Consider the following 62,863-nt stretch of genomic DNA (forward strand, 5'->3'; position numbering starts at 1 on the left):
CATATTAGTCTCTGAATTCAAAAGACCGAACAAAGATAAAACATTACAAGTCTCGAGACCGCGAGTATCGAGTTTGTCGGAAGTAATACTAATCCTAAAAAGTCCTACTAATCATCATCATACAACTTCTACTTGTTATTCATAACAAGTCATACGATCATCATCTTGATAGTCATCGAACCAACCCTACTTAATTGTTCTTAGCACATGATCATCAGTATTAGGCAGGACCTAAATACCCTATTTAAGCTAAAATAGCATAAAACAATATAGACCCTGACTCTCCATTATGGAGAATGGAGAACATCCTGTCACCAATTCTTGCGCTTTGCTTCCTTTTGCTTCCAAGAAGCTCCTTACGACTGTCCATACATTTTTCCATCCTTTGATTTTCATGTCTCCACTTCTTTTAGAAATCTCGTATGGACAGTTGAGATTCGTAGGATGACCTGGCTGTATGTTCAAAACATTAACACTACCTTTCTGATACATCATATGAGGCACACAATTCTCTGGGATTATCTGTTGAAGAACATAGTAATAACTTCATAGTTAGCAATGATGTACTAGTTTTAGAAGTATGCAAAAGATGCACGGATGTCGTAATAGTAAAAATCTTACCAGGGTATCTCCATGATAGTTACCGTAGTTGAACACATGCACTAGTGGCACGTATTTACCATAATGTTGAGGAGTTTGATTGTGGATAATGTAATTCTCAATGTCAGTACAAAATCCGACCAGATGATTTTTCTCCTTGTAAGTTGTTAATTCGGAGCCATCGGTGTAGTGGGTTTTGTCTACCATCTCCCGCACATTCTTTGAACAATAAAAATAAGCTGTCAATGGAAATAAGCTATCAACTATTTTGAAATAAACAATATAAATTAGCTAATAACTATGTTTGAGAAACTCACATAGCGGTAGAACTGGAGGCGTATCAACAAGGACCCAAATGTCCATATTGTCTTGGTTGATGTCAGGATTACCAAGATCCATGGTGATAAGCATAACCTCATCAAAACCATAAATCTTGCAAAATGCTTCCCAATTTTTGCAAACCAAATGGGTTACGCTCTCAGAATTATATAGATTTACTTCAAAGTCCACATCGTGATGAGTCCTTAGGTGAATTTTCTTTGTTTCAGAAATTTCATGGTCTTCAAAATCCATCCTCTCCAAGACATAGCATCTTGCATGGCATGGGATAAGCTATACTCGAATTGTAAAAGATGAAAATTACACGTTGAAATAGTTGAAGTCATGCTTAATTATGAAAATAACACTTGCCGTCGTTGTGTACCGTTTCAACTTCGAAGGTCTCCTCGAGCTTAATGCTGAAGTGCCGATCATCATCCAGGTGAGGCATGTCGCACAGACCTCGATCGTCGTGGCACCAGTTGCACTCCGCCAGGAGACTTTCGTCGTCTGATGATGACAACATATCCTACGTTCATAATTCAAAACTACATCATTTAGGGTTTGTCGACACCGAGGCATCCTAAAAGCTAAGCTTTTATCATTTAGGGTTTGTCGACGCTGAGGCACCCTAAAAGCCTAAGCTTTCATCATTTAGGTTCTTATTGACACTGAGGCACCCTAAAAGCCAAGGTTTTATCATTTAGGGTTTGTCGACGTCGAGGCACCCTAAAAGCCTAAGCTTTCATCATTTAGGTTTTGTCGACACCGAGGCACCCTAAAAGCCTAAGCGTACATCATTTAGGTTCTCCGACACCGAGGCACCCTATAGAAGCCAAGTTAAGTTTTCATCATTTAGGGTTTATCGATGCCGAGGCACCCTAGGTTGGGCCTAATCACTTGGCACTAATCACTTGGCTCTATTGCCACCTATGTTGGGTTTATCATCTAGGGTTTATCGATGCTAACGAGAATTCTAAGTTGGGCCTAATCACTTGGCTCTATTGCCACCTATGGTTTAATGCAGCAAGAATGGCGGGGCAGTTGATCCTACTTAACTAAGTACTAAGATACCCCGGCCCATGCATTAGTCGCAAGTACCCCATATGTCCTATTTTTAGCAAAGTCATGCTAAAATTCACGGAAAATTTCAGCATGACCTTTGCTGAAAATAGGACATATGGAGTACCCGAATTTGCCGGAACAGAAGTTAATCGACATTCCGGCAAACTCAAGGGCCTCTCGGGGTACCTGCAAATTCATCACGACACAATGGTCGGAGAAAAAACCCAGCAACTTTACAAGTCTTTCACAGATTTGTTTGCAAGTTCTGATATGTAATAAAGATGAGCCTCCAATGCTGATTTGTTTGCCTCAAGACAAGATGAACCTCCAATGCAACAAGTAATAAAATGTTTGCAAGTTCTGATATGTTTGCAAGATGAACCTCCAATGCAACAGTCTTAGACATTAGGACACTACAATGATCTACAACCTTATGTAAAGTGCCAACTCCACAGATTTCTTTTTCATAGCTTTTATATTATTTCTAGAAGCAACACAATAGGGTTAAACACCAGAATCTTGAGTCTAATTAAACCCTAAAATAAACATTTCTCTTTCCCCTCCCCCTCCTATCCCTCTGTCTCTCTTTCCCAGCTCCAACCCCAAACACAAATTAAGTTAGCCATGGTTTAAACACCAGTTCATTCATTCTCACCTCTGGTCCAGGTGCTCTTCTCCTCCTCGTGCCTCTATCCTCTCCCTCAGCCCAGGAACACCTACACATTCACAGCAAAAAGCAACAGCTTGTTCAGACACTTCTTTTTTTACTGTGTTATTCTAGCTAGGAAAAAAAACTTTGCTTCAAAAGCAAATAAGAGCTGGAATGCAAGCATCTAATGCTTGCTGCTCTTCTTCTTGCCACTTGCAGCACTTCAACTTGCCTCCTGATCCTCCTAATGCACCATCACAAAATTAAGTTCGGGTTAACCCAATGGTTCCAGATTATTCAATGTGTGTGGCCCAATTGATCTAGGGTTTACTCAATGGAGAGTAGTACTAGTATAGAAGTAAACAAAATCACGAGAGCTTGCGCCTGAATATACCGACACCCAACCGTGGCTAACTTAATGAGCTCCAATTCCCATTATTATACACTACTAGCTAAGGAGAGGAGGAAGAGAGGAGAAGAGAGGCAGAGGGAGGAGGGTTACCTGACCACGATGAGGAGGCGCGGGGGTGGCGACGGAGACGGAGGCGCGGGGGCGGCGGCGGCGTGGGGGCGGCGATGGAGACGGAGGTGCGGGGGTGGCGGCGTGGGGGCGGCGACGGAGACGGGGGCGTGGGGGCGGCGGCGGCGTGGGTCGGGGCAGCGGGGGGAATTAGCTAGGGGGCGAGGGAGAGGGACGAAGGGGATCTGGCGAGAGGGAGGGAATTAGCTAGGGGGAATCTTACTAATGGCGCACCTGCGGTCGGTGCGCCATTAGTTATCTTTTTTTTACATAGCAATGGCGCACCAGGCAGAGGTGCGCCAATAGTAATCTTTTTTTACATAGCAATGGCGCACCAGCCAGAGGTGCGCCATTAGTAATCTTTTTTATATATATATAGCAATGGCGCACCAGCCAGAGGTGTGCCATAAGTAATTTTTTTGTTGCATGTAATATTTTTTTAGAAAATGAATATGAATATGAAACAGTAATATTTTTTATAAAAACAGTAATAATTGTTGTTTAACAACAATTGTAGTCTACACTTTTTTTATTATTATTTTTTAAAATGAAGAGGGGAGAGGAGGCGCGGGTGGGATCGAGATCGAGATGGAGGGGGAATCGAGATCGAGATGGAGGGGGATCGAGATCGAGTGTCCTCATGAATATTCATGATATCAAAAAGTGCCCATGAAATACAACCGAGAAATGAAGACTACAATTTAAATACAGTCGATCTTAGCTAGCTATCTGTTCATAATCTTCTTGCCCTTCTTTTCCGCAAATGGAGTTCTTCTGTGGAACGGACGTCCTTTAGGTAGGGTGGTCCTGCTTCTTCTTGTGGTGTATGCTGCTACTTCATCGTCGTCGTCATGTTCGATCTTCGGGTCGCCGCATGTCGAAGTCTTGCTCATTGGCTACTCCATCCATTCCGATGATCTTCCTTTTGCCTCTCCTCACGACAACACGACTGGGCTTTGACGGGTCAGTAATGAAGAAGCATTGGTCCACTTGGGAAGCCAGTACCCATGGCTCATTTTTCGCGGTGACGTTTGCACCCGCGGTCTTGGATTTGGCTTCGGGTATAACCATGGTGGTGAAATACCGGTCTTCTTTTAGGACGCTCTTGGCCCATCTGACACGGAACATTGGGACCTTCTCTCCAGCGTAGCTCAGCTCCCAGATCTCCTCGATCCTTCCGTAGTATCTGTCCTTGTCGTTACCGGTGTAGGATTCCATCGTTACCCCGGAGTTCTGATAACCATCGCTCTTCATGTCCTTGTCCTCGGTGTAGAATGTGTAGCCGTTGATATCGTACGCCTCATAGGTCATCAGGTTGTGCTCGGCGCCCTGTGACAAGGCGAATATGAGTTGTTCTTCCGCGGAAGAATCCTCATGTAAAGGGTACGACAGAAGCTTCTGCCTGAACCAACGCGTGAAACATGAGTTGTGCTCTTTGATTATATCTCCGTCCGTCCTCTGTTGGCCTCGGTCATTGTACGTCTTCTCAATAAAGGTTTTGTGATCTACCACCCAAGGATCGACCACGTCTATGTGTTGTAGCGCGACTAGGTTTGCTCTTTCAAAGTCGGCGAGTCGACCCTCGAAGTCGACATGCATTTCGCGGCGACCCTCACAGTGACCCCATCCAGCGAGCCTGCCGAGGTGCCTGTTGACGGGCAGACCAACGGGGTTCTCGATGCCTAGATAATTCATGCAGTAGGAGATGCACTCTTCGGTCAGAAAGCCCCTGGCTATACTTCCCTCTGGACGTGACATGTTGCGAACGTATCCTTTGATGACACCATTCATCCTTTCGAACAGCATCATGATGTGCAGGAACGTCGGCCCGAGTTGGATGATATCCTCCACGATATGGACCAGCAGATGCACCATAACGTCGAAGAATGCGGGCGGGAAGTACATCTCAAGCTCGCATAGTATCACCACAATCTCTTCCTGTAGCCTTCTGAGTTGCCTCACGCCAACCGACTTCCGAGAGATGATGTCGAAAAAGTTGCATAGGCCAAATAGCGTTTCACGGACGTGCGCGTCCATGATCCCACGGATTGCAACTGGAAGTATCTGCGTCATCAGCATGTGACAGTCATGAGACTTCATCCCGCTGAACTTCTGCTTCGCTGGGTCTAGGTATCTGCTTATCTTCCCCGCGTAACCGTAAGGAAGTTTTACTCCTACGAGGCAGGTGAAAAACTGCTCGATCTCCTCCTGACTTAGAGTGAAGCACGCGGGAGGGTAGTCATGATGTCACATGAACACGGTTTTAGAAGACCCGGGATCTCTATCTAGCTGGCAATACGTTGTGTCATCCATGCACCTGACGCATCCAGAAAATCTGTGGACCACCTGCCCCGCGAGATATCCGTAACCGAGATAGTCGTGCACCGTCGTGAGCAGTGCGGCTCTCATAGGGAAATATTCTTTCTCTGCGGCATCCCACGTATTGGCTGGCGTTTTCCACAGCGTGTCTAGCTCCTCTTTCAGCGGCCCCAGATACAGATTGATGTCGTTCCCTGGTTGTTTCGGCCCTTCAATTAGCATACTCATGTGAATGTACTTCCTCTTCATGCACAACCAGGGGGGAAGGTTGTACATCCACACAAACACAGGCCAGGTGCTATGTGTGCTTCTCTGGCTGCCAAACGGATTGACTCCATCGGTGCTCGCGCCCAGCACGATGTTCCTTGGATCCTTCCCAAATTCTGGGTGTTCGAAGTTCAACGCTTGCCACTGGCTCCCATCCTTAGGGTGACTCAGCATCTTGTCTTTTTTATTTATCTCCGGATCATTTGCGTCATCTTCTCGCTTCTTCTCCTCCCTATCCGCGTGCCAACGCAGGAGCTTTGCTACCTTAGGGTCCGTGAAATACCGCTGCAGACGAGGAGTGATCGGAAAGTACCACACCACTTTTCGAGGAGCTTTCTTCCTCTTCTAGTATCGAGTGACGCCGCACACCGGACATATGGTAGACTCCGCGTGCTCGCCCCGATAAATGATGCAATTGTTCATGCACACATGGTATTTCACATGCGGTAAATCCAGAGGACACGCGACTTTCTTCGCCTCCTCGAAACTGGTCGGGCACTTGTTCCCCTTGGGAAGACGTTCGTGCCAGAATGACATGTTCTCGTCGAAGCATACGTCGGTCATTTTGTGTTTTACCTTCATCTCCAAAGCCATGAGTGTTACTTTCAGGCGGGTATCCTCGGGTCTGCATCCTTCATACAATGGAGTAACCGCGTCTATCTCCAGTTGATCCAGCTTGGCTTTCTCTCGGGCGGCAGCTCTTGCGTTATCCGTCTGCTTGAGAAGCAGCTCTTGAATATGAGGGTCCTGCACCCAGCCCATTGATGGTCCATCGTCGTCTGCTCCTCCGGCATCTAGATCTTCATGATCATGCCCTTCGTCTGCTCCGGCATCTTCCTCATCATCATGTCCGGCATCTTCTACATGATGACTGTGTACAGCATCACCGTCGTGATCATGTCCTGGAGATTCTTCGTCTTCTCGCCCGCCCGAGCCGCGGTGGTTGTCTTGCTGCCCTTCCTCATTTCTTGCCCGGCCCCCATGGACGACTTCATAGTCATCTTCATCACCTTGCCACCGATAGCCATTCATGAAACCACGTAAGAGCAGGTGGTCCCGCACCTGCCCGGAATTCGGGTCCGCAATAAGGCTCTTCAGCTTGCATCTTCGACACGGACATCTTATCTCCATCTCATTCTTTTGAAGCATCTCGGCCTTCATGGAGCTCAAAAACCTATTCACGATGCCTTCGGTCATCGTGCGGACCATGGTCGCCTGCGGGGTAGAGCAAAACGATATTTTAGAACCAAGAAAAAATTTGGCATGACTTTCCCTAAAAATAGGACCAAAAAGAATGCATAGTGCCAAAATTCTCGCCGAAACGGAAATGAATCAACATTCTAGCAAAATATCGGCAACTATCGCATTTCAAATACCAGTACCTGCAAACACAAACATATATGCAACACCACAAACATACATAGATCTAGCTAGGCCACAAAAAGTGCATGTGCACGTTGTTGGAGCGAGCTAGGGAGAAAAAAGTAGATCTACAACATGAAGATAGCTTTCCCCTTACTTACCTATCAAAAAAAGGTAATTTCAACACTTAATTTTGATGAATCTATGGTGCAAATGAGGTGAGGAGGAGGAGGCAGCCGACAAGCTTAGAGAAGGAGGTGGGGGAAATGAAGTGGGGAAAGTGAGTGTAGGTGTGGTTGTCCAAAAATATCTAGCTGGTCCCAGGTTACTAATGGCGTACCACAGAGACATGCGCCATTAGTAACCCAACATACTAATGGCGCACCACACAGACATGCGCCATTAGTAGTTTTGCAAAAAAGTAAAAAAATAATAATTTTTATACTAATGGCGCATCGTGGCATAGTGCGCCATTACTAGTTTAAACTAGTAATGGCGCACGATGCAACGGTGCACCATTAGTAGTTTTGCAAAAAAAAGTAAAAAAAATACAGTAGTGGCGCACTCTATGGCTGGTGCGCCATTAGTAGTTCTAACTACTAATGGCGCACTCTGCCCGTATGCGCCATTAGTATGTTTGAAAAAATGAAAAAAAAACATTTGCTACTAGTGGCACACCGTGTGCCTGGTGCGCCATTAGTGTCTTCCACACTAATGGCGCACCAACAGATGGTGCGCCATTAGTATATAGTAATGGCGCACCACATGTCTGGTGCGCCATTAGTGTCATTTCCATCTATAGCCCTTTTCCTAGTAGTGTACTCTTGTACTACCCATATCATCAATATTAATCAAGCATGACGTAGGGTTTTACCTCCATCGAGAGGGCCCGAACCTGGGTAAAACTTCGTGTCCCTTACCTCCTGTTACCATCCGGCCTAGACACATAGTTCGGGACCCCCTACCCGAGATCCGCCGGTTTTGACACCGACATTGGTGCTTTCATTGAGAGTTCCTCCGTGTCGTCGCCGCCAGGCTTGATGGCTCCTACTATCATCGATAGTGATGCGGTCTAGGGTGAAACTTGTCTCCCCGGACAGATCTTTGTATTCAGCGGCTTTGCACTGCGGGCCAATTCACTTGGCCATCTGGAGCAGATCGAAAGCTATGCCCCTGGCCGTCAGGTCAGATTTGGAAGTTTAAACTACACGACTGACATCCGCGGGGACTTGATCTTCGAAGGATTCGAGCCACTGCCGAGCGCGCCGCACTGTCACGACGAGCATGACCTAGCTCTGCCGCCAAACAATGCCCTGAAGGCCGCACCCGCATCGGCTCTGACCCTTAATTCGGAGCCGACTGCGCCGATCGAGGATGGGTGGTTGGACGCCGCCTTGGGGGCTGCGATCCTAACGGTGATCGAGCCGAACACCAGCCCCGCACTCCGCGAGACTCGTGATTCCAAGGAGCCGGACTACTCTCCGGACTCCGAACCATTCGTGCCCCTGCCGATCGAATCCGATTGGGCGCCGATCATGGAGTTTACCGCCACGGACATCTTTCAGCACTCGCCCTTCGGCGATATTATGAAATCACTAAAGTCTCTCTCTTTATCCGGAGAGCCCTGGCTGGACTACGGTCAGCAAGGTTGGCATACGGACGATGAAGAAATTCAAAGCCCACCCACCACCCACTTTGTAGCCACTGTCGACGATTTAACCGACATGCTCGACTTCAACTCCGAAGACATCGACGGTATGGACGCCGATGCAGGAGACGATGAAGAACCGGCGCCTATTGGGCCCTGGAACGCCACCTCGTCATATGACGTATACATGGTGGACGCACCAAAAGATGACGACGAGGAGCGGAAGGACGCACCGAAGGCTTGTTCCCTCGAAAAGCAGTCAAAGCGGCGACGCAAGCGCCGCCCCAAATCCCGCCTCGACAGAAATAGCGATCACACAGACCCAGCGCTGGAGTAGGGCGAACCGCTGCCGGACAACGGCAATCCGAATAATCAAACTGAACAAACAAATTCTATCAAAGATAATGGTCCGGACGACATAACGCCGGACAGGCACCCGGAGCAGCAGAATGCCTGTAAAAGGCTTGTTGCCACCGCGAGGAGTCTGAAAAAGCAGAAGAACAGGCTCAAGGTTGCGCAAGACACACTCCAAATCAGATGGAGTAAAATACTCAACACAGCAGCGATGTACGGCGACAATCGCCCCTCCAAGAGCTACCCAAAGCGGAAGCTGCTACCTGAATTCGATGAGGAGGCCTCAGACCCCCCACAACCAAATATCAAAGCAACCACATGGTCGGATAGATGACCCCTCTATCAACACAAAGCGGCATACAACGCCACTCACAATACAACACGCGACCCATGCGAGGGCTCGCACCCAAAGGACGGTGCAACAAGATCCATCTATGGACCACGCAAGCGCGCCCCAGCATACAATGCAACACAACAAACATCCGAACAACGCGGTACACCCAGATACAGGGGTGCCGCACACCCCCTATGTTTCACCGATGAGGTGCTGGACCATGAATTTCTAGAGGGATTCAAACCCATAAACATAGAGACATACGACGGAACAACAGACCCTGGGGTCTGGATTGAGGACTACATCCTTCATATCCATATGGCTCGAGGAGATGATCTCCACGCCATCAAGTACTTACCCCTCAAGCTCAAAGGGCCAGCTCGTCACTGGCTTAAAGGCCTCCCCGGAAGCTCCATTGGAAGTTGGGAAGAGCTCGAAGACGCCTTTCAGGCAAATTTTCAAGGGACTTATGTCCGACCTCCGGATGCGGACGATTTGAGTCATATAACTCAACAGCCCGGAGAGTCAGCCCGAAAGCTTTGGAACAGGTTTCTTACTAAAAAGAACCAGATTGTCGACTGTCCGGACGCCGAAGCCTTGGCAGCTTTCAAGCATAGCGTCCGTGACGAATGGCTCGCCAGACACCTCGGCCAAAATAAGCCGAGAACGATGGCCACATTAACAAACCTCATGACCCGCTTTTGCGCGGGTGAGGACAGCTGGCTAGCCAGATGCAACACCAGCGACCCCAGTACATCTGAAGTTAGAGATGGAAATGGGAAATCACGGCGCAACAGCAATAACAAACGCCGGAATAAAGAAGACAGCACGAAGGGCACGGCAGTAAATGCCGGATTCAAAAGCTCTCGTCCAGGTCAAAAGCCGCCCCCTAAAGGCACCAGGGATGAACTGTCCAGCCTCAACAAAATTCTGGACCAAGTATGTCAGATCCATAGTACCCCTGGTAAACCTGCTAATCATACCCATAGAGAATGTTGGGTCTTCAAGCAGTCCGGCAAGCTCAACGCCGTACACAAGGGGTAGGATACACCAAGTGAAGACGATGACGAGCCTCCCAAGCAAGACACGGGGGAACAAAATAAATTTCCACCAGAAGTCAAAACAGTAAACGTGTTACACGTGATCAAGGGAAAAAACAACGCGACACTCCCAGGAAAATATACCCAAGTGCCTGTCACCGCGAAGTCCTACCACTGGTCGTCTCAACCGATCACTTTCGACCATCGCGATTACTCAGCAAGTATCCGACACGCAGGATGGGCTGCCCTGGTATTAGACCCAGTAATTGGCGGATATCACTTCACACGAGTCTTGATGGACGGCGGCAGCAGCCTAAACCTAATATATCAGGATACAATCCACGGGATGGGGTTAGACCCAACACAAATTCGCCATAGCAATACTACCTTTAAAGGAGTAACGACAGGCCCAGGGGATCGTTGTACGGGCTCCCTCCTACTACAAGTTATATTCGGCTCCCCCGGTAACTTCCGTCGCGAGCATTTAACCTTCCACGTCGCTCCGTTTCAAAGTGGCTATCAAGCACTGCTCGGACGCGACGCTTTCGCTTGCTTTAATGCAATACCACACTACGCCTCCCTCACACTCAAGATGCCCGGTCCACGTGGCATCATTTCAGTGCACGGAAATATCAAGCGATCTCTGCATGCAGAAGAGAGTGAGGCTGCCTTGGCAGCCGCACACTAAAGGCGCCCGGACCAGCGAAAGCATCCAATAGGTCATCAAGACCTCAGACACAACTAATCGAGTCCGGCGCCGCTACTCATACCGAATAAATGGTCATACCCCTATTTGTCAATACAAGGGGCTCAACGCGCGCAGACAAGTGGCAATTTCTTCTCATCTTGAATTATACATGGTTTCTTTAAAAAACTATCTTTTTGCACGACAACTTTTTCACCTAAATTCCTCTCTTTTACAGACGATCATCGTGCTACACCCGTCCAAGATATGGCACAACGGAGACACAGGCGCAGACGTGCAGCAGGGACCCGCTCCAAGGATTCTTTTTAGATTAAGACCCTGCGTAAACCTTTTTTACTGTCTCTTGTTGATACATATCCACCGTTGAGAAGGATGCTGACGTCTTGGCATGTGGCCACACCAGAACAATGCACGTACCTGGACACAAGGGGCTTCTTACAAAGGCCATTATTTATGCCCGGTTTATACCACTAAGACCAAATACCTTAGGGAGTGTTCGGCGTCGCGAGTTTGGCCTTATATGCATCAGCTCTGAATCATTGTCTTTGGTCAAATGTTGGGTTTGCCCGGCTCCTGTGTTTTGGTGCCTTCCGTTCCGCTTTACCGGCTAAGGTAGCACCAGGAGAACTACTGCGATTGTGCCCTGGTTCATCCGGACGAGCACCTCAGTAGAGAAAGCCGAAAACTGACTGTCATGATATAGCGTGAGACTGGTCAACCACTCGATGACCTGTTGGAATGTTAGAATTCCTCCACCTTAACGAAGGGCCGTTTTCCGGCCAGGCATGTACGCACCCCGGATCGGGAGAGTGCGGAGCCACCAGGGGCTATCTAGTAGCCCCACTGTCAAACTCCTATGGCTAAGTGAAAGTGTTAAAGCATTATAGTCCGGTTGCCTCGCTCGCTCCGCTATCACCTCCTTAATAGGACCAAGACGTTGGGTTAAGTGTGCACGCGTGTTTTTTGCGAGCACCTATATGCGTGAGGGTTGAAGCCGACGGCTGCAATCTTTCAGGTTATACACATGTATACATAAACGGCTGCCCAGGAGGCATCATATTACTTTCAGGCAAAAGTATAAAAATAGCCTTATAAAAATGTATAAAAGCATTTCGCTTACAATGAGATTACATATCATTCAAACATAATATTTTTTGAGCACTGGGTCTCTATCAAACGAGCACCCTCAAGAACTTCTTCAAACTAGTGCTCAGCAGCCATCCGGCCTATGGCCGAATCCCGCGCTGCAACAGTGGTAGCATCCATCTCCGCCCAGCATGCTTTAACATGGGCAAAGGCCATCCGTGCGCCCTCTATGCACGCCGACCTTTTCATCGCATTTATCCGCGGCACCATGTCAAGAGACTGCTGCACCAAGCCGAAATAGCTGTTCGGTTTTGGCCTTTCCGGCCATAGCTGATCCACAACAGACCTCATGGCGAGTCCGGACAACCTACTCAGTTCGGCCCATTCGGCTAATTGATCAGTCAATGAAAGTGGACGCTTGGGAGAATGGAATTGTGCCCAAAACAGCTGGTCCACTTCACGGTCCGTCTGACCCTGGAAGTACTTGGCCGCATCGGCAGCACTCACCGCCAAATCCATATACACATCCTCCGAACTCCACAACTGATCCAGAGAGGCATACCGTGGATCTCCGAACTTCCTCCGCAACATAAAGGATTTCCCAGCTACAATATCCCCGGCTTCCCGCAGCTCCTCCTTCTTCGCCCTCATAGCAGAACGGAGGTCTTTTCTCGTCACAGAAGCCTTCTCAAGGTCCGATGCCTTCGCTAGGTTTTCCTTTTCAAGAACCCGGCAACGGTCGGCGGCGGCGTTTAATTCTATGGCCATCTTGGCCATCTTATCTCGGCTCTCGCCATGCGCGGCCTTCTCGACTTTCAACTCTTCGGCCGCCTTCAAAGCAGCCGCATTACCAACCCTCGCTTGTTCCTTGGCTCGGGCAAGTTCTGCCCGCAAGGCTTCAACAGTGGTAGCTCCATCTGCAGTCACAACATATTAAAGATACTGGCATCATGCTGCTCTTATTATGTGGCGTTTACCAGATAATGACACTTACCCTGTGCCTCGTCAAGCCTTTTTTTAACGAGCTCGATGTCGGCGTCTGCCGCATCCAACTGCCGTTTTAAATGGGCAAACTCGCCAGTCCGGCTAGCCACCGGAGCTTCCATCACCTGCACATAAAGGCAGTATGGTTATTACCTGGGAAAACGATCCTCTGTTCGTCATCGTTTCCAATGACAACCAGAGTCTCAGGGGCTACTATCTACACAGGGCACACCTAGCATGTGCAGGACTATCATACATTATTTTACGTACCTCAAAGCCTGTCAGTAGACTCATAAAAGCTTCATGCAATCCGCTTTTGACGGACGCGATTCTCTCCACCACCATATTCATCAGCATACGGTGTTCATCTGAGATGGCCGCTCGCCCCACCAACTCCCTCAGAACATCCGATCGCACACTAGACGGTGTCGGACTCTTTTGTCTGCTCTCTTTGGGATCCGGACACTGGGAGCTTTGGGGGTCAATGGGATTATCTTCTGGCCTCACCGGACTCGGAGAGGCCCTCCGCGACGACACTTCGGGGTCGCCCGCTTCTGGAGCGGAGGAGTCCGGAGGAGGCATTTCGCTCTCCATCATCTCTGGAAGAAGATCCCCCGAAAACGAGCTCATTTGAGAGGGGCTAAGGCCCGAACTGCAAAAGATATATGCGGTGGTTATTTCCTCAGAAGAAAAAGATGGCATACTTGTGCTATTACAGTATTTCAGGTCACTTACGACTCGCTGGAGAATTGATCCCCCCGCGGACTTTGTGCGGCAAAAGCACCCCCCAAGGTAGGACCCTCTGTGGGAGACTTCTTCTCCCGTTTGGAAGTTTCGGCTTCCGAATCCCCGGGCGCAGTCCTTTTCCTCCTCCGGTCGTCTTCCTTCATGGAGACGCCCGCTCCCTCGGTTAGAATGGACAGTGTTGGGGGCCCGCGTCCGCCCGTATTATCCTCCCCACTATCTTCCTTCAAGGGCTCCGGGCAGGGTGCGACCTGGAGCATCTTTCCCAGTACCGGATTTTCCAAACCCTCAGGGAGGGGGGCCGAACACCGAATCAACTTCGCCTTTGTCAGCCAGTCCTGGTCAAAAAGCAAACTCTCAGAAATAACTTCGTAACAAATGAGAAATAGTATGTTCGGCTGGAAGATTCCTTACCTATTCGGCGGCGCGGTTACTGCTCAGGCCCACGTCCTCGGTGATTTCCGCACACTCTACCTGAGGTCTGAAGAATGACTTGTACATCTCCTCGTGCGTCAGGCCGAGGAAATTTTGAATGACACGCGGTCCCTCGGGATTGAACTCCCACAAGCGAAGGGGCCGGCGTTTGCAAGGCTGGACCTGACGAACCAGCATAACTTGTATTACCGCAACCAAACTGAAATCTCCATTGAAGAGATCTCGAATGCGGCTATGCAGTATAGGCACGTCCTTGGCTGGACCCCAGCTCAATCCTCTGCTAATCCATGACATCAGTTGTGGTGGAGGGCCCGAGCGGAAAACAGGGGCGGCCGCCCACTTGGCACTTCTAGGAGCCGTGATGTAGAACCACTCCTGTTGCCACAATTCAGACACCTCTGGAATGGAACCTTTGGGCCATGGAGCTCCCGTCATCTTGCGTATTGAGGCACCTCCACACGCCGCATGTTGCCCCTCGATCATCTTCGGCTTTACTTCAAAAGTCTTGAGCCACATGCCAAAGTGAGGGGTAACCCGGAGGAAGGCCTCACACACGACAATAAATGTCGTGATATGAAGAAAGGAGTCCGGAGCTAGATCATGGAAATCTAGCCCGTAATAAAACATCAAACCCCTGAAGAAAGGATCCAGAGCAAGGCCTAGACCTCGGAGGAAGTGAGAGACGAACACGACGATCTCGTTGGGTTCGGGGGAGGGGACGGCCTGCCCTCGGGCAGGCAGCCGATGCAGAATCTCGGCGGTCAGATATCTGGCCTCCCTCAATTTTTTGATGTCTTCTTCCGTGACGGAGGAAGGCATCCATCGGCCTTGAAGGCTAGATCCGGACATGATTGAAGGTTCAGAGCACCTGACCTGAACTTTGGGTGTTTGAGCTCGAGGTGGGGGAAGGATTCGATTGAGCACGGGAGGGAAAAAATAAAAGCCTTGCCCCTTTATAAAGAGGGTGAATATCAAACGTCCTCTCCGTGGCCGTTTGGACTTGCCTATAGTCTAGGAGTCCTAGAAGCGGTTGGGTTACCCACGCCCGTATTGATGAGAATCCCGGAATAAGGGGACACGATCTCTGCTTTAACAAGACGTGCTAAGGAAACCGCCTCGCATGACGCGCTGAGGTGGGATAATAAAAAATGACTCGGATAAAGGCTTGGCCGTGGTGTGTCACACTACGGAATACGTCAGCAGATTAGATTTGTGTAAATATTATTCTCTCTATGGCAATATGTGGAAACTTATTTTGCAGAGCCGGACACTATCTTTGTGTTCAAAATCTTCTATGAAGTACTTGGAGGAGGAACCCGCCTTGCAATGCCGAAGACAATCTGCGCGCCGGACTCGTCGTCATTGAAGCCTGGTTCAGGGGCTACTGAGGGAGTCCTGGATTAGGGGGTGTCCGGATGGCCGGACTATACCTTCAGCCGGACTCCTAGACTACGAAGATACAAGATTGAAGACTTCGTCCCGTGTCCGGAAGGGACTTTCCTTGGCGTGGAAGGCAAGCTTGGCGATGCGGATATGTAGATCTCCTACCATTGTAACCGACTTTGCGTAACCCTAACCCTCTCCGGTGTCTATATAAACCGGAAGGTTTTAGTCCGTAGGACAACATACAAAACAACAATCATACCATAGGCTAGCTTCTAGGGTTTAGCCTCTCCGATCTCGTGGTAGATCTACTCTTGTACTACCCATATCATCAATATTAATCAAGCAGGACGTAGGGTTTTACCTCCATCGAGAGGGCCCGAACCTGGGTAAAACTTCGTGTCCCTTGCCTCCTGTTACCATCCAGCCTAGACGCACAGTTTGGGACCCCCTACCCGAGATCCGCCGGTTTTGACACCGACAGCGACACTTTGATCACCATCGTAGCATCGTTGTCGTCTCGCCAATCTTATGCTTCCACGACTATCGCTACCGCTTAGTGATAAAGTAAAGCATTAAAGCGCAATTGCATTGCATACAATAAAGCGACAACCATATGGCTCCTGCCAGTTGCCGATAACTCAGTTACAAAACATGATCATCTCATACAAAAAAAATTAGCATCATGTCTTGACCATATCACATCACAACATGCCCTGCAAAAACAAGTTAGACGTCCTCTACTTATTTGTTGCAAGTTTTACGTGGCTGCTACGGGCTTAAGCAAGAACCAATCTTACCTACGCATCAAAACCATAACGATAGTTCGTCAAGTTGGTGTTGTTTTAACCTTCGCAACGACCGGGCGTAGCCACACTTGGTTCAACTAAAGTTGGAGAAACTAGCACCCGCCAGCCACCTGTGTGCAAAGCACGTCGGTAGAACCAGTCTCACGTAAGCGTACGCGTAATGTCGGTCCGGGCCGCTTCATCCAACAATACCGCCGAACCAAAGTATGACATGCTGGTAAGCAGTATGACTTATATCGCCCACAACTCACTTGTGTTCTACTCGTGCATATAACATCAACACATAAAACCTAGGCTCGGATGCCACTGTTGGGGAACGTAAAAATTCCTATGCACACGCAAGATCATGGTGATGCATAGCAACGAGAGGGGAGAGTGTTGTCTACGTACCCTCGTAGACCGGAAGCGGAAGCGTTAGCACAACGCAGTTGATGTAGTCGTACGTCTTCACGGCTCGACCGATCAAGCACCGAAACTACGGCACCTCCGAGTTCTAGCACACGTTCAGCTCGATGACGATCCCCGGACTCCGATCCAGCAAAGTGTCGGAGAAGAGTTTCGCCAGCACGACGGCGTGGTGACGATCTTGATGTTCTATTGTCGCAGGGCTTCGCCTAAGCACCGCTACAATATTATCGAGGATTATGGTGGAGGGGGGCACCGCACACGGCTAAGAGAACGATCACGAAGATCAACTTGTGTGTCTATGGGGTGCCCCCTACCCCCGTATATAAAGGAGTGGAGGAGGGGAGGGCCGGCCCTCTCTATGGCGCGCCCTAGGGGAGTCCTACTCCCACCGGGAGTAGGATTCCCCCTTTCCTAGTCCAACTAGGAGTCCTTCCAAGTAGTAGGAGTAGGAGACAAGGAAGGGGAAGAGGAAAGAGAAGGAAGGAGGGGGCGCCGCCCCTCCCCTTAGTCCAATTCGGACTAGTCAATGGGGGGGGGCGCGGCCTGCCTCTCCCTTTCCCCTAAAGCCCAATAAGGCCCATATACTTCTTCCCCCGTATTCCCGTAACTCCCCGGTACTCCGAAAAATACCCGAACCACTCGGAACCTTTCCGATGTCCGAATATAGTCGTCCAATATATCGATCTTTACGTCTCAACCATTTCGAGACTCCTCATCATGTCCCCGATCTCATCCGGAACTCCAAACTCCTTCGGTACATCAAAACTCATAAACTCATAATATAACTGTCATCAAAACCTTAAGCGTGCGGACCCTACGGGTTCGAGAACAATGTAGACATGACCGAGACACGTCTCCGGTCAATAACCAATAGCGGAACCTGGATGCTCATATTGGCTCCCACATATTCTACGAAGATCTTTATCGGTCAGACCGCATAACAACATACGTTGTTCCCTTTGTCATCGGTATGTTACTTGCCCGACATTCGATTGTCAGTATCTCAGTACCTAGTTCAATCTCGTTACCGGCAAGTCTTTTTACTCGTTCCGTAATACATCATCTCGCAACTAACTCATTAGTTGCAATGCTTGCAAGGCTTATGTGATGTGCATTACTGAGAGGGCCCAGAGATACCTCTCCGACAATCGGAGTGACAAATCCTAATCTCGAAATACGCCAACCCAACATGTACCTTTGGAGACACCTGTAGAGCTCCTTTATAATCACCCAGTTACGTTGTGACGTTTGGTAGCACACAAAGTGTTCCTCCGGCAAACGGGAGTTGCATAATCTCATAGTTATAGGAACATGTATAAGTCATGAATAAAGCTATAGCAACATACTAAACGATCGGGTGCTAAGCTAATGGAATGGGTCATGTCAATCATATCATTCTCCTAATGATGTGATCCCGTTAATCAAATAACAACTCTTTGTCTATGGTTAGGAAACATAACCATCTTTAATTAACGAGCTAGTCAAGTAGAGGCATACTAGTGACACTCTGTTTGTCTATGTATTCACACATGTATTATGTTTCCGGTTAATACAATTCTAGCATGAATAATAAACATTTATCATGATATAAGGAAATATATAATAACTTTATTATTGCCTCTAGGGCATATTTCCTTCAGTGCCTTCTTCTCAGCAGCTAGTTTCTCCTTCCTCTCAGCAGGAAGCTCTTTTTGTACCTCCACTATTATCTGCCTTGTTTCTACTCTTGCCTACCTCAGGATTGCCATTGCTTCCTTCTTCTATGCAGCTGCCTCTCTCTTCTTCTCAACTTATCTAGCCTTCTTTTCTGCTTTGTCATGCCTTCTTCTAGCAACCTCTTCTGCTTTCTTCAACTCTGGTTCTATCCTTGCCCCTAGTATAGCTTGCTTCCTGTCTTCAAGTTCCTTCTCTCTTTGCTGCTTCATGGCCAACATCTTCTTAGCTAGCTCTCCCTGCCTAATTGTGATAGTGCTTGTTTGGGCCTGGTTCAACATTGCCTATGCATTTGTTAAGAATGTTGATTCTGGGATTGGTGTCTGCTGAAGCACTCTAGGCAATGGCCTCTGTACATACACATGTCAAGTGTCAACAAATGGAAAGTAACCATGTCACTAAAGCATGACTGAAACAGAGCAAGTAATGCAACAAGTACAATTTGTTTAAAGAGTACTCATGTTTAAATTACCTCCTGAAGCTTGTGATCCACCATAAGATCTTCAACTACTGTACTAGTCTCCGCACTTGTTTTGGCCTGCTGCTCATCAAATAAAAAACTTGTTAGAGTCTGCTGCTCCATAAGATCTTCTAAAGGTTGTGTAGAACAAAAGACAGTTACCTGGGCTTGTTCTGTAGGTGGCTGTTGCTCCATAGTAGCTTGTGAAGCTTCCAAATTGTCATCAGATTGGGGTGGAGGAGCTTGTGCATTGGGAGGTGGTAGACCAACTTTCATATATTTGCATCCCTTGATGTTGTGGTCAGGCTCACCACAGTAACTGTAGTGCATGATGACACCATGCCTTGACATCCTCCTGCCTCCATTACTACAAATAATTTCTTCTGGTCCCTTCCTTCTGCTTTTGCAAGCCCTTCCAACATGCTTCTGGTAGCCTAGTGGATTAATTTCAGGCCCATTCATCTTCTCCCACTCAGTGATGTCCTTGCAAGGGTAGATGATGTTGCTACACTAGTAGAAAACAGGGCTTTGGTCACGGGGCAATATTCACATTAGTCTCGGTTCAGTCACGAACCGGGACTAATGTGAGCATTGGTCCCGGTTTGTGCGGCTAAGGCATTAGTCCCGGTTCACCTGAGCCCTTTAGTCCCGGTTTGAGACACGAACCGAGACTAAAGGGTGTGATGCCCTTTATCCCGGTTTGTGTCTCAAACCGGGACTAAAGGTCCCATTTTCGAACTCTACCCCCCCCCCCCCCCCCCCCGGGTCACCCTTTTTTTTTTTGAAAAAATCAAAAGAAAATGATAAAAACTTCAAAAAATAAAATCCTTCGAGAGGTAGTTATATTACTACATCTACTAGTTAGGAAAATTTTAAAAACTTAAATTTGGACATGTTTTGCAAAAAATGTAGGGAAAATGTAAAACGGCTATAACTTTTGCATACGATGTCGGAAAAAACGTATAATATATCAAAATGTTCGGAACGAAAATCCGCATCCGATGGAGACCGCCTATGGCCTGTTTGCAAATTTTTAGAATCCTCAAATTCTAAAAGGAAAAAAGTTATGCTCAAATTTCAGTTTTTTTTTGAATTTTTGTTAAATCTGGTCAAACTATGGGAAAACTACTTATTCAAGAAGTATTAGTGTTACTAAATAATTATTCAAGAATATTAGTGTTACTAAATAATTATTTCAGTTTTTTTGAATTTTGGTCAACTATGGTCAAACTGTGGTCAAACTACTGATTCAAGAAATATTAGTGTTACTAAATAATTATTGATTTTTAGAACAATAGTTTCAAACTCAAACAGTGAAATGTGTGACTTCATGCTCAAGCTAAATTCCTAAGGGTTAATAGGATTGACATCTTACTATTGTCAGGAAAACAACAAGTGCAGACTTGGAAACGAGGGAGAATAGAACCCGGAAGTTAAGCGTGCTCAGGCTGGAGTAGTGAGAGGATGGGTGACCGTTCGGAAAGTTAGATGATTTGGAATGATGAGGGGTGATTAGAGATTAAAGGTTAAATTGAGCAGTGATGAGGGGTGATTAGAGATTAGAGGTTAAAATAATTCAGAAATTTGAAATTCAAAAAAAAATCATAAAATTTCCTTTAGTACCGGTTGGTGTTACCAACCGGGACTAAAGGTGGACCTCCAGGCAGCGGCCATGTGAAGGGCCTTTAGTCCCGGTTCCAGTTAGAACCGGGACTAAAGGGGGAGGCTTTAGTACCGACCCTTTAGTCCCGGTTCCAGAACCGGGACTAAAGGCCCTTATGAACCGGGACTAAAGGCCCTTTTTCTACTAGTGCTATAAGCCTTCTTGAACATGGACACTGAATAGCATTGATCCACTAAGGTTAGTGGATCTACTCTCTCATTCCTACAGCATGCTATAACATGTATGCAAGTCACTCCACTTTTTTGCCATCTCATACAGCTACAGGACTTGGTGTGCCAGTCTACTATGTAATTTGTTCCTCTATCCCCCACTTGAAACACTCCATCTCCTGATTCATACACATAACACGTGTTGGCCAACTCTGTCAGCTTGTCAACAAGTTTCTTAATCTTAGGGCACATTACTCCTTGCATCTTATCACCCTCACAATGCTTAGTGTAGTGCCTTGCAGTCCACTATTGCTTCATCCTCTCAGATATTGAAAGAATTGGCAATTCTCTTGCCTCCAAGATATATCTGCACAAGCATTTGCATGTTATGTTAACAGCAGTGATAGGAAAGCATTGCATCTTATGTTAAAAAGAGTGAGAGGAAAGCATTGGAACTTACTTGTTGAACACCGCACACAAATTGTTGAGCAGAATGTCACACTTAGGTATGTCAATGGTTAGCTTACGACCAAGACATCCTACAACGCACATGAGTGCATTCAGGATTTCTAAAACCGAGGAATGCTTAATAGTGAAAGACTGGACAAAATTGTGAATGATCACAAAGAAGTACTAGGGGGCAGCAAACAGAAGCGTAGCCCACGATTAGGATACATGTTCATCTGCATGCTCCAATATGATGAATCAGGAATTCTACACATGTTCTATGCTATTTTACCTGAGAGAGAGCAGCAGGAGTGATTAGCTAGTTCATGCTCTTAATTAGTACTTGTCCTCTCATGTCTTCGTCCTGAACTTAATCTCAAAGTGATTTGTGCTTTTGTGGTCTTATGAACGCTTATAATCTCATGACCATGTTGAAATCGATGATATCTTTGCTTCTGGTACAAGTGAATATTTCTTCTTTAAGCTGGTGTTTGTGGTGATTAGATAGCGGTGATGACTATGATGATTAAATAGTGGTAATGACGACTATGATGATTATTAGCTAGCTCATTAATGTTGTTGGTGATGATATGATGCAAGAGTTTTCATATTAATATGATGATGGTGATGATGATGATGATGATGATGAGTTATTATATCATTTATGAAAGAAACCACGGATTAGTTTCAACTGGATGGATCCTAGCTAGCTAGCTAAGTGATCATCAAGCAATATGCCATATCCATATTACTTGATCACTTAGGACAATCCATGCATATATATCCACTAATCCGCGGTACTTTCACCTAGTGATTTAACAACTCATTATAATGTAAAAACAATCTCTAAATTAAATGGAAAACACAAAATTAAAATAAAAAATAAAACCAAAACACCCCCAACCTTTAGTACCGGTTTGTGTTACGAACCGGTACCAAAGGTCTCCCTGCCCACGACCCTAGTTCGTGCCACGTGGTGGCCCTTTAGTGGCGGTTCGTGCAGAATCGGCACTAAGGGGGGGACCTTTAGTCCCCACCCTTTAGTGCTGGTTACCGAACCGGCACTAAAGGCCCTTACGAACCGGTGATACTGCCCTATTCTGCACTAGTGTTTGGAAAGCCCTCACCCAAGTGTTTGGCTCCAACTCTTTCAACCAGTTGTATGCACCCTCATTTAGCACCTTCATCTCAACCATGTACTGCTCATACTTAATAACTGTTGTGCTCCTACCTATCTTCCACAATTGGTTCTTCAAAGCATCACCTTTGTACAGTTGTTGGAAATTCTTCCACATATGCCTGACACAGAACCTATGTTCTGACTCAGGGAATACTTCAGTGACAACATTTATCAGGCCCTACAAAACAATATAGACCAATACAGAAAGTGTTTAGCAAATGTACTTAAGTACACAAATTTAATTAGACCATCAGGCAATGTGGTTGCATATACCTTCTGCTTGTCAGACAGTACTGTCCATGGGGATGTGTTGATATACCAAGATCCCTCTTCAGCCTCTCAAGAAACCAAACCCAGTTAGGCTTGTCCTCCACTTCCACAACACCTATTGCTATGGGGAATATGCAATTATTTGGATCTATTCCTATTGCAACTCTCAAGGTACTTCCTGGCTAGAAAAGGTGCTGTGAAAGCCTTGATTTACCATTTTTTGCAGCAACTATGTTCTTCAACATATTTCTTCACCATGAAACATTTTGTCCTGTTGTCATAAGAAGCCCACAAATACCAGGTACAATCATCATCGCAGACTGCTTTGACTCTCTTTCTGTCATTCACTGGTAACTTGACATCAACTCTGTTCTTGCAGCTCTATTCCTTAATTGCTTTCCTAAGCAAATCAACATTTTCAAACACTTGTCCAACATGAAATTTTGGACAAGTCAAATCCTCCTTTCTAAAAGCTCTAAATTTGGTTTGTATTTCATCATCTGAATCAGGTGCCCAAAGATCTTCACCTTCAAATTCATAATCTGACATGTTTTCTTCCTTTCCTTCCCCTACAACTCCTTTATCTTTTGCAATAGCTGCTATTTTCTGCTTCACCTTCTCCTTCCTTTGAACTGGTTCATCCTCATCCACATTGTCAGCATAAAGGTCATCATCTCCATCACCGATTTCAAAGTCACTATCTACCATGTCACCAGGATCAAAGTCACTGTCATCTGAGTCACTATTTGTTCCTACATTGCCTTCAAAACATCTCTTCTTTGCTCTGGTGCTCCTCAATTGATGTGCTTCTGCATCTTCCTCTACTGCATGTTGCTCTGCTTCTCTTGTTGCTCTACTTGCTCTGCATCTTCATGTGGCTCTGCTTCTCCTTCTTGCCCTACATGCTCTGCATCTTCATGTTGCTCTATATCTTCATATTGCCCTGCTTGTCCTTGTTGCTCTGCATTCTCCTTTGCTCCTTCACCAAATGTGCACTACCTTCTTACAAACATGAATGGACTGCCATCTTCTTCCCTGTCTAGCACATTATTTGGATAGACAACCTGAATTGGTATAGGGCAGTCTTCTTCTGAATTTCCAGGCTTGCCACTCTGAGGATTAGTACCATCTTTTGAAGGGCTAAACACTGGTGGAAGTTGAGCCCTTGGAAATTGGACCACATCATCAACAACCTTCTTAGTAATCAAGGTGTCATCATGATCAGATAAATACTGAAGAAATGATGCCCAATAGACATAAATTTCATCATTTGACCAATATCTTCCTCAGAACTGATAAGTCTCAAAGAATTCCTAGTAATGTCAAGTATTGGGATTTGATAATATGCCTTCAACGTGTCTGCCATCTCCCAGTCAATCTCTTCTTCTAGATGTTCCACCATTATGGGAGACCAGGTGAGCTTATCCAAACTGTCATACCAAACTTGATGTCCATCAACATAAGCCCTATTGCTTCCTTCACCCATGAAAAAACCACCATGATGAAACTGCACTGAGAACTTCCCACTTCTTGCTCCTGCAACAACAAAGCATAATTCATCAAATCAAAATTGATCAAAGAATGACCTTTTTGAACAGGACAACACAAAGCACCAGAAACCCCCAATTTTCTCCATAAACCAGAGCTCCAAACCTAAGCCTATTCCAACATTTAAGGTGCACATACATGTACATAAAAACATCATTTCATGTGGAATCGATGAAAATTTGACCCGCTTGACAAGAACCTAAAACCCTATTAGAAACCCCTAAGGCTTTGTTCGGTTACACCCCCCCACAGGAGGATTGGAGGGGGTTTTGACTTGTAGGGGATTAAATCCATTTCAATCCCTGCCAAACCCCCTTCAAATCCCTCTCAACCGAACACAGCCTAATTGGGTTCAAAAAACCCTAAACCTAAATCGCCATACACGTGACAAATACTACCACATATCATAGGCAAACACAATGTCAGTCCTATCAAACAAGAATGGAAGAGAAAGAAGAAAATTTACGACAGAAATCAGAACTTACGCTCGATGGAGTGAGTACTTGAAACCGTAGTGAAGAGTAAAGATCGACCGGAAGGTAGGTTAGGGAGCGGAATAGTTTATAACGGAGAGAGCCTTTCCTTTAGTGCAGTTACCCCTTCATACACATTACCTAGTATCTCCTTCATTTTCTATTATTTAATTGATGGCGGCGGCGCCTCCTCTTCACCACCGCGAGAAGAAACTCCTTCGCGCCCGGTGCTCCGACCACGGCGCCGAAACACGGCGCATAAATCTGGGAGTGGTTTTAGAAAAACTGGGTGAAATGGGTTGGTTTTTATTATGGGCTTGATTCGTTTTTTTGGTTTAGGTCTTATTGGGCTGAGGCTTTCTTAAGTTTGGTTTGGTTTCGGTTTGGAGAAGAACCAGTTTGGGTATAGTTGGTTATGGGCTGAAACCGTTTGATGCATTATGGGCTACAAACCATGGGTAGAACCCGGTTCATTGTATTGGTTTGTTGCCTCCCAGGCTCCCACGCACTAGCCCCCTGTCGCTTCCCCCGCGCCGCTGCCTTCTGTCTCTTCCCCCTCGCCGCCCCCTTCCTTGCGCCGCCGCCCGCCGCCCACCCTCCACCCACCGGCCGCCTCGCCGTCACCCTCCGGTGCCGCCCCCTCCTCGGCACAGTAGTCCCGACCATGAGCTAGCCCGAGCTGGCCCTCCCATCGGTTCCGCCGCGCCTCCCCGTCCGCTAGGGTTGAGGTCGTCGGGCCGTCTCCGCCGCGCCACCTTCCCTCTGCCGGCAGGTACCTCCTGTTTCTTCTCTGTTGACCAGGTCCTACTCCTCCTGCGGCAAGTCGACAAGGTGCTCCGGCGGCAAGGTGCCCCTGCTGGTCCCCTCCTCATCTGGACAACAGCAGCAACCAGGTCTTTATTCCTCAACAAAGAACCACTTTGATTTGTGTACATGTTCGGTTCAGGTTCAGTTTCAGTTTGCATCTGTCTATTATAGTAGTTTGCAAATTTATTTACAGTAGTGTGCACACTCTGCCGCGTACCACTGCTGCCTAACGCATGCACATTCGACGGTGACCACGAGCGGCTGCGAATTCGACGAGCATTGATGCGTTCCATGCTTTTATTTATATATACACTGTACTAGTACTTGTGTTTGTGTATTTGTGGTAGGAGTACTACTAATTCAGTTTGTAAGTCGCTTAACTATTCCATGGATGCAAGGAATAACCGAGTTTGTTTCTGTTCAAATTATTTACCTAATAATAATAATGTCAGGTGTAGTGGCAAGAACAAAAACCAGCTCATTTCTCTGAAGAAATCCTCCTTTGTCCCAGACGAGGGCTCCATTTAGGTTTGGATTCCATTATCCAAGTTGCAACTTGCTTAAGAAATCATGTGGGTGGGTATGTACACAATACACTGATTACAAAAACCGTAGCCATTATCTGGTAGCAGGGAATACTTTGCTTGTGACAATTAATCTTGTTTGCTTCAGGCAATGATATGATAAACAAGATGAAATAATCATGACTTTCTTGAGCATGTATTGTTCAAATGCAACTTACCAACAAACACTGAGATGAAGAAAACAAACACTATTTGCACCCATTGCACTTGTGCATGAGCTTACAGATGCACTTGAACAGAAGGATAAAGCATCAACCTCAAATTGTTGATATATAGTTCAGCTAAGCAGATAATCTTTGTAAAGGTGCCAAATCATTAAAAAAAATCTACAAAGATTTTTTTCGCATGTACTGGAAGATGACAGTACCATTTTAGGACATCCTTGTGAAGAGCTTTGATGTAATCCATGTACTGTTTAGCTGGTATTAGGTGTTATATATTTTCACTGTTCACGGTACACAGTGACCGTATTGCGTGAGTTCTTGTGTACAATGACTAAAGTGAGCGCGCGACGCAAGTTGAGGTACCGCTGATGAATTTTACTCTATTTATTTAGAATTAAAATCCTATTCCCGTTATCTTCATATATATACATTTACACGGATGGAGGCTGTTTTGTGAACGCGTCGAGAATTCGTTGAAATTGGCACGAACTGTACTCTTCCCCGACCCGACGCGGTAGCCCGGTCGAGAAAGGCAGCGACACGTGAGAGCCAAAAGCCCAGACCGCGCCGCACCGGTCGGTCGGGTCGCCCCCGCGTCGCACGTTACCGCGTGCCCGACTGGCCAAAGCCCCGAACCCTTCTCCTCTCCCCGGATCTACCATCACCACTTCCATCCCCACCTCGCTTTTGAAACCCGTCTCCTCTCCCCCAACCCCCAGAAACCAAAACCACCACAGTAGACAGCCAGCTCAGATCGCCCGACGCGGCCGCTGATTCTCATCGCGAGCTGGTGGGGCGGCGGGGGCCGCGGAGATGGCGTCCTCCATGCGGCGGAGGCCGAGCCGAGGGGGCGGGGGCCCGGGGGCGGCGGCGGAGAACTGGGAGCGGCTGGTGCGGGCGGCGCTGAAGCGGGACCGGGCGGGCGGCACGGGGGCCTCCGCCGCCGCCGCGCACGCCGGGGCGGGGGCCGGGCTCGCCTCCGCCGTGCCGCCCTCGCTCGGCCGCACCACCAACATCGAGCAGATCCTGCAGGCCGCCGACGACATCGAGGACGAAGACCCCAACGTCGCGCGGATCCGTAAGCGCCCACTCCCCTTCCCCTCCTCTCCCGCTAGCCCGCTTCGCTTGCTGCTTGTCACCGCGAGCGAGCCTGTTCTTACCTTGTGGTTGCTTGCGGGGGTTTACCGAGTGTAGCTTGTGGCCCGCGGATGTGGGGGGAAATGCCAGTCGGTAATTGGGCGCCCACGCAGCGGGGCTCAGGGTTTCGTGTGCGCTCCTCTGCTGCTGCTCTAGGCCGCTTTGGATGCTTGCCGCCTCACCTCGACCTGAGACGGAGTAGTTGATTTTACAAGTCGTAGGAATAGGATTGCCTGTTTGGGCTGAATTGGGGGCGAATTTTGCTCTATAGCTCAGGTGCTGCTGGCTTCAGATTGTCCGACTCTCTGGCCAAATCATGGTCCCGTTGGAGGTTCCAAAGGGTTCTAATCTAATAGCATGAATTGGCGCAAAATGTTCCATCTAGGATTTCGTAGTGACTTGAAGAAAGCTCTGACAACTTTATTTACTCTGAATGCAACTCCAACCCTTGGTCTGGCTGAAATGCTCGTGCACAGCTTGCGGGCCTGAAAAATCTCTGGGTAATTCATTGTCCACGCCATGGGGTTTAGGGTTCTGTGTGCTCTCAGTCTCTTATGCTTGCCACTGACCTCGGGTTAGGTCCAGAAGACACAGTTGAACATGTAACTTGTTAGCCCCCATTTCTACGCCCTTACTCCGTTGAATGATCACAAGGAGAAGAACATGGGTGTGGCGGCGTACTTATGCACCCTTGCATTAGTTTATAATCTGAATGTCTTCTCTAATCTTCCATTATCGTCGCCCTACAGTTTGTGAACAAGCATACAGCATGGCTCAAAATCTGGATCCAAGCAGCGATGGGAGAGGCGTTCTACAGTTCAAAACCGGTTTAGCATCCGTGATCAAGGTATGCTAGTGCTCACTGTATTGCACGACCAATCACCCCTATTGTGGTTCAATCTTTCCTCCAGTTAAGATTCTACTTTGGTGCCTAACTTCTTATTGTGTGCCATGGTATTCTGCAGCAAAAGCTTGCTAAGAAGGACGGGGGTTCAATTGACCGTCAGAATGACATCGAGGTGCTGTGGAATTTCTATTTGGAGTACAAGAAGCGTCGTCGAGTTGATGACATGCAACGGGAGCAGGAGATAATGAGGGAATCAGGAACTTTTAGCACCGAGTATGTCTTTCTCTCTGGTTATAATTGTGGTATTATTTGCTTCATAAAACACCAGGGTCGTCTCATTTTCTGTGACTTGAGTTTTGGCCAGCTTATCCTGCATGTTGTGTTACCTTGAGATACTCGCTGAAACACTCTGCTCAAAACAACCAGCAAGTAAAGCTTGTGTATCTTGGTTAACTAATGTTAAATCTTGTATTTAGTTTTACATTTGCTCATTGCTTTGCTGCTCCTGTGCTGCATGTTTTTAGCTGTCAATTAGTTGATATTGATACGCCGGAGTTGGATTTTGTTGTATTTATATGCTCTACTCATGTTTGTCCATGCATCTTTGATCTCTGGTCTGGAAGTGTCTGTTATACACTAAGTGCTAAGTTGACCTTCTTTCTTAAGGTCTCTGAGCACAATTGTTTGCTGAAGTACTACATTATCATATCCCTGTTGCACTTGATGATGCTATGGTGGCAACTCTTCTTATGTACTATACGACATTGCTCATGAGTTTTCCATTTTTTACGCTATGACCAGGATGGGAGCTAGGGCTATGGAAATGAAAAAGATCTATGCTACTTTGAGGGCTCTGCTTGATGTTTTAGAAATTCTTGTTGGACAAGCACCGAGTGATAGGCTTGGTAGACAGATTCTAGAGGAGGTAATTGCTAAATATACTAATCCATTATTTTAAAGCATGGTTTGCTGATGTGGTTTGCTTGACATTTATGCTTTATTGAACTGGTACTCATTGGCCCTTTCAGATAAAGAAAATAAAAAGATCCGATGCAGCTCTGAGAGGCGAACTTATGCCTTACAATATTATACCCCTTGATGCATCATCAGTGGGAAATGTTGTTGGTTTTTTCCCTGAGGTATCCATGTTTTCTGTTTTTGTTACAATATTATCTTCTCATACCTTGCCAGATATTAGTCTCTTTAGTTGTCTTGACTATCTCTTACAACCCTATTAGGTCAGGGCTGCAATAGCCGCAATTCAAAACTGTGAGGATCTGCCACGCTTTCATTATGACACACCACAGCTGAGACAGAAAGATATTTTTGACCTTCTGCAGTACGTATTTGGCTTCCAGGTAACCTTTCTCTGCCATATTTTCATGGTTTGGGTCATATTATATTAGATCCTCCTCTATTAAGTGAAAAGGTAGATACGTGTGTAGTTTTTTTTGGTGTGCTTAGTTCGATGATCTTATGTTCTTTGGCTTGGTTATCCATCAAGCAACAATGTGGCAAGTTGTTTCTTTATTTTTTGCTCCCGCTCCAGTCTTATCTACTTAGGATTCATGCTATTCTGTATTGTAGAACTGGGCACTAGCCCAGTTGGTGGGAGCACATTGGTGTCTCCTTGCCGACCTGGGTTTTTGACCCCTGTGGGGCGGATTAGTTCTTGTTCATTTATTTTGCGGGACTAATAAACTAGTATCTCTTTATCTTCTTTATAATGTATGGGGGTTGCTAGTACCCTTGGTTTCATTACTATTATCTATTCTACCCGCGTCGTGTATCTAATGCGGTCAAATTTTGTTCATGTTTCAGGATGATAATGTTCGGAATCAGCGTGAAAATGTTGCACTTACCTTAGCCAATGCCCAGTCCCGTCTGAGCTTGCCTAATGATACAGAACCGGTTAGTTCTCCCCCTCTTATCCGGATACGTCTGAACAAAAGAACATTTAGGCATATGGGTGTGGAGTTAAGTTAGATCCTTATTCCTACCGATTATAATACTTCATTTGTTACTAATTATATGTTGTCTTGGGCATTCACACGGTCTTCAATGTAGGATAGAACATTTGAGCACACAGTAATAAAGTTTTTAAACCACACATTTCAGGAACTGACTGTATCTTGGTTGGTTGGTCTTGCAAGAGTGCAAGCCTCCAGCCACCTTGGTTTAAAACCCTTAGCTTGACTGTCCAGATAGCCTATGCTGATCTATTTCACTTCATTCGCCTTGTTTTCTACTTGTACGTTTATGCAAAAGTAATGTGTTTACAGCAAGATCACTCTTGAGATTGTCGCCACCCTTAGCTTTACTGTCCAAATAGTCTATGCTCGTCTATGTCATTTCACTCGCCTTGTTGTCGACTTACACTTTATAAAAAGCAAGATTTCTTAATAGAATATACATCGGATTTTGTGTGTGTGTGTGTGGATGCTAATCTATCTATGCCAAATTAGAAGCCTATTCGCCTATTTACCTTGGTCGTCTTCTACGATTGCCCCAGGGAATGATGGTTTTGTCTAAATAAACTGAAACTTTTAAGGATTGAAAGAAGTATAACTAGCTGTTTATTAGCAATGCCTAGGCTTGCTGCTGTTGTTCCATCTATTATCAATAAATTTGAGGCACCTGGCAAATATGAAATACCTGACCTCTTTTATTATTCTTTCTGGTGGCCATTTGTCAGTAAGTTTTAGCTGTGCATATTAATAATTTCTTAGCTAAACTCACTATAAAATAAACATGGACACAACTCTTGTAGAAAATCGATGAGAAGGCTGTTACAGAAGTTTTCTGCAAAGTTCTGGACAACTACATAAAATGGTGTAGGTTCTTGGGCAAGCGTGTTGCATGGACCAGGTATGTTAACTGCTTTTGAACAGCTTTCTTTTTGCATGCTATTAGCTCATCGACGCTTACCTGTTATATCACTTACTTTTTTGGTAGCCTTGAAGCAGTAAACAAGAACAGAAAAATCATATTGGTTGCTCTCTACTTTCTAATTTGGGGCGAAGCTGCAAATGTTCGCTTTCTTCCAGAATGCCTATGCTACATTTTCCACAACGTGAGTCTTTTCTTGTCACCCGTTAATTTGTTTTCAAGGGATGCCATGTGAAACACTAGAAGTCGCTAAATCAGTCGAGGATAGGCTCTTCCGTTTTGTAGATAGTCTAGTCAGTTTGTGGCAATGACCAAAATCATTAATTGCAACAGCCATTTGACAGCTAGTTATCTTAGCTTCTTGACAACCTCGTAATTAGGGTCTAACTTTGACCACCAATTTGACCAACAAAATATATGTTATATGCCACAATAAATATAGCATTGAAAACTTCTTTCACAAACGAATCCAGTGTCATACTTTTTGTGCCATATAACTTATATTTTATGGGTCAAGCCGATGGTCAAAGTTAGACCCAAATTACGAGGTGGCCTTGTATAGATGAAAGGAGGGAGTAGTAGTAAACAGAATGATCTGTGCATCTGTCCCTGATGGTGTATCTACCTTTTTGCTGCACTGACTTGTTTCAAGGAACTCTAATGTATCATGAAAACAATTGTTATGCTATGACACTCACAGCAGTTTGCTTTATGCCAAAGAAGATCGCGAAGTAGCTTTTTTTTGTAGATCTTCACTTTGTACTAGAAAAGTAGACCCTGTATTTGATGATTCAATGGAACAAAACACTATGTCCTTGAGAAATCAAATTCTGATTGATGGCAAACTTAAGATTGGTTCCTTGTCGTGTTTGAATATGTTCTTAGTTCCTCTGTAGTTCTTTTGTACAATGTGTTACTGATCCTTTTTGGCATGTCTTCAGATGGCAAAGGAACTTGATGGGATTCTTGATTCATCTGAAGCTGAGCCTGCAAAGAGCTGTGTCACCAATGATGGTTCAACCTCATATCTAGAGAAAATAATTACTCCTATATATCTAACAATGTCTGCGGTAGGTTCATCATGGAAGTTCTAGCTTGGTTTACAATTTTGTCCAACTGTTACATCAATTAGATCAGAATTGTTATTGCTTTCCTACTTGTGGATCTGGCTTTCTTTGGATTGATATGGATCTTTCTTGAATTCAAAATGAAGTCCTATATTCTGCCGCTACAGTTTGGCGCTTCAATATTTTAGCATTACTTCCTTGATTTTGTTGAAAACTTGAAATTGTTCGCTCAATCTCTTAGTTGGCTATCTGTGAGAGACCATGTAGGTTTCGTTGTTCTGATTTATTTTTACTTAGAATCTTAAATTCTTTTTCCAGTGTAAGCTTTTAGCTATTTACATAGGAATTGACTTGCTGTCTTTTTATCCTTTCTGCTATATTTAGGTTTAATGCATTTTATATCTTCCACAGGAGGCTAACAATAACAATGATGGGAAAGCAGCACATTCTGCATGGCGGAATTATGATGATTTCAATGAATATTTCTGGTCCATTCCCTAAATCATTGCCTTTGTGCTGTTTCCCTTTTACCCTTCGCTTACTGTCTCTCTTACTCTGCTTTGTTTCATATGTGTAGGTCACGCTCATGCTTTGAGCTGAGTTGGCCACCTGCCGAGAATTCCAAATTTTTGCGCAAACCTGCTAAGAGGAAGCGTGTAAGTTGATCATGAATATATTTTTTAAAGACAGTAGTAGTTTGATGGTACGTGTGGTGCAAACAGCTAAACACTGTTGAGAAACCTAGTCCGCAGAATAAAATTGTTTAGTTTCTCCTTTTCTTGTACCTAGCCCTTATCTGTTGTTCTCACTGTATGTTATGGGCAGGGGCTCCAGTACGGTAGTAAATTGGATTGCTTGTTGTCTACTAGTTTGTTTCAGTTTTGATCTGTTTGTTTGATTAGGAAGTTATCCTCAAGAGTTTGAGTTCAAATCAGCGAAGTAGGACTAGGTTTGTTTTTATTGGGCGTTAAACATAAGAGTTTGGACTTCTAGGTAACAAGGAGAGCCTGCCTTATAAAACCCTACAACTGTTGTAACTTCTGACATCAAGCAAGGAGAATAGTTCTCATCAAAAGTCATCTTCCTCATTATTACCCCATTTGTACAGACTCCCTATTCTAAGTCGCACTGTCCATCCACCTTCGTATTCGTAGGATTTTGGGAGTCTTCCACATTATTTAACTACCTGCAATCTCCTTTAAGTTACATGAGGTTTACCATCCTATCATTTTTAGTTTCTAGTCAGCATTCTTGTTGCATTGTTTCAATGTTGGTTGCAGACCTTGGTCTCATTTCAGTTCACACAGTGTAAACAACTTGGTTCACACTTGATTTTTGACTATGAAATACAATTCTTACTTCTCCCTCCATCTGGAAATACTTGTCAGAGAAATGGATGTATCTTAGACATATTTTAGTTCTAGATACATCCATTTTTATCCATTTCTGCGACAAGTAATTCCGGATGGAAGGAGTATTAAGAGCGATATTTAAGAAACTATATCGAGCTGCATGATTTTTTTTGTAAGTAGTTGCTGTTTTACTCCACCTTAGAACTTGGCAATAGATTGTAAAATAAATAAATTACATTTAATACTAAAGCCAGCTACCTCTGGATACTATTGTGAATTTGTGATTATCCTTTTTATTGGTGTTTTAGAGTATCTGCAAAGAGGAATGAAAACAGAGACAGAATTTATGATGTTATGCTTACATTTCTTATGCAGAACTATATCTTTGAATCATTAAATTTTGTAAAAACGTATTACAAAAGTGTGGAGTCTTTTAAGCAAACATTGGCCGTTCGTCATCACTTTATTTATTTTTGATATGAAATATTTGGCAGTACTAGTGATTAAGGGGGCTAAGGGGTGTTCTTTGACTTGAATGAAATAAATCCATTTTCTATGAAATATTCATGCGTACCCTGTTTTACATAATAATTATTTTTTCTTTACCTATGCGCCTTCTTATTAAAAAGTTCCATTGCAGACGGGAAAGACCAACTTTGTTGAGCATCGAACTTTTCTGCACCTGTACCGCAGTTTTCATCGGTTGTGGATTTTCCTCATATTAATGTTTCAGGTCAGCTGTTTGATACTATTGTAATTAATTATGTGAATAAATATATCAATAATTTATATTGTGCTAAAGATGCCTTCTCTCTTCTCTCAATGGTGCTGCAGTGCTTAACTATTATAGCCTTTCACCATGGGAAGATAAACATTAGTACTATTAAAGTAGTACTTAGCGCTGGGCCAGCCTTTTTCATACTGAACTTCATTGAGTGTACGCTCTCTAATTTGTTCTTCTTGATCTCACTTTTCCTATAATGGTTTTGCACATGTTACTTATACATTTTAAGAAAGTGTTACCTGGACCAGGATCTTTAACATTCTCCATTTGCATGTGCCTCTTATCTTTTGTAGGCTGCTTGGATGTGCTACTCATGTTTGGTGCATATAAAACTGCAAGAGGTTTTGCCATCTCACGATTAGTAATCCGATTCCTTTGGTTGGCTGCAATTTCAACATTTGTGACCTATCTTTATGTGTGAGTATTTGATTATATGTTGTTCTTAGATTTTACCTCTCTCAGTGTGCATTAAGTTGCCTATTCACTTTGAGCACTAAGTTACCTATTCACTTTGAATGTTGAATATTGAACAGGAAAGTCTTGGATGAGAAAAATGCAAGAAACAATGATTCAACTTATTTCCGGATTTATGTTCTTGTTCTGGGTGGTTATGCTGCGGTTAGGCTTGTGTTCGCATCGTTGGCCAAGATCCCAGCTTGCCACAGGCTGTCCAATTACTCTGACCGTTCACAGTTTTTCCAGTTTTTCAAGTGGATATACCAAGTATGCATGTTTTCACTCTACGTCGTGTTTTGGGAACATATCTTCATTATGAAATTACGTATTCATCTTCTTTCCCTTTTTCGTACCTAGGAACGATACTATATTGGACGGGGACTCTATGAGAGTATAGGCAACTATGCCAGGTTCTTTTCTTCTCATTTTCAGGAGTTTTGAACATTGTAATCTGAGGCACCCTTAGTTTTTGTACTTCTTTATTGACATATCACCAAGATACTAATGTTCAGTTGTGTTAAAATTTTGTGGGATGTTATTTGCGAGACATGCTACCTATTCTTCTGGTCAGGCCAATCACGTTTCCTGCCGAACTTTAGTTATGATATCTGTAGTGCTGCTTGCGGTATTTTACTGTCAGATATGTGTATGCACTTAATATAAAGTGCAGGGAGCCAGTTATTAGGAAATAGCAAAAGACAGACATATGTGATAATGTAATCACTACCTGACATTAGGAGTTGTTAGCATCAGTCTGAGACATTTCTCTAGTTTCTTTACTAGTACTTGCCAGTTGGTCATGTTTAGTTATTAATTCACCAGCATTCTAACTGGTCTTCAGCCTTCACTACTTGAGTGCTTGTATGGTCGTGGTGTGTTATTTACCTTTGAATTTTTTTTTGATGCAGATACGTGATCTTTTGGTTGGTCATATTTGCATGCAAATTTCCTTTTGCTTATTATCTCCAGGTGGGTATAACTATTTCTTTCAGAACTCAGATGCTTACTGATATTTTCTGTGTGGCCAGAACTTCAAAAGTTACTCTTCTTTTCATCATGTCATTCCCTTTTGCAGATTCGCCCTTTAGTTGTACCAACCAATATAATCGTGCAACTCCATGATTTGCAGTATTCTTGGCATGATTTTGTATCAAAGGGTTAGTAAATTTGTACATATCGCACTAGTAGCGTTGTTTCATTTACTCCACATTTTTTTTGAGGTAATAATTTGCTCAACATCTTTATTAAGGAGAAAACGATTATCTTCTTTTTTACTTAAGTACACTAACAATGACACTACCATGCTGATGACGCTTTTATAGGAAATAGAAATGCTTTGACCATTCTCAGCCTATGGGCGCCCGTCGTAGCTGTAAGTTTCATGTGTTGACCTTCAAATTCTTGGAGAGAAAAGAAGTGAACTTTCAAAATGATGCACTGCTTCACTATATTTGTATATTCAGATATACCTGATGGACATACACATTTGGTACACTCTTCTATCTGCTCTTGTTGGTGGCGTTATGGGTGCTAGAGGTCGCCTTGGGGAGGTACTATCGACCACGTATGCATTTGTTGTGATCTGTAAACTGGATATCACTCTTACATGTGCCAATTTAATGCAGATTCGTTCAATTGAAATGCTTCATAAACGTTTTGAGAGCTTTCCAGAAGCTTTTGCAAAAACCCTTTCCCCGCAAAGGTCCTTAATCCTATTCTTTAAAATTGTGTCATTTTGAGCAGCTATCTAGTTTAATTTGATTTGTTTTCCAATTTTCATAATGTTTTCATTTGATGTTGTAGGATATCTAGCAGGCCAGTTCCTCAGGTAAACAAATGCCTGTTTATCACATGCTGTGTTTGTAACTTCCTTTAGATGCTTGTGCCACAGTACATCTCAAGATCTCAAGATGTCTACCGCCGCACCCCCTGGCACACACACACATCTAGTTTCTTAAACTAAGTGTTCGCGATTAGTTTTATGCAAACAAGTTATGTTCAACTCAATTTAGCCAAGCATGTCACTCTATTTAAACTTGTTGTTTCTCAAACTACCAAGTCCAATTTCAACTTGTAAAACTGGCTTTCCTGTATTCTTATTTCATCCTTGTTATATTACCTCTCTATCTGGCCAATATCCTAGACCCTGATGAAGTGATGTTGGCTGGACATATTATTATTTTTAATGGCTTCTTTTTATTTATCTTAAAAAATCAAGTTAGCTGATTCCAGTTTCATTTTTCAAAATCTCGACAAGTTAAATACCTGAAAGTACTGACCTTTGATCACGCTCAACACTAGGATTCAGAAGCAGCTACTAAGATGTATGCCTCGATATTCTCCCCGTTTTGGAATGAGATTATCAAGAGCTTGCGTGAAGAGGACTACATCAGTAACAGGTACATTGAACACTATATATGTTTACCATTCTATAAAAACCATTTGCTTCAATACCATCAATAAATTTTGTTTCAGGGAGATGGATCTGCTTATGATGCCAAGTAACTGTGGAACTTTAAGACTCGTACAATGGCCATTGTTTCTTCTTACTAGTAAGGTATCCTAATTGAAACCAACTATATCCAACTTCTGTTGCAAGAATTGATCTTTATCTGTGAATTGGGGTGTCATGACTCTGTTGCTTTATTTGTAGATCATGTTGGCGAATGACTATGCATCTGACTGCAAAGACTCCCAGAAGGAATTATGGCACAGAATATCAAAAGATGAATACATGGCCTATGCGGTCAAGGAATGCTACTATAGTGCAGAAAGAATTCTTAAGTCTATAGTTGATGGTGAAGGGAAGCTCTGGTATGATCCTGTACTAAAAGATGAAGTACCTTACTCACCATCATTAGATGGTTTTCCTAAATTATCTCTTCACTTTTCTCTGCTTTGTCCTGATACATGTACAGGGTTGAACGCCTTTTCCAATATCTCAATGAAAGCATAGAACGAGATTCACTTTTGGTTACTATAAATCTGAAGAAGTTGCAGTTGGTCCAGTCACGTCTTACTGGTTTGACAGGACTTCTGGTGAGATTGTGCTTTCGTTGATGCCTCGCATAGTTTTCTTTGATGAACATTTAATAGAGCAGTATACGTGTTAGTAATTTTTTTAACTGTTTCCTATTTCATGTATGTTTCTTAAATATATCATGAAGGCGTTTTAAATGACAATACAATATGTATTAGATACGCGACGAGACTGCTGATCGTAAAGCTGGTGTTACAAAAGCTCTCCGTGAGCTCTATGAGGTTGTTACCCACGAGTTTCTTGCACCAAATCTGAGGTATGCTATGAGAACAATCACTGTTTTGATTGGTGAAAGATATCAGTTACACAGTTCTACTTTATTTCCTACAAATGTTTTTTTCTTGCTGCAGGGAAGAATTTGACACCTGGCAATTACTGTTAAGAGCTAGGAATGATGGGCGTCTATTCTCTAACATTTTGTGGCCAAATGATCTGGAAATGGTACTTCTACTTCATCCGCACAACTATTTGAAAATTTCTTACTGGAAAGAGTTCTTGTCGTACCATCTCTTGTGGTGCTACCAATGTATGCTATTGCCACTCAAAATGTTAAGAAAAAATCCATTTTTTTTGGGTTTTTCGTGACTTTCTGTGTTGCTTCGCTGGTACCATAGCAGCATCCCTATAGGGCATGGCATTCTCTCATTGCTTACACCGGGTCTATTTGTGCTTGTAGAAAGAACAAGTTAAGCGTTTACACTTACTTCTGACTGTCAAAGACTCTGCTGCAAACATTCCAAAAAATTTAGAAGCTCAGAGAAGACTACAATTTTTCACCAACTCTTTGTTCATGGACATGCCGGAAGCAAAGCCCGTCTCTGAGATGATCCCATTCTGGTACTGTAAATGCTTATGAACTTCATGCTTATCTAAATGAATATGATCCTTTTGACACATACTTTTCTTGTGCAACAGTGTATTTACCCCATACTACAGTGAGACTGTACTTTATAGCATGTCTGAGCTGTGTGTTGACAATGAAGATGGCATTTCTATACTTTTCTATCTTCAAAAAATCTTTCCTGGTAATATTACGATGCTTTCTCTTGCAAATTATTACTTCTTGATGATATTTTATTTCTCAAGGTTTGGTTTATGTAGATGTTGTTCTGGCTGTTTTGCCAGGGAAAGTATGTATAGATAGGGAGGTGTACTCACCCCTTTGAGTGGGATTGCTGCAATTTGTATATTCCACTTTGGAAACAAAAATTCTGATTTTGCCAAAATCGACACAACACAATGCGACTATTATGAGTTATAAAATTTCAAATCCAAACGCGATTGACAATCGAGAAACAGGACACATGGTAGATGCATCTTGTTTCGTTTACTGTTTGGACGTACTCCAAGCCTGGTTCATCTGTTCCACCTAAATGACAGAGTGCATACAAGTCGTTGCCGCACTGATATCATGTTTTGAACTCTTTCGTAGTTACCAAAACTATTGCCGAAGTTGTGTTTGTAGACATCAAAATTTTAAACCAATACTCTTTCCTCCCATCCTGAGTTTTTTCTTTTCGTCCATAGTTTATTAAACAACTTCACAGGTTGAGGTTTTTCATTTCTCGTGGTAGCATTCCCCTTTTTATGTTGTACTTTGGGCTATAAAGTATTTGGAGTTTTTACACATGTTGTATGGCAGAGGAAAGTGTTCTGCAGAATAAGTCATGTAGAGTAGAACATTGTAAATGCAACTTCAATTAATTATCACAAAATTCCTACATGTCAGCATGTGTTGCAGAGGAAAGTGTTCGGCAGAATAAGTCATGTAGAGTTGAGCATTGTAAATACAGCTTCAATTAATTATCACAAAATTCCTACATGTCAACGTGTGTTGCTTATTAGCGAAACATTTCTGTTGGATCACGGTTCACCACAAAGGAAGAAGATGTTCCTTGTACCAGAATACTGATTAAGTTGTTTGTTTTATACCAGAAATGTAATTAGTATCTCATTTGTTTTTGTTTGCAATCAGATTGTCGTTTTATACAAAACATGCCCTTAATTTTCTTTAAGTGTGTGGCTTGGATTTTTATTTGGTTTGTAGATGAGTGGGCCAACTTCTTAGAACGAATTGGTCGTGGAGAATCATCAGAAGAGGATTTTAAGGAAAGTCCAAGTGACACCTTAGAACTGCGGTTTTGGGTGTCATACCGTGGCCAAACTTTGGCAAGGACAGGTGAATTTTCTTTTATTTCTGTTTACTAAATGCTCATGTATAGCGGAATGTATGCAACTAATACATGTTCCATACTCAAATGGTCCATAAGCTTCAATCTGATGCCAAGTACATATTTTTTCCTTCCTTTTATTTAATATATTCCTTGACTTTGTATTTGCTGGAGCAGTGAGGGGTATGATGTACTACAGACGAGCGTTGATGTTGCAGAGTTACCTGGAGAAGCGATATCTTGGAGGTGTGTTTATAGTTCTCTGTTGTAGAAAATGAAATAACATAGTTTATTTTTCTCATTTTGTTTTCTGAGAGATTTTCATCATTTTGTTTGTTCCACCAGGCATTGAAGATGGGTATTCTGCACTTGAATATATTGACACTCAAGGGTATCAGTTATCTCCTGATGCACGGGCCCAGGCAGATCTAAAATTTACATACGTTGTTTCATGTCAAATATATGGACAGCAGAAGCAAAGGAAGGCTCCAGAGGCTGCGGATATTGCTCTTTTATTGCAGAGGTTAATTTGCTTGACTTTTATTTCTTTTGTAAGATCTATTCTAGATTACTAGGACAATGGCTTGCTTTGCAACTCACTTCATTGTAAATAGTCCACCTTATTTCTGTCAAAAATTATAATTATACCCAAACTAATTTAGTAAAGAGTAAACCCCACTTCGAACCACATATTTCTCACACTGACATTTTGAACAGATTTAATATTAAGCATTTTTACAGTACATAGGCACTTCTGCCAGAGTGGTGGGAGCACTGGTTAATTCTGGCCTTTTTTCCTTTTCTTTGGGCTTGTTGAGCTGTGCCCTCAGCAGAACCTGTTGTACTTCTCGTCTGTGTGCGTGTGGTGTGTTTTTTGTTGGACTTGCTTTTTGTGTTGGATACTGTTGTCTGGTTGTGGTGCTTTATCTTTAAAGCGGGGAGAAAGCCTTTTTCGGTAATTCTGGCCTTCCATTAATAATAGAATAAATTAGTCATTTTGTAGCTAAGAAGGGGTAATAGACTTTTGTTCCTAATCTATTTTTTCCAAGGCAACACTAGACATGTCTTTAGAAAGCTGCATCATTCTTGATGTCCATGTCAACCAGTGAAAAATAATAGCGTGCTATAGAGTTCTCAGAAATGTCTCGCTAATAGCACGCTATAGTGCGATATAGCACGCTAATAGCGTATTTTAAGGGTCATGCTATTTTTTTCATTGAATTGTGAACAGATGCGTGCCAACTCACTGTCTAGTCAGCTGACAGGTAGGCCAAACCAACCAGGATCAGAAGTGGATGTTAAGTCTGGTACAAATATGGATTTCGGTGCTTAAAATCTGGTTCAATACAAAAATAGCAATCTTCTAATTGTCATGATGTGACACTTGTGTGATTCAAAGTGGGATGCACTCTATAATTAACTAAAAAATATAGAGGATATGAAAAGATTAAAAGAAGTCCTTAATTTCTTGTCTTTTGGATCATCAGTTGATTTTTTGTCTGTTAGATGAGGTCATTCTTGCTTTAGTTTTCATTATCTTAAGTTAATATGTTTCTGATTTTGGTTTCTGCTATATAATTTTTAAACCTTACATTGCATAATCCTGATTAACTTTTGTTATAACTTGTAGAAATGAGGCCCTTCGGGTTGCTTTCATACATGAAGAGGATGGTGTATCGAGTGATGGGCAAGCTATAAAAGAGTATCATTCCAAGCTCGTGAAGGCTGATATTCACGGAAAAGATCAAGTAAGGACAGTACTGCAGTTCTGTATAAATTTGATTAATGATTTGCTCCATTTTTCTTGCGTCCTTGAAATCAACAATAAACCTGTAACACTCCACTTTTCACATTATAAGATCTGTAGTACGTGGAAAATAGCTTGTTCTGTATTAGCAGCAATTGAGCTATCTCAGTTATTATTAACTGTTTTCTGACTCCAAAAGCAACAATAGGTGAAGAAACTGATGGTCATGTTCCATCCTTTTCCTTCTCCGTGTAACCCACAAACCATGCGTAGTACCTGAGCCTTATTCCCCGCTTTCCTTTAGTTCACATGTTTTTGTTAGTCTCGTAATATCACCTTCTCGAATAAAACTGATAATACTGTTCTCTCTTGTTATATATTGAGTAAGAGAATATGAAATTATTGCTCTTATCATCATTTCTCAGTTTTCTGCTACTGCACCACCTCTTCTATTGATGCCCCCTTATCATTTGCTGATCTACCAAACTAACTCCACTTCTGGAAGAGATCACAAATGCTGTTGTAGCCTTAGCTCTGGTAGTATGGAATTTTATTAACCAAAAAACAGAAGAAAGTTTTGGTTCTTGCCAGCCATAATGTATCTTAGAATTTTACCAACATTAATATTAATTGACCTCTTATGCTTCATCTTTTTTCATACTGTTGTATAAATAGGAAATATACTCCATTAAACTGCCTGGGAACCCCAAACTTGGCGAGGGGAAACCTGAAAACCAAAATCATGCTATAATTTTTACTCGTGGAGATGCAATACAGACGATTGATATGAATCAGGTATACTTTTCTTCTTCAGTAGTAACAACAGCCCTTAAATATTTAATCATTAACCTTATCATTTGTCAATTCCTCATGAAGTATCACTAGTTTAGATTCTTGCGTGTATCTTGTTGGATTGAATTTAGATCCCAGTCAAAAATCTACTCATAGAACATATTGTCTGTTTCTAGTTTGTCCATTCCATTTTTAAGGATATTTTAAATCCTGGATGCTAATCTATGCATGATTCTGATAGTGTCGCATCCTGCACCGTTCTTGGTAGAATTTGCCATACAGATGGATGTTCCATTGCTTTCAATTTGCTTGCATTTTTCTTGAATAGAAAGGAGTTCATTGTGTACAAGGGCGTAAGGGGAATTTATACAACAAAATACGAAGTCGCACTAGATACTTCCCTTAGAAAACGAGATGAGGAGGGACTAGGTGTTCATTCAAAAAGAAATAGGCACCCAAATTCAAGTAGATGACTTGAGCTTGGGTGGTGGGGGTGTATAACTCCCACAAACTGTGCTAGGCTTAGTTTCAGATGCTTCTCTTTTCTCATATGCATGGTACACATTAGATTTGTTATGATGCCCCGGTGTACCCGAAATAGCCCTGATGGATACAAGTTCTCACATAGGATAACTACTTGGAGGAGGCAATGAAAGTGAGGAATTTACTTGAAGAATTTCGTGGTAACCATGGAATACGTTATCCCACAATTCTTGGCGTGCGGGAGCATGTGTTTACGGGAAGGTTATTCTTCGACTACTCAGTTATTTTACCAACTATTGACATGTTTTGTATCTTTTCTGTATCAACCTGTTCTATTTTATTTTGCTACAGTGTGTCTTCGCTGGCATCATTTATGTCTAAACAGGAAACCAGTTTCGTTACTTTGGGGCAACGTGTTCTTGCTTACCTCAAGTGAGTAAATGTACCGTGTCCTGTAGGGAATATCCGTGCACATTCTTACTAATTTTCTCTTTCTACCAATGAACCTGACAATAGTTTCATTTCGGCACAACTTAATTGCATTCTGTTGTACTTGTGTAGGGTTCGAATGCACTACGGGCATCCTGATGTCTTTGATCGGATATTTCATATAACCAGGGGTGGTATTAGCAAGGCATCCCGGGTGATCAATATAAGTGAAGATATATACGCTGGTTGGTACTTTATGTTATCTACAGTTATGTTACATCATGAATGTGACATGGTGGGCTGCCGTGCTTGCCAGCTCATGGCTATTTAGGTTGCACCGGGACCTTTTCCTTGTTGGACCTCCCCACACCCCACCCAGTATTTTTCGAGGTTTCAAGTCTTGAGATAACTAGTCATTCTGAAGTTATTTACCATGTTATATTTTTTAAGAATCTAAAATGCCTGATGTCACCATCTCTGTTAATTGTCTCACAATAGATAGGTTGGTAGGTGACGTGTCGATAACTAAATATTAGTTTAAGATCACAAGCGTTGTGCATACCTAGATATTACTTTATTCTTGAAAGCTTGACTTTAAGTGTTAACAATTTGCAGGATTCAATTCAACTCTGCGCCAGGGTAATATCACACATCATGAATATATCCAGGTTATCTATTCTGTTCACTTGTATACATAGTCTGCAGCATGGATACATTTAGGTGCATACATGGTATGACATGTGTGGAAAGTTCTGTTGACAGATGTAATTATGTGCATTAAGCGAAACATGAGTGAGTAAATGACACTGCAGCACACACATCAGTTTCTATTCTTTCTGTGCACACAAGCTAACATGTAACATGCTTTACAATTCAGTGCTGATATGTCTACATTTTGCTTACTGAGTGCACATGCCATTATTTGTATGTTGCCCATAAAATGTACTAATGATATGCTTCTTTTCCCCAAAATGTAATAAAATCTTTGCTTCTTTCTAGGTTGGAAAAGGACGTGATGTTGGTTTAAACCAGATTGCCCTGTTTGAGGGGAAAGTTGCCGGAGGTAACGGCGAGCAAGTTCTGAGTCGAGACGTGTACCGCTTGGGGCAGCTGTTTGACTTCTTTAGGATGCTAACCTTCTTTTACACCACTGTTGGTTATTATGTCTGCACAATGGTATCCCTCTCTCCCCCCTTCATAATAAGTTTACTGTATTGTTGTTGATTGGTTGTGCCTGGATAATAATCTCAACCAACTCATTTGAATAGATGCATCCAAGTAAGTTATTTATTGTGTGTTGTTGCTACGTGAGCTTTGATATGCATAGTGCCATTAGTTGATCATATATCATGAATTGGTTTTGGTTGCATTACATTATCCTGAAACCGCCCATATCTGCTTGAGGCTATAAAGATGGTTATAGATACCAGAATGTCATAAAAATAAATGCATCCTTGTCGGCTATTCCCAACTTAGGGTTTATACAAACTTCTAATTCAACTTCTTTAAGATTGATATGCTAAGTCCTTCACCAAAAACCTAGATCGTGTTGATTGACTTATGGGTATGGTTTATTGGTTGCTACTTAAACATCGTGTCTTGCTGCTACTAGGTTCTCAATTTCAATCATTTGATAGCTTAAGGCATGCCTATAGAAAAGACCCTATAAGCATTTTCTTGAGAATTGTATAATTTGTATATGTTTCTTGACTGGCTGCATATATGATTACAGTCGCATGCATATATGTAATAGTTTCTTTGTTTACGTGTGCATGCAGATGACTGTTCTAACTGTGTATATCTTCTTGTATGGGAGGGTGTATCTGGTAAGTATTATGATCCCTATTTTGTTATGCTTCTTTTTGCTGAATTTTGCTTCTGTGCTGTATTAAACCGTAAATTACATTTGAAACTTTTAGGCACTCTCTGGACTCGACCATTCGATATCTCGTCAAGCTAGGTTTCTGGGGAACACTGCCCTTGATGCTGCTCTGAACGCTCAATTTTTGGTTCAGATTGGAGTTTTTACAGCCGTACCAATGATAATGGGTTTCATTTTGGAATTAGGGCTAATGAAGGTGGTGCCCTTTGTTTCTTTAGAAACCTACTTTTATAGGGTCACCCATGATCATGTATTCATGTTATAATTTTTAATCCTGTGCAGGCTATTTTCAGTTTTATCACAATGCAACTGCAGTTCTGCTCAGTATTTTTCACCTTTTCACTTGGAACTAGAACACATTATTTTGGGAGAACTATCCTTCATGGTGGTGCAAAGGTAACATATGATGTGTTCCTTTTTACAAATATTATTTGTTTGAACTCTGCTGATCCATGATCCTCTATGCAGTATCGTGCTACTGGACGAGGTTTTGTTGTTCGCCACATAAAGTTTGCTGACAATTATAGGCTCTATTCTCGAAGCCACTTTGTGAAAGCGTAAGTTGCTACTTTCAAGCAATAAAGTGAATCGTTACAATAAGTTCATCTGCACGAGTAATGGACACACAAATCCATCTATACCAAACAGAATACCACACAGCTGTAGTGTTGCCATATTCCTTTTGTAGTATTCAAGGTTTATGAGTCGGCGAGTCGTTCCGAGGTTGAGACTCATAGACTAAGCGTGAGTGCGTGACTAATCGACACTAGTCGACAGTGAAGTTGTGACTCATAGACTAGTCGACACTGAAGTGTAGTTCGGGCTTGGAGTTGAAACTCATAGACTAGTCTTAACCAGTCCCTGGACTCATAATCCATGGTAGTATTGCGATAATACGGTTTCTCCATCCAATTGCAATTATCAGACATAATTTTTGCATTTTATAATCTGATTGTTGACATTGGTCATTGGTGATCAATCTTAAACTCCTTTTGAAGGCAAAATTGGTTAGCATTTGCATAACGCCATAAAATAAGTAATCTGTTGACGGGCTCTGCAAAATTGTGCTGGAAATTACTGGAGTAGTTAAATTTTCTTGCTTGGAAAATTAGGAGTTAAAAGGAAAGAAATCCTATTTGCCTTTGGAAATGAACCAAGCCCAACTGTTATTGCTCAATCCTATGTTCTCTTGTTCCTCTCCCAAGTACAAATAAAACTGCTCACAACCCTCTCTTCTAAATTTTGAAATATTAACATTATAATTGTTCTAGTGTGCTGCACCAAGTAGCGGCAATTGTGCAGTTTTCATTGGCAAATACTGTTGTTTCATGATTTGCTTCAGCAAACGCCAACCAATTGTAATAATGTCTTAAAGAGTCATTTCTGGCCCAGAAATCTAATTCGCCTCTTGGGAGTATATGCTCCTGTGTGTTAAAAATGTTTTTTACAAATGCCAATTTTTTTGAAAAAAAATTAGATGTGTTCATTGTCACACCCAAATGCTACCTACAAATTTTTAGGGGCAAAGCTTAAGCATTTTAACCTGTGCAAAATAAAATAAAATAACAAGATGAATGCCACATGTTACCTCCAAATGTTACACTATTGTTTTTTCACCGACGACGCACTGCTATCCTGTTTCGCATGAGATTTGTCAAGCACGCTTGTTACACTAACATGAATGAACATATAAAAAAAGAAAATCAGATTTTTAAAAATTTATTTACTACTGTATTTTTTAATTCACTGTTCATCCAGGAGCATATGCTCCCCAGAGCCAAAACACGATCCCCCCATGCAGGGATCTGACTCAATGCAACGCATCGAATCTTCAATTCCAGCTATAGTGTTCTTGGTAGCATTACTTGGTGATCAATCTGATGGCTATATTGTTGCAGGCTTGAGGTTGCTCTCCTGCTTATTGTCTACATTGCGTATGGCTACACGAAGGGCGGGTCATCGTCCTTTATTCTGTTGACTATCAGTAGTTGGATCATGGTTATATCCTGGCTTTTTGCGCCATACATTTTCAACCCTTCTGGTTTCGAGTGGCAAAAGTATGTTCACCAATCCTACCTTTTCCCTTTAGATTTGTTGTCATTCAAGCAGGATGACCACTGATTGGGAAACTGAGCTTGTTTACTTTTTTTCCCTTTGTAGAAAATAGAACAGTCACTACTGTGATCAAGTATATAGAAGTATAGGATAATTGTATATGTACGCTTTTATACTACCTGCTCACTCATCATTCTGGTCCTAGAAATATAAATATAAGATGCATTTGGCTATTGCATGTTGCATCGATATAATTGGTTTTTTGGATGTACCTTTACTGATTTGCATTTTGAATGTCAGAACTGTTGAGGACTTTGATGACTGGACAAATTGGTTATTTTATAAAGGTGGAGTTGGTGTAAAGGGCGAAAATAGTTGGGAATCTTGGTGGGAGGAGGAGCAGGTCAGTAACCATGACGTTGTGTGTGAAAATCTATTTGTTTAAGCCCTGTTCTTCTTGCTATTTTGACTTATACATGTTCTTGTTACTTCTGTAATGTGTAAATACAGGCTCATATCCAGACCTTTAGGGGACGAATCCTTGAGACTATCCTGAGCCTCAGATTTCTCCTGTTCCAGTATGGCATTGTGTACAAGCTTAAAATTACTGCACATAATACATCTGTGGCAGTAAGTGAAGAGCTCTCTCCTTTAGTAGTTCTGTACAGTACAAATTTTCACTTGCTTCGTTAGCTGACTCTTTGGATGCTTCTTTACACCAAATATAATATTTTTCTTATAGTTCAATTACATTGTATGTATTCCTTTTTCATCTCTTCATGTTGGCCACTTATCCATTCTTATGTTTACATTGGTTGCATAACCGTGACCGAGCAGTAGTGTGTTAGGTCTGCCTTCTGCCATGAGCATAAAATTGTGGTTGGATACAAACTGGTTTTAAAATTTACCAGTTTACTTCATAGTTTTTACTCTATAGTTTTGTTTTCATGTGCAAGTTGAATAAAAAAAAGCTTGAAGTTGAGTACATGTATTTTCATCTTCAAATAAAGCAAGAGATAATAGTATAACAGGTTCATGATGTTCCTACCAAGTCTGCCAGTTCTATTCTGTGATAAATCTAAATGCCTTCTGTTACTGGTCAGATGTATGGCTTCTCGTGGATTGTACTTCTTGTTATGGTCCTCCTGTTCAAGGTTTGTTATATTATTCATGATTTTTCATCTATTTTGTATTCTGCATTATAACATTATTCATGAGTTATGACAAATCTATTTTGTTATTGTGCTTCAGCTTTTCACCGCAACTCCAAGGAAGTCAACTGCCTTGCCGATATTTATTCGGTTTCTACAGGGCCTCCTTGCAATTGGCATCATTGCAGCAATTGCATGCCTTATTGGATTTACAGACTTTACAATTGCTGATTTATTTGCAAGTGCACTAGCTTTCTTAGCAACTGGATGGTGTATCTTATGTGTAAGTACACTGGTCTTCCTTTTTCAATTTCTACATTTCCTGTAGTTTCTGCCTTTGTGCATTTTGCCACATGCCTCATAACCTGTTGCTTCTCGTGGCAGCTGGCCATCACATGGAAGCGTGTGGTGAAGACTCTGGGGCTGTGGGACTCCGTCCGCGAGATCTCCCGGATGTACGACGCTGGGATGGGCGCCGTTATCTTTGCGCCCATCGTGTTCTTCTCGTGGTTCCCCTTTGTGTCCACGTTCCAGTCGCGCATCCTGTTCAACCAGGCCTTCAGCCGTGGTCTGGAGATCTCCCTCATCCTGGCGGGGAACAAGGCGAACCAGGAGTCATGAGAAGCCTCATCCATCCGCTGGGTGTTTTTGTTGTACATTTCTGGACTTGATTAGGGACATGCTAGGTTGAAACAACATATGTACATAACGCCCCTGAGAATTTGGATGCTAATCGCTCGCTTGTGGACAATGAGCTAATGCTGGCTTAGACGTGTGAATATTCATTTGACCCGCGCTTGTAGTTTTGAGTTGCTGGATGTAATTTGGATCCTCTGGTGATTTGTGTCGCCTGGTAGCAGTAATCACAGTTTGAGTAAACTAGCGGCTAACTCTTGAGTTTGACACTGTTTCTGTTAGATTTCATTCTGTTACATTTTTACATTGCCCATCTCTCTTATTTCTGTTAGATTCTGCTGACATGCAGTTGAACATGGGGTGACCTGTCTGGATATATCTGTCTACCATCTTGTGTCAATATGGCCTGGCTTCCTTGGGGAATGAGTGCTGACAACATTCCCTGTATATCCTTGGTGCTTGAATTACATACAACCCATATGCCTCCTGTTGCATTGGCCACTTGATCAGTTGCGTGGTCCACTACTGTGGCTCACAGTTCAGGACCACCTGGTGCTTGGCTAGCTTGTTGCTTTCACAAGGTCAGTGGCTGCTATCCATGGTTACTTAGCTTGCTCTAGTCTTAATTAACGTATAATTCTCTTACACCTGTATAAATATGCAGTACTCATGAATGAGAACATATGCCAGAAGAACTATTACCTCTTGTCTTGATTTATCTAGATATATGGATGTATCTAGACACATTTTACCTCTGTATTTCGACAAATCTAAAACAAGCTTTTTTGGGACGGAGGATGGAGGGAGTATTAAATAATCGCTGTCTCCGCATATATCTACAGTTCTACACCAGGTGTTGATGGTATGCCGACCACAAGATACATACATGTGTATCTGCCTAATCAGAAACATGGCTGGACCACGATGAGCTACTGCGTGTGTTGATCGACATTGACAAGGCATTCTTGTGTCATCGTCATGCCTTATGGTTCACCACCCAAAAGGTGAACATCCTAGCACAACTTGTCCTTAATTCAGCACTACAAATGTATGTAGTACTCACTACTCTGGCAGGCTTGCAAAGTTAACATGAACCAACTGGTCCTACTCCTAAGCATGCTGTTAAGAGTAGCTGAGTATATCATTGTAAGACAGGAACTGCCTAACCAAACAGAAGCCACTAATAGAAAGAGACAGGCTGATTTACATATTGTTTCATACATTGTGTACATCCATGTCATATCACAGAGTTCACCTCCACATCACCCAAAGAAAAAATATGTAAACAGTTGCTGCAAAGTTTTGCATGCTGATGGTTCTCTGCAAGCAAACGCTTGCCGGCAAGATAAGCAACAAACAGTTTTATCAAGTCAACATGTACACCCAAGCATGCACAACTTGACAATCCTGGACACATCATTCAACTGTTTCGACCGATCAAATCGACTGCATTTGTTTGTCCCTGTATGCAGCCGGTCTATCCTACTCTCTGTTTGGTAAAATTTCTGCTGAATCACATCACCTTTTGATCGGAGGCGTAACAAGAAAAGGTTTGGTAAATGTACATGCATGATCAGGCTAACTAACAAACTAGGGGTTGTAACTTAGAACTGACTGGTCGTTTTACCACGTGAAGGATTAGAACACCTTTTTGATCCATCAAGATCATGATCTGTGCTGAGTGATCGATGATGATGACTGTTTGATCGTTATCCATTGTTACTATTCAATTACCCGAACCGTGCTTTCTATCACACGGGGAACTATAGCACTTCCCCCTTTCCTTGCATAAGACCTTTCCTTTTACTACGATGAGTGCTAATTTAGTTTATGGCGATGCTGTTACGGCTGTATTTGTAATGCCTGATGATTTTCCTCATTATTCATTGACAAAAGATTATGTCAGGAAGTTGTATTCGCTTTGGTGGTTCTTCTGTACGAACAGGAACTGTAATAAGGAGAGCTAGGTGCCTGCATGGTTCTGTGCTTTCCATAGATGACGAGTTGGTTAATTAAGTTGGTGCTTAAAGTTTTATGTGTTCTTTTCATGCCCTAGTGCAAATTTTTCTTGTTACAAAGCAGATCAACTATATGTCTTTTCCACAAAAACTGTCTGTCAAGCATATAAAAATATGAATTTGATGTGTCGACCAATAGATGGCATTTTCAAAGAGTGACATTTGTCCCCCTTTATTTTTTTCTTCATGGATGATGCAAGGGGATTGAGAGGGAGATCCAGCCAGAGGGCTTTAGGTTGGAACAGAGCATTATTCCCGCATCCATGGCAAGGTAGGTATGTGGTTGTTCCTTTATAGGTCCATGGTTTACCTACTAACTATCTTGCCATCCCTTGTGGGGCAAGGCTTTGTTTCCGCTTTGTTATCCTCCTGAGCACTCATTCATGGGTATTATACTACATTTAATCGCTCAACAATTTAAGATGCAATATTTTACGATGCAGTAAAATTAATATTTTTTTCCTAGTTTAACCTGTGGGAAAGAAAATTGTGTGACCATCGAGAGGTGAGTTTCCTGGAAGACAGCGAGTGACCTTTTTTTTCTTGCTAGAATTGTATAGAGATATTTGTTTATTTTGGCAGAGAGACGAACCGGAGACAACTTCATAGAACTGGGGACTTTGTAATTGTGATATATTCCTGGGTGAAATGATTGGTCTGCCACTTGCTAAGCAGACCGTGCGCTCAATTAGCTGGTCTTCGAAGTACTTGAGATTGTGATGATTATCAAACAGGACAAGCCAATTATCTACTTACCCACGTTTTCTTACTGATGATCTGACGACAGCAGCACCAAAAAGTGACTCTAGACTGTAAAAAGGAAGGCACTGACCTGATCAAAGCAGCGAGCAGGTCAAAGCAGTACATCCACATGGGTAATCGCCTTCATTGGTTACTGCCACCACTGCTAATTAACTTACACAGCTGACCAAACGGGCAAATGCTGCTTAACTTCTACTCCCTCCATAACATAGTATAAAACATTTTTTGACACTGCCATGGACACTAAAAACGTCTTATAAAAAGTTACCGAGGGAGTACTAGATAGTCTATCAGGAAATACAATTTTCATAATTGCCCATATTGACGGCCAATGTGTCGCTATCTAAGACGACATATGTACCTTTGGGGAACGAGTAAACTTTGCCTCTTCCTCTGAATTACTGCCATCCATGTGCTTGTCAGTTTGTGTGGGACAAGAAGTTAACCACAGAATCCGCAATGACCAATGCAATCCATATACTTTTTACATTTGGGAACTTTGAGACCATAGAGCAACTAGTCTCACTTAGACAGTTTTATTTTTATTTTTATTTTTGAGCAACTAGTCTCATTTAGATAGTTTTATTTTTTGAGCAACTAGTCTCACTTAGATAGTTACCTGGTCAAAATCAAAACCTTGTCTGGTTGGTCAGCCCATGTCGAGGAACAGTGTTCTTTCTGATGAGTAGGAATTGATTAGGTCCCTCCTTTCCACACCTCTCAAAAGCCGCACAGTTTCATGGGTCTCACATGTTTTAAACTAATTAATGTTTCATTAGTTTTGTTCAGCAAAAAGTCTCAGTTTGACATGCGTTGGTGCCTGGTCAGACTCAAAATGCCAAGTTGACCACCATGCATGCGCTGCAGCCATCATACGGGTTCTGTATGGTTCTTTTTTCGTGGGTTAGGTAAATCTTTGTGCATGTCACCGTACACTTGTGGACAGCATTGCATAGGTGGCCAACTGGCCATGCTAGGGCCGTTGCTAAGAGTCCTCGGGATCCAGGTCTCCTGGCACACATCAATCTTCTCAGGTGGAAGCAGAGTTAGATTAATCCTAGCTAATTAGTTTGTGGTGAAGCATAAACTATTTATTCCCGACTTCCCATTATGCCTACATTCTGGTTTAGCCGAGGCACAAAGTTTAGGAGAATCTGGAAATAACTAGAATCTGATCATTTATACATTAAGCAGTGATTGATATGCAAACGCCACCTAAACCTGATCGTGCCTAATAAATCTTAACAATACATTCATGGGTCTTTCTAGAGCCAAGCTGAAGTGTTCCATCTATTCTTTATCTTCCTCTTCATGCAATTAGTTCGTTGGCTAGTTCAATTAATTAGTGGGTAAGGGGTAGATACATACATACGTACGAAATGAAAGCCACCGTGGACCTGGTGTTGAACAAATTATCCGTAGTCCATTTGTCATCTGCCATGAACGCATGCATGGTCATGTGGAAATCTCACCCGACCAGAAAGCGAGATTTAGGTCACGTATGCATGCACATATATAATTCTTACACTTGGAAGTTTCCGGGAAGGTCATTAATTCTGAGGATGGTATACATACATGCGCTTGGAAACTAACTCTTTTTTAAGCAACTTGGAAACAATCTGACAGTGAGGAGATAAACTGCCCATCAACATATTATCATATTATCATATAATCAAAAGGGAAGCTATATATGCTAATAATTAGGCTAGGTTCTAAGCATAGAGGACAGACCAGTCAGAGCAGTGCATGCATATACAGGTGCAAGGCAGGCTGAGGCGGGTCAATGGCTTGTGGCGCCCGGAGATGAGCCCTCTACCTACTGTCTAACCAATTGTGTGACTTATATGGTCCATGACCAAGAGAAAAAGTATATTCATAGATACATATGCATAGAAAATCATATTGCCAAGTAATGTGAGGCTGAGGCATCCATCAGGGTCACACCAAGTAGCTGCGGTTTTAACTAAAAGTGCACTCAAGCAGCTAGCTGCCGATGATGGATATTTTTTTGCATCCACTGCCCCATCACAAAAAGGAATCTAACTAAGCTAGCTAATTAGACAGGAACGTCCACACGTGAACAAGACATGTCAGAAACTGCCCCGAGGACACGCACCGGAGATCGACATGGATGTTTAGTTAGTTCTTCCTTTGCTTTAATTGATTGATTTGTGCGTCGAAACTACTGCCTTGCAAATCTAAATGAATTGATTGCATAGCATTGATATTAGTTTGAATTAGTTAAGCTTGATCAATTACAGTACCATGAGTCCTAGCCTCCTAGCATCAAGTTGAATCTGGTTAACCATGGATTAGCTAGATAGATTGATGAACATAGTGCTTCTTTTGCCTTGATTTTCTTGCTGGGTCGTCAGTGATAGTGTGGAGAAATTGTAGAAGATTAATAAGGTAACTTTCTCCACATTGACAAGCTAGAGCTTGAGCGCTACCCGTCCTTGTCCAACTCCAACTAACTCATTTTTATAGTATTATACCGTTTGCATGCTATCATATATATGCATGCATGTCCCCTGTTGGTTAATTTCAGTAGTACTAGTAGTGATGTGTGTCTGCTAGTCAATTCTCATCCAACAAGTAACCTCGTTCTGACTGAGAAGACCCCACACAAAGGAATTAATCAAAGCTAGCTATATCTATTTTTCAAGCAAATATTCTAAATTTTCTTGAAGCTATATACTCCCTCCGTTCCAAAATATAAGTCTTTCTAAAGATTCCAACATATGACTACATACGGAGCAAAATGAGTGAATCTACACTCTAAAATATGTCTACATACATCCGTATGTTGTAACCCATTTGAAATGTCTAAAAAGACTTATATTTCGGAACGGAGGGAGTATTACGCATGCAGTTGTCTTTCTTAGTTAGAACATATATATGGTTTAATTAAAGCATGAGAGTAAACTTATCTTCTAGTATATACGTACCATACCCTAATGCGAAATGGAAGGCCCACGGTGTAGAATATATCTTCTCGAATTAGATAATTAAAATACAGTAGTCCATATGATGCAAATTTGACTAGGTAGCCATACAATTATTGTCGCAAAGTACATACGGGAGATTGATCATTGTGAAGACTAATGTTGGACTCACAAGACCGACATCGTGGGATTAAAATATAATCACAATCCAATAAAATGACGACCTGAGTTTAGCTTCTTCACGCAAGAGAAAATTCAAACAAATTAACTAAACCGTGCGTCATTATGCAAGACTCAAGAAATAAAGACGATGATTATATAGTCACACTTGCACACACATACTTTGCTGTCTGGAAAAAAGAAGGTGCTTTCAATTTATGTCACAGGCTAGTTATTACATATATTCCCCACCTCATAAAAAAGGAAACAACAAAGAAACTAATTAAACAAAAATGAACATTAATTGCTGTGAGTGTGTACATATATGTATATCCTTCTGTTCTTCTTTTGTACATGACTAAAAGTGTGGACTAAACCACCTTGTTCCCCTATCAACAAAACAAACTAAACATCTTCGGTATTGATCAACCGAAAAGTGCGTCCAATCCAACAATTAATAGTCTCAATCTCCTTCCTGATTATTTTTGGCACTCTTGATCATATCTCTTCTATCTACCCATCACAGCTCACTTGAGTTCAGCCATGACATTTGCCTGCATAAAAATAAATAAGAGAATTAATCATTTCAGCTAAGTATTGTGTCAATTAATCTCCTGGTAAAATGACCTAGCTAGTTGAACTATATAAATTAATTTAGGATTAAGGAAAAGGCACAGATAATATTTAAGAATATATGAGCCAAATTATTTGGGTGGATGGAAAAGAGACATGCATGCATGGGTGTTTTTTTTTCTTCTTTTTGATAGAAAGTTGATGGAATGGGAGCAGGTACTCACTCTAGCAAATCCTTCCAGCTACCGTCCGTGTTGAGGTCATCCATCAGGTTCAGGCTCTCCAGCCCGTCGAACGGGCTCGACGCCGGCGTCTGCTCGCACGACACACCGCCGCCGCCATTGTTGTTGCACTCCTGGTCGTTGGCCACCATTGGGCGCGGTGGCGCCACCGCGTCCACGGTCACGTTGCTCCCGCTCGCCCCGCCGTGGCACCCGAGCTCCGTCGAGCTCAGCCCGTCGCCGGCGCCGAAGCCATCGAACATGCCGCTGATGTTGTGCATGCCACTCGCCGGCGCGGAGTTGGTCAGCGCCGGTAGGTTATTCATGCCGTCCCACTGGCACTGTTGTAGCAGCATGCTCTGGTCAACGCCGTGCTGCCCACCGTTATTCATGCCGCTCTGCCCACCGCTGCTGGCGGCGAGGAGTGCCATGAGGTTGTCCATGCCAGGTGCGGGCGCGGGCACCGCGGCGGTGGTGAGCGCGCGCACGAGCCCCTGAAGCAGCTGGAACTTGGCGGCGTCGGCCTGCAGCCTGAGCGCGTTCATGTCCCAGGCGCCCGTGGCCGAGCCGGCGCCGCCGAAGTTACCGGCGGCGGCGAGGAGGCCCGGGAGCCCGGCGAGCAGGCTGAGGTCGGTGCGGGGGCGGTGCGTGACGGGGTCGATGCCCATGCCGAGCAGCTTCTTGCGCAGGTGAGTGTTCCAGTAGTTCTTGATCTCGTTGTCCGTCCTCCCCGGCAGCTTCGTAGCAATCGACGACCACCTGAACCAACCAATCCCAATCCATCAGTCACCGGCGCCGGAGTTGGAGAAGAAGAGACAAACAATAGATACATGACTTACTTGTTGCCGAGGAGGGAGTGGAGGTGGATGATGAGCTTCTCCTCGTCGTCGGTGAAGCGGCCGCGCTTTATGTCGGGGCGGAGGTAGTTGGTCCAGCGGAGGCGGCAGCTCTTGCCGCATCGGTTGAGGCCGGCGAGCTTGGGCAGGCGACGCCAGCTGCCGTGGCCCTTCTCCTGGATGTAGTCCACCAGCAGCTTGTCCTCCTCGGGCGTCCACGGGCCCTTCTTCACGCCGGCCTCCCCGTCGCAGCACGGCGACCGCCCCATCGCTCCGCCACCGACTAGCTAGTAGCTGGCTTCTTTTTCTTTGTCTGCGAGGCTTATTAGCTTGGTGGAGAGAGGTGTAGCTAGCAATGGCCGGCGGAGGAGTTAGGTTTTTGAGGTTTCGTTGGGGTGGATAGGAGGGGGTTTTATAGGGAAGGGTTTAGAGGGGGAGGGGCCGGGAGGGAGGTGGACGATGATGTGTGCATGGCGGCATGGAATGCTAAAAGGTAGTGTTTGTGTGCGGGAGACGCAGCCTCCTCTCTCTACCCTCTCTGTTTCTCACTCTCTTTCTCTCTCTAGCGACCTCTCTGTTTCTCTCGCTAAATCTCTCTCTAGCGACCTCTCTGTTTCTCTCTCTAAATCTCTCTCTCTCTCTCTCTCTCCGTCTGTCTCTCTCTGACTTTTTTGGCTATGGACCGAATCAGCAGTTTGCTTAAGCAGGTACGTTGTTTAGTTAGATATATGCTGGCGTACGTGTGTGATGTCTTGTTGCCTCTTGTTGTTTTCCGTGCATGAGCAAGCGGATGGATCAACTATACGTATTGCGTATATGCATGCATAGCATAATATGTATGCACAATATGCATGAGCAAGTGAACTAGAATTAGTTGTTTATCGGCCGTATGAGAATCACATAAGTGTATACGTTATGCTTTAAATGAATATCTTGATGTCGAATATTCCATATCGATCAAATGTAAGGAACCTGCATTTTTTAACATGTTCACATGCCGAGGAGCTGAGCGGCGGGATGAATACAAGAGGAGGAAGGAGCGAGGACGAAAGTATAAGGAAAAAAGATGGAGGAACAAGGAGAGGGTGGTCGAGCAGGGTAGAGGATTATTGTGAGACGTAGAGCGTGGAGGCGAAAGGGGCATTGTCGACAACAATGGGGCAGGTGTGTGGAGGAAGAAGATCGATGATGACCGTGGCCCTAGGCCCATAGTGCAGCTAGCCGGCGCGATATGTGTGTGTGTGCGTGCGCGCGTGGCGCAAGCATCGTACGGGGCGAAGTTTAATTCTTCGTCGCATGATTTGGAGAAAAATCTGGTTGCAAGAGATCATGGTACATGTGACAACCTCCGTGGTGTTTTGATGTATCCTTTTCTTTTACGAAAGATGTTTGTGGTTCGTACATGTGTTGTTTCAGTTTCTTCACTCTAGTGTAAATTTTCTCATTAAGGAATTAAAGCCGGGTCGTTTCAAAAGAAAAAGAAAGGACATGTACTAACATGCATGCTAATTTCTTCTATTAAGAAAGCAAAACATATCGGTTTTTGCACGTACGATATTGATATGAAACGACAGATGATCACCATCATCATGAATATATCCACTGTACACCATATAGAGACATAGAAGTACCGAATATATTTGAAACGACAGGTGCACTGTTAAAAAAAAGAGGCCTTGTGCGTGGGCGGCACGTGTGCAGGAGGCAGAGGGGAGTTAGGTCCGGATGACCTGACACGTGTGGACTTTGGGCTCCAAACAAGGAGCAACCAAGAAGGAACTACCTGCCTGTTCCCCTCCCTTCATTTTTCCTCGTGTCACGTAAATCATTTTGGTGCACCTCATCAGCCGCCGCCTCATCATAGGCCTATTAGGGTGGCCTGGTGGGCCCCATCTTAGCTACCTCTACCAGCAGTGGGACCCACCTTGCAGCCACCTAGCTTGCTGGATGCATGGATGCTGTCTGATGACTGTCAATGGCCCAGCTGGCCTAAGCTTGCGGGGCAATGAGCAGCTAATTAGGTAGTTTATTGGGATTAATTAACTAGAAGAACATTCTAGTGGTATGTACATGTGTATGTGAATGGTTGACTTGGGAAATGGATTTGGTGATTTGGTTCATTAGTTTAGCTTCGTATGGATGAGGGTGTTTTGAGTGGACAGTCTAGTGAGCGGTCACATATGTGTCCACAAGGCCAACACATAGAAGAATGACTTTTTCGTTAAAATTAGCTCAGATGTGGTTGATCCATTTTTTATGATAAAACTCAATTTCTACGTATAATTGATTTGGCTATAAGGGCATCTCCAAGGGCAACCCACAAATTTCCTCCCACGTCCGTGCGCAGACAGGGGGACTAGTCCGCGGATATGGATGCGGAGGTCGACATCCAATGCTAGGCACATAGATTTCAAGCTACTTTTGAACAAATCGGATGAAATTCATGCAAACACGGCTGTATTTCGTACAAACATGACCGATTTCATACAAACACAATGGATTTAACTACATTTCGAACATTTAGAACAAAAAAAACCCGCCCCTAAACCTATCCTACAGCGGCGGCACCCGGTGTCCAAGCCTGTGTCACCCTCCTTCCGCTGTCTCCACCAGCACCGTCGATAAGACCGATGAAGTGAAGGCGCGGTCTCCGGCGAGGAAGAGTAGAACACGGGAGACAGACCGGCCCACGACAGCTATTCCAGGTGGCGGCAAGGGCGGCCATCGCGTGCTTCATCTCCGGCGACAGATTGTCCCACAGTGCTTTCCCATTGGCGATCATGGCGGATGCAGTGCAAGGGAGGAGGATGTGGAGGGCTTGTGTTGGGGTGTGGAGTTAGCTGGGTGTGGCCGCCTTTATATAGTGGATTTCGGTGGGCGAGGCGTCTAGGTGCGTCAATGTGCGACATCGTAGTGGGTTTCTCGGTTGGCGAGCCTGCTTAATGGCGGCAGACGGACAGACAGCGTGATTGAATGGGCGCAGTAGATATCCATCCTGTCCCGTCCAGTCCAGTCACTCGTCTCTGGCATTGAACAAGCGCGGACACTAGAGACGCATCGCGGGTGGCACCCTCGGCCGGTGCGCCTCTTCAATGGTAGAGGCAGTGAGAGGTCGCGTCCGCCCTGAGCCGTCTTCAATGTTGAGCGGCGGGCAGCTGGCAACGGGCGGGAGCGCGCGCGGGAGGGGAAGGGTTTTTGGTGGCCCAGGGCGGTCAGAAACGGGCTTGGGCTTGGTTCGGACTCCCGCAACCCCCCCCCCCCTCATGTTTGTCTTCGGTTTGCAGGAGAAATCGCGTCCTGGCTGTCTTGCAGACCGATACAGTTCGGCGTTGGATGTCTTCCGCGGTCCGGACAGCACGGTCCGGACGGTTGCGAGAGGTATACGGGTCCGCCTTGGAGATGCCCTAAGAAAGTAGGAAGCCAATTGCACACATGAAGTGTTTTTTTATATGAAAGTATAGCCTCATGTTGTCATTTGGCACGCAATGTGGAAGAGAAGTGAACATTCACCAACATATTCCGGTCCTTACTTGGAGTGTGCGAATTTTGTAATAAATTGGACAACATGTTTGTGCCTATTTTTTGTTTGTTCGGCCTATTTTCCCCGCTTTTGTTTCAACTTTTGATTATAAAAGAAGCATGTCAGAACACACTTCAACGACTTCAAACTAAGCCTAAATTTGGATGGGTAAGAGCATCTCGAGCACATCCCCATAACTTAATTACCCATATTTGAGACACTTTTGTCCATCTAGCCCATCCTTCAAAACTTAATTCCCCACCCCCATATTTTATTTTGTTGTTTCTTTTTCAAATGCCTGCATACAAACTTAGTCCGAACATACTTTTCATAACATATTAATACGTAACTTAATCCAAGATACAAATCAAATTCAATGTTGCACAATAAAAATGTTTGTTACTGATCTAGGGTACATATTACGAATAACATTTTAGTGCAAGGCTACCATCACTTCTGATTGTCCCTCTATCTAATTGCATAAACCTAGAATGTTATACCTGTAATGGATCCCACAAGAACATGCTGCTGATGCAGAGAGTATGCACCAAATAATAACAACAACCAGAAGTGCAAGGTGCAACGTCTTGAATTTCTTTATCTAGGCATGCATCTCGTTGATTTGGGCTTGCATCTCATTTGATTAGGAATTGCTTCTTGCGTGCGTCTATCAGCGCATCATCTGACTTGTTTCTCATTGATCGCTATAGTAGTCAAGCATCTGGTTAGATAAATATTTATGAGATTGACCCATATCCGGACTCACGAGCACATGTAGCTCGCCACTTTGCTTAATCCAATCTCCATGGATGACAAGGTGGGTGATGTCCCAGAACTGCGCCCAGAAGGCCTGGTATTTCCCATGTTTCGGATCACATCCCCCCTTGGAAGAACTCACGATCTGCACTTTGGGGGAGATCAGTAGAGTTTGAGGCAAGCAAAACTTGAGTCAGATTTGCATAACCTTGACATCAAAAATGCATTCAAGAATATATGCCTTACCATCTACAATAACACCGTCTTGCCTATCCTTTAATCATATATGACCTTTTTAAGGTCCTCAGCCAAGCTGGCATTCTCATCCTTCATTAGGTCATGAAGTTTGCTGAGGTCTTGCTAGAGGAGGACAATCACATCTCAGGCAGCCTGGCTTGCCTCTTACTCTTGCAAAAGTTGGGTGGCTGTCTTCCGGGCTTCTTCCCAGTCAGCCTAGGCTTAATGCTGGCTAGCTCCAAGTTCTGCTTCCAGCATGGCTACCTATTGCTTAGATGTTGCAGGAAGGCGTCAGTGGCAGACATGTTAGGTGAAATGACACGATGTATCAGTGTCAAGTCATTGGTGGGCGGCTGGTTGGCTTCTCCGAAGTGCTCGTCCTCCTCGACTGCAAAGATGAAGGTGAAGTCCGGAGGAGGCGAAGGAGCCTGAGTGACCAGCATGGCCATCAATGCCCCCATCACAGTACACAGGGTGGTGTCGAGACTCGAGAGACACGTTCAGAGAGCCAAGGAGCGCTGGTTAGGTCAGCGTCTGGATCGCTCGACGGTGTGCAGTACAAGACATGTTGAAGAATAAAACCTGAAGGCACCTCAAGTTAGCAGTTCATCTATGAAGATACTTACAAAGTAGCCACATGCTTAATGTAGATATCTCAAGCCGTGGGCAACAACTCGGAATCCTTCTTCAGCAGAAGAGAAGCTGGGTGGCTAGAGGAGGTCCGAGCAGCCGTGCTGGACACCGAGTCTTGGCGCACCTTTTGGCATTTTTCTTGCCCATCGTCCGAGGAAGGGTCTTGCTCAGCGGTGCGAGAGGGGGAACTCCGATCGCCTTTTACAAGCTTGACAAGATCAAAGGCGCCTGCTCCATCCTCCTCTGTCTCGCTGCTTGATTCTCCCATGGCCTCCTCGAGAAGGTCATCGACATCAATCTCCGCCAAGGCCCCCTCGGCATGACTTCTGCGCGTAAAGGTCATAGCAGGACCCTTAGGATAAAGCAAAAATTCAACCTTTTGGCTAGTGATCTTCACGTTTAGGGGCGTGGGAGACGACCTTGGCTGCCCACCAACGATACGACTACAACATCAAACGAAGGGCTAGTTCAGGTTACCAGACTTGGCAGAAGCTGAGAAACTTGAAGTAAATATACACCTCGACTACAAGCATGTCGGGTGAGAAGTAGGCGTCAGTTGCTTCATTGGGGAAGCCTATCGTCTTTCCCTTGAACATAAGGGAGAGTATCTCTCGCATGGGCTTGTTCTCAAAGAAGCTTCCATGGATTGCTAGGGTCTGGATTGCCAAGGTAGGGTCATTTCCCTGGTGTACTTTCACATTAGGTGCACTTGAGCTTGCAGTAGTTGGATTCCTCGGCTAAGGGTCACTTGCATTACATGAACTAGGGTTTGACC

The 62,863-nt window shown here is 43.7% G+C and overlaps 2 protein-coding genes across 3 annotated transcripts; one reads left to right on the plus strand and one right to left on the minus strand.

Annotated features, from left to right (window-relative positions):
• The first annotated feature begins 27,163 nt into the window (after positions 1 to 27,163).
• On the plus strand, positions 27,164 to 49,674 carry LOC125518554 (callose synthase 10). Of its 2 annotated transcripts, none has more exons than XR_007288030.1 (51): positions 27,164 to 27,588; positions 28,397 to 28,494; positions 28,613 to 28,767; positions 29,296 to 29,419; positions 29,523 to 29,633; positions 29,733 to 29,852; positions 30,316 to 30,405; positions 31,265 to 31,362; positions 31,450 to 31,567; positions 32,325 to 32,453; positions 32,862 to 32,938; positions 33,028 to 33,106; positions 34,443 to 34,535; positions 34,637 to 34,739; positions 34,880 to 35,003; positions 35,120 to 35,309; positions 35,400 to 35,452; positions 35,951 to 36,011; positions 36,118 to 36,199; positions 36,365 to 36,414; positions 36,506 to 36,592; positions 36,668 to 36,744; positions 36,846 to 36,870; positions 37,344 to 37,441; positions 37,518 to 37,599; positions 37,696 to 37,856; positions 37,961 to 38,081; positions 38,241 to 38,338; positions 38,433 to 38,523; positions 38,759 to 38,919; positions 38,998 to 39,107; positions 40,130 to 40,261; positions 40,431 to 40,499; positions 40,599 to 40,776; positions 41,884 to 42,001; positions 42,676 to 42,795; positions 43,421 to 43,536; positions 43,627 to 43,707; positions 43,837 to 43,949; positions 44,320 to 44,372; positions 44,704 to 44,880; positions 45,483 to 45,530; positions 45,624 to 45,782; positions 45,869 to 45,982; positions 46,055 to 46,143; positions 47,485 to 47,643; positions 47,783 to 47,784; positions 47,942 to 48,044; positions 48,152 to 48,271; positions 48,745 to 48,795; positions 48,893 to 49,044. XR_007288030.1 is itself a non-coding variant. In XM_048683371.1 (51 exons), the coding sequence occupies exons 1-51, from the start codon at positions 27,324 to 27,326 to the stop codon at positions 49,411 to 49,413; spliced, it is 5,751 nt and encodes a 1,916-aa protein (XP_048539328.1). In that variant the 5' UTR covers positions 27,166 to 27,323; the 3' UTR covers positions 49,414 to 49,674. The 2 variants fall into 2 exon arrangements, 1 of the variants encoding a protein (XP_048539328.1); XM_048683371.1 differs by lacking the exon at positions 47,783 to 47,784 and adding an exon at positions 49,177 to 49,674 and having other exon boundaries at positions 27,166 to 27,588; positions 48,893 to 49,075.
• A 5,918-nt stretch (positions 49,675 to 55,592) lies between these two features.
• Positions 55,593 to 57,330, minus strand: LOC125518555 (transcription factor MYB53-like). The gene is made up of 3 exons (XM_048683372.1): positions 56,946 to 57,330; positions 56,110 to 56,865; positions 55,593 to 55,866 (listed from the first exon to the last, which is right to left on the minus strand). Exons 1-3 carry the CDS (start codon positions 57,209 to 57,211, stop codon positions 55,833 to 55,835), a joined length of 1,056 nt encoding a protein of 351 aa, XP_048539329.1. The 5' UTR covers positions 57,212 to 57,330; the 3' UTR covers positions 55,593 to 55,832.
• Between the last annotated feature and the right edge of the window lie 5,533 nt (positions 57,331 to 62,863).

The sequence above is a fragment of the Triticum urartu genome, chromosome 7, assembly GCF_003073215.2.
Source record: "Triticum urartu cultivar G1812 chromosome 7, Tu2.1, whole genome shotgun sequence".
NCBI classification, from domain to species: Eukaryota; Viridiplantae; Streptophyta; class Magnoliopsida; order Poales; family Poaceae; genus Triticum; species Triticum urartu.

What these genes read in the sequence shown, in the direction of transcription:
- LOC125518554 (XM_048683371.1), top strand. Translation starts at nt 27,324, where the DNA reads ATGGCGTCCTCCATGCGGCGGAGGCCGAGCCGAGGGGGCGGGGGCCCG. An exon ending in TATATCTAACAATGTCTGCG is followed by an intron (nt 32,454 to 32,861) that starts GTAGGTTCATCA and finishes TATCTTCCACAG; the next exon opens with GAGGCTAACAATAACAATGA. An exon ending in GCATGATTTTGTATCAAAGG is followed by an intron (nt 36,200 to 36,364) that starts GTTAGTAAATTT and finishes ACGCTTTTATAG; the next exon opens with GAAATAGAAATGCTTTGACC.
- LOC125518555 (XM_048683372.1), bottom strand. Translation starts at nt 57,211, where the DNA reads ATGGGGCGGTCGCCGTGCTGCGACGGGGAGGCCGGCGTGAAGAAGGGC. An exon ending in CACTCCCTCCTCGGCAACAA is followed by an intron (nt 56,866 to 56,945) that starts GTAAGTCATGTA and finishes TGGTTGGTTCAG; the next exon opens with GTGGTCGTCGATTGCTACGA. An exon ending in AGCTGGAAGGATTTGCTAGA is followed by an intron (nt 55,867 to 56,109) that starts GTGAGTACCTGC and finishes ATTTTTATGCAG; the next exon opens with GCAAATGTCATGGCTGAACT.